Source organism: Pterocles gutturalis, unplaced genomic scaffold (assembly GCF_000699245.1).
Source record: "Pterocles gutturalis isolate BGI_N339 unplaced genomic scaffold, ASM69924v1 scaffold41188, whole genome shotgun sequence".
Lineage (NCBI taxonomy): Eukaryota > Metazoa > Chordata > Aves > Pterocliformes > Pteroclidae > Pterocles > Pterocles gutturalis.
Genome location: NW_010121911.1, coordinates 1 through 54,611, shown reverse-complemented (window position 1 = coordinate 54,611; position 54,611 = coordinate 1). Strand labels below are relative to the sequence as shown.

The 54,611-nt window shown below is 38.5% G+C and overlaps 1 protein-coding gene and 1 non-coding gene across 2 annotated transcripts; one reads left to right on the top strand and one right to left on the bottom strand.

The window, feature by feature from the left end:
* Window positions 1–6,155: 6,155 nt before the first annotated feature.
* On the top strand, window positions 6,156–6,229 carry TRNAN-GUU. Its single transcript has one exon. It is a non-coding gene; the product is annotated as a tRNA-Asn (tRNA).
* A 7,939-nt stretch (window positions 6,230–14,168) lies between these two features.
* COL1A2 (collagen, type I, alpha 2) lies at window positions 14,169–53,604 on the bottom strand (the record flags this gene model as incomplete). The annotated part of the gene is made up of 51 exons (XM_010077375.1): window positions 14,169–15,076; window positions 15,671–15,913; window positions 17,008–17,198; window positions 17,625–17,871; window positions 18,296–18,403; window positions 18,537–18,590; window positions 19,284–19,391; window positions 19,749–19,802; window positions 19,994–20,101; window positions 20,207–20,260; window positions 21,966–22,073; window positions 22,496–22,603; window positions 24,003–24,164; window positions 25,092–25,145; window positions 25,239–25,292; window positions 26,250–26,357; window positions 26,459–26,512; window positions 26,621–26,674; window positions 27,248–27,301; window positions 27,859–27,912; window positions 29,245–29,352; window positions 30,085–30,183; window positions 32,353–32,397; window positions 33,230–33,283; window positions 33,383–33,436; window positions 33,563–33,616; window positions 34,272–34,325; window positions 35,112–35,210; window positions 35,588–35,641; window positions 36,500–36,598; window positions 36,701–36,754; window positions 37,627–37,734; window positions 37,830–37,883; window positions 38,422–38,520; window positions 38,650–38,694; window positions 38,780–38,878; window positions 40,395–40,448; window positions 42,917–42,961; window positions 43,069–43,122; window positions 43,361–43,405; window positions 45,093–45,146; window positions 45,394–45,447; window positions 45,961–46,014; window positions 46,403–46,456; window positions 46,758–46,811; window positions 46,909–46,953; window positions 49,123–49,179; window positions 50,560–50,643; window positions 52,266–52,301; window positions 52,970–52,987; window positions 53,594–53,604. Coding segments are annotated over 51 exons (4,022 nt in total), but the record flags the coding sequence as incomplete, so codon positions are not given.
* Window positions 53,605–54,611: the final 1,007 nt, after the last annotated feature.

The following is a 54,611-nucleotide window of genomic DNA, read 5'->3' as shown; positions in this document are numbered from 1 at the left end:
CGGGGAGGAGCCGCCCGCCGGGCCCGCAGCGGGACCCCATCGCCACAAAGTACAGTGCCGTGTGTCAGCCATACCAACCGCATGTGAACAAACATAAAACTCAGGAAGCGTGTTCAGTATGTATACGCATAAATAGGGGAAATAAGCAGCGAGCAGTCAAGCCTCGGGCTCATGATGAACTAGTTACCGCGATTGACACGTTTTGAAATGCTTATTCTCCCTCAGATCCAGCAGAACTCTTTTCACTTAGGACTGGCCAAAAAGATGAATGGGAAAAAGTTTTGTTTTATTTTTTTGTTTGTTTGATTGTTTGTTTGTGTTTTTTTACTAGGTGGGTAAATAATAATAATGAATTATCTGGATTTTGAACACACACACCCACACACACACAAAAGTCTGTTTTTTCCTTCTGTTTACCCTGTCATCCAAACACCACTATTCTGGAAGTTCTGCAGATCGTTGAATTTGATAATTCCTTTAGTAATATGTGAAAAAAATTGGGTGGGGGAAGAAGTGAAACGTTTGAAATAGGAACTCTACACAGTGTGAGCAAAGTTTTGTTTTCAAATCTTGTCTGAAAAAAGAACTTAAAGCATTATGCAAACATAAGGCAATGTACATACAAGATCTGAGTTCTAAGTATTCTTATGGTGTGTACTGTTACTATATATTCAATGTATATGCATGCCATTTCCAGCCAACCATTATCTTTACTATCTGACAACTTGTAATCTGTATTTTTTTCTATTCAATTCAGTCTGTTAATTCATTCAGTTTCTGAGCAATTTTTTTTTTAAATAATAAAAACACTTTACTCTTTTAAAGTCCTTTTTTTTTTTTTCTCTTTTTTTTTTTTTTTTTTTTTTTTTCCTCTCAGGGACAGAGGGGGAAAAAAGGTGTCAGGTAAACTCCCAAATGTATCGATTTGTAGTTACTGGGTTATTATTTTTCTTTAAAAAACCTAACAAAACCCCCCAAACCTGCTCATAGTATGGGTTCATTTACTCCATAAATGAAAAATTCCCATTCATGTATTATTTTCTGGTCGTGCAGCGTGTAAAAAGCCAAGGATTTTCAAAGCCTTCTTACTATGAACAAATCTTATTATGTGCTAAAATACTTCTGTTACTGTTTAGCTTTCTTTGTCCTCATTTCACATATGTTCAAGTAACAACTGCACGCATTTTACACTTCAGGAAGCAACTTAAATGTTTTTTAACAGCTTCTGTAACTGAAAGTATTCACTAGAATATTTTTTTGTAGCTTTTTGCGTTGTTGCTCATTACTGATTCTCAACAGTCTTATGAAGTGTGTCTTTCCTGCAGGCATTGAGGAGCACAGACACAGGATTTATTTATGATCAAGCAAGCCTTTTCATCCAACCAAAACGTACTTACTTCAGCCTGTCTCATTCTGCAATGTGACTGTGTTATGTTTGCTGGCTATGCTGCAAGTCTGCAAGGTGCATTTATGACTGTGAGTGTAGTTCCTCAAAACCTACCCCAGTTAACGCTGCTACTCCAAGTGGTGTAGACACAGAAAGCACAGAGCGCAACTGGGGCTTCCAGAGCATTGACTCAGCTTCTCAGTTAGGATGGCTGCAATGCCTGAGCAGTGAAATATAAATTTTTATCTCAAAATTAAAAAAGAATTCAGCTCTCTACGGTGAGATAGTCTCTGGAGAATTCAACTGATCTTCAGCTAAATCAGCTTCTTCCTATGAAAGAACAGCAGAAATTAAAAGGTATCAATGCAACCATGCTTCTTTTTGTAGATACCTCTGAAAATTACAACATCCAGGAATTGTGACTGTCTCACAGCCTCTAGAGGGCTCTTTCAGATCTGCCGGCTGCAGCTGGAAGTCCCTGGGGAGTCCTAATTTGCCCTGAAGCACTAACACTGGCCTTCAGGGGTGCCTGAAAACTCCACGTGTGGATTACATCTCTGTTATTTTAGGACTGTACAAATGCATACTGATACTGTTGCAGGTTAAATATCTTAATTCAGACAATCCACCTGTGTATATGAAATATGTACGTGGATGTGAGCAAGACATCTGCTTTTGCTTAATCGCTCCTTTGGAGACATTGCTTAGGTGTTCGACAAGAGAGATCTCCTTCATTTCACTCAGAAGCTTTTGGCTGAAGTGCCATGCGTTAAGAAGTGGTTTGCATGCATGCGGTGTTGCTTCTTACAGGTTTTTCACAAGCTTTTTGAAATTGGCATCATTACATATACCTAAGTAATTCACACCAAAACCACTCTATAGAAAAGGCTAATTAGGGATTATGAAGTACTCCATGAAACGAACTCCAGACATGAACTATTATTAGCTAGAAGCAGCTTTGTAATTTCCAGAATATATCTACTGTATTTTCCTGTCTGCTGATAAACTTAGTGTGCTGGAAGTAAACTAGAAGTCTGTTAGCTCTTCTGATTGGTCAAACCTCGGCTTTTGGTGTGCAAATGCTAAAGCTTCATGTTGGCTTTCTGCTTGTTCTGCTGGAAGCACCAAAGGCCATCAGTGGGAGGGGAACACCTAGAGCAACCACAGAGAGAAGAGCGAGCCAGCAAATTAAGAAGCAGTTCCTGTGAGAGGCTGAGATGTGACACTACTGTGTGCATGGAATAACAGCTACGAATGTTAAAAGTGAAAATCCACATGAGGGATTTCACATTTCTGTTTTCTACAGATGTAGCCTTGGCTTAACTGAGTTAATTTTCTTAAGAGACTGCAGTGTTACATATGGTCACTAATGACAGAAGCTAAAAATACTACCGTGGTTTTCAGCTGCGCTATTTCCCCTATGTTTCAATATAATAAAGCAATTGGGAAAGATGGGGTTCATCTCAACCTAACTTCACCCACTTATAGCGAACCAATCCATTTTAAACTAATCATCGACCTCCCTCTGTAGAACTGGTAGAAGTAAGGTGCCAGTATTTTACTCATAAATTAGAATAAAGTGGATAAATTACCATTAGGAGTGACGACTCTCTGTTGAATCTAGATAACAGGTTCATAATTTACACAGGTGTAATTTAGGTGAGCTAATTCTCCCTTTGCTGCTTTCTGACTTTGTTTGGCAGGCTCAGTTTAAATGGAAGGAGAACTTGGTGCTGTGGATCAAACCTAGTATGCACGTACCAGTTTGCTGAAGTCTTAGTTCACAGTAGATCTTCTTCTCTTGATCTTCCTGTTTTCAGTATGACCGCCATGTGTAGCTTCTGGAGTTAGATCTGCTGTCCTCAGTCAAAGGCACAGGGCAATCCCAAGGACTGCAAGCATGTAAGAACTGGTAAGTGACTACTATAGTAGAAAGTCAGCTGTTGCAAAGAGCTGATATTTAAACATTCTCAGTCAGAGGGGTATGAAGGCATTCTCATGTCATATTTTCCCCTTAAAGCTTTTATATCCTCATAGGAGTGGAATTAATTTTTCACAAGTATATCTAGTAAGGAATATAGGCACCAGAGCTGGAAGAAAAATTATTATTTACCTCTAATTGTAAATTTCATAACGAAAATGTTCATATGTTCATAAGGAACATATTGCTTATTATATACTAAGTGGAATGTTCTCTACATTACCTTACAGGTTAAGTGTTGAATCAGTAGGATCTGCCATACCCAAAACCATATCTTAATTTGATTTGTGCAGCATTGTCAGATTGCTCTGGTCATACTGTGATTCCAGAAATAAAGCTCTATCTCCAACAGATTCCTGGGCAGAATAATGTTCTCAGTAGTGCAGCTTTTGCTTCAGCAGCTTTTGTGTACTTGCCAAATGATGACATCAGACATTTTAACTGCTGAGTTTTCAGCCTCATAATGGCAATCAATCTTTCTGTAAGCATCAAGTTTCCATGTGTTGTGTGCATGCATGGTAGCCATCTATTGCAAATGTTTGGTTACATTAATGAAGAGGGAGTACAGAGAGTAAGACATTTTTTTCTCAGTGGACTTGTTCAATCAAGCAGGGTACCCTGAGTGCTGTCTCAGCCAAATACTTAAACAAACATGCCACCAAACCTGTAGGAGCTTGGAAATTCTATCACAAATTACTCCTTTTACAGATTTTCAATTTAGAGTTTCTTGGTATGCAGGTACTGGGTTTTTTTTTAATTTCTCCTCCTCTTTTTCTTGACTCCTGGTTGAGAGAAAATTGCAGTTGGTGTTAGTTCCTTGTCAAACTGAGTTATTCCTTTTTCATCAACACTTTGTTTTCACATTGTTCCTCTTCCTGGTTCCCCTTTATGCTCCCAGATGTGTCTCTTTAAAATTCAGAGTTCTTAATATTTATGGGGCAGTATTTGGAAGCCTATGGAGCCACTGTCCAAGTTGTGTCACATTTGTGGAGCATTAGGAAGCTTCTCTTCTGCCTGCCAGCAATACAGATGCTATCCTCTGATTATCATGGTCTCTTTAAAAGAGAGAGAACATAATTTCCACTTCTATCAGTGCTATCTCCAGTAAAAATAACTAACACTAATCATCATTAATTTCTGTGCAGTACATTAGTAGTCTGTCTGATACTGGTCCATTAAAAAATACTTAGCCTCGAGTGTAAAAAGTCCTACATGAAAGTCTCAGGCAGTTTATGCTTAGTGTGCAGCTATAACATAGATTTCCTGCAAAACAATGTTCACAGGCATAAAAGCAGTATAAGGAAAGAGCAACATTTTGAGAATTGAAGGTAGGCAAAAAGCTCGAACAAGAAGGTGAGGCTTTTCTGTTAGAAAAGAAAGCAAGAAGTAAAGCAGCTATTACTGCCAGCAATAATGCCTGGAACACTGGGGTAGGGAATCTCCCAGAAAACAGTGGGATAGGAAACGAAATCCTTTGATCCTTGAGCCTGGAGAGAAGCAAGCTTCAATGTCACAAAGGACATTTGGCTAAAGAAAAATTAAGGACAATGTAAATAGTAACGATGAATGAAGTGGGATCTCCTACTGGCCATGAGAAACTGGAAGAATGTTCCACCAGGTTTCAGACCCCAGACTTAACTGACCTGTTTTCACTCATGTATGATTGCCACTGTTTTTGTGCAATTCAGTGTTTCAGAACCTCTCAAAAATAGAAAGTAAAGTATTAAATATACCTATGTTGATCAACAGATAATCAACTAGGTTACTGAATGCTGCTGGAGGGAGGCTGCACAGCATCCTGCAGCTGGCCAGTGAGAACAGCCCAGCTCCGCAGAGAAAGTTTCAAGCTGTCGTCATTGAGCAGCCTTCACTTCGTGTTCTCAGCTGGTGTTGCTTATCCAGCAACATTTCAGGCAGTGAAACTGGGTGATTATAGAAGTGGCACTTATTTCACTGTGGAATCAGCTATGAATGAGCTATGGAATTTATAATTTTAAAGCAAATATAAAAATGGGAAGGTCAGGCTAATTTATGGGACAAAAGCTAAAATGGAAAAGTCAAAGCATGAGAAGCTTTATTTGTGAATGAAAAATTGTAATTGACTGTTATGGACACCACTGCAAAAATACACTTTTTTGAGATTACTAAATGTTTTGTCAGCTCTGATTTTTCCAAGCAACTGATATTTATACATTTGATTTTGTAGTATTCTTTTAGGCATGAAAACCAAGTTGTGTTAGAAATGGAAGAGGTCAGATATCTCCAGAAGGTCATTTCTCACTGAACTTGATGTAACTCTGGATCATTAGAGTTATGCTAATTTACAAAGTTTCTTTAAATGGTTTTAAAATTTGCTATAACTGGGCATGCTTGTTTGAGGTCAAGGAGGAAAGTATCCCTATGTGTTGATTTTGATAGTGAGAGATCAAGGCTTTGGAGGAGAGCTCTTTTCTCACTACTAATAGGGAGAACCTGCCAGCCAATATAATCTCTCGAATAAGAACAATCTTATTTATTTTCCTTTTAATTTCCTAATAGAATTTGTGTGGTGCTGTTGAGTAGTTTTTTTCATTTAAACACTGAATTACTTAGATCCTATATGAAATACGAACTATTACTACTACAATGGAACGTTGTACTGTAAGGTTTTTTTCAGCTTGAGAGATTCTAGGATATAGTAGGATTTAATGCAGAGTATCTCTGCTACTTGGAATCAATTTTTTTAGGAAGGTGGTTTTATTTTAGGAAGGAATTTTTTTTTATTACAAAGATAATTGTAACTATGGAGTCTCTGTGGTGCAATCGGTTAGCGCGTTCAGCTGTTAACCAAAAGGTTGGTGGTTCAAGCCCGTCCAGAGACGGGTCCTTCCCTTTCCTCTGCTCATGTCAGGGAGGTTGGAACTAGGTGACCTTTAACATCCCTTCCAACCCAAACCATTCTATAATTACATTAAACTTTAGAAACCACTTTGGAAAACAAATTTGCTATTAGTCTCAGGCTCATTAAAATAGTTTGCTGAAGTATCAGCAATGGATTAACAGACTAAAATATTTCCATGGGTCATTATTTAAATGTGAAATTGCATAGAAATAGTTTAACTTAAGCAGAATATTACAGAGAGTTCTGTCATACCTGTTTGTCTATATGGTGCTTTGTCAGATTGCAGCTCTAATGGGGCTATGTAATTTCATGATGTTGAAATGTAAACATATGTAAAGAAAATATCAACATGGGCTACTGTGCCCCTCAGGCTTAGCAAAGATTTGTCATTTAGGAATTAACAGATAGCTGAGTAGTTGTGCTGTTTCCAGAAATTTTGTGTAAAAGCCTGGTGAGTTGGGATCTGCAGGACAGCTGCTACTGTTTGCTTCTAGCTTTACATCTCCTGTGCGTGGCACACTTTAGTAATTGCTCTAATGACAGGCATATGGATCCAAGTCTTTGATGTGATGTTTTTGCTTATGCTTTAAAAACACTTTTACTGAGAGGCTTAACTAACAGAATATGACTTTCTCTAAAGCCTAAAACCACAACAAATGGTTATGCAGTGAAACCACTGAAGCCTATGTCCTTCAGCAGCTCTCTCTTTATCATTTTATGTCAGCCCTTCTCTCACAGAGAAAACTGGTGGGGCTCTCTTTCCACTGCCCATCTGTGTGTTTTCATGGTATGTGCAAAAATGTAATCTTTTTGAGATGACTTCCTTTCTAGAGTGCTGGAAAATAAGGATAATAGGAAAGAGGCAATCAAAATGCTGTTTTCAAAGCCAAAGGCAAAAATTCTAGCATACTATCAGCTTGGAAGCAGGAGGCAGACAATTAGCTGGTAAAGAGGTGAGCCAATACCGCCCTCCTCCCCCCCCCCCCAAAAAAAAAAAAATGCTGGCCTTGATCTAGATGCAAGAGAGCAGCTAAGAAAACCAGAAGAGATCTTTGGACTTGTTGTTGGCTTTCACAGTGTGCTTCCACTCTATAAATAAGGCACCTCCTGGTTTTCAGATGTCTCTATGCCCTCAAGGTGGCAGGAGAGTGCAAAGCAACTTGAAAATGGAAAAGAATCTCAGTTGTTTTTCAACACACTAGGTCCGGATCATATCAGATAACCAGTTTTAAATTGTTATTTTTTAGAAAATCACTTTATCATAAATTTCAGAGCTTCAGATATTAAAAGGTTATGAGGTTAACTGAATTATCTACTAAACTTCATAACTATGGTAAGAAACAGATGAAGGGGTCAATAGGAATCAATGCAATTATTCTTCATGTTATGTTTGAACAGTGCACTATCACTATTTTAGGCAAAGCCCACAGAAAACAGCTACTGAGTTGTTGCATATGAAATTTCCACTGTATGTATGTAGAATTAACATAGAGAATAGGTTTATAGACTAAGCTTCTGGAGCAGAGGATAAGGAGAAGAGAAGAACATTGATATGGACCAGGAAAGAAGGTGACAGAGAAACTCAGTTAATACAAAGATCAGTCCTTAGCCTGTAATTTTATTAACAGAGCAGTCACAAAGGCTATGGTGATGGAAATACGTTGTATACATGGCCAGAGACACACTGTGTTAAACACGACCAAGGTCTTAGAAACAGTATTGTTTACTGTTGGACATGTTTGCAAAATGTGTATTGAATGGTTACCTTCTGGGGGTGGGTGGGGTGTGGGGTAGGAATGTAATTCCTGAATCGCTGGGAGACTCGAAGAGTAACTACTCCCAAAGGAGCTGAGGGCACCCCAGCTCAGCAGGAGAGAGCTGAAGTGTTAGTTCCTCTCACCTGGCACAGGGAATGGTGCCAGCCAAGGACATCCTCATCTGCAGGCACAAGCCACCAGCTTGTCTTGCAGAGGGAAGGAATTCTTAACATTGACTCTTAAGATATGCAACAAATTGGAGACTACTAACTAAAACAGTAGTTTCAAAAGTTACAGGAAATAAAGTATTTGAAGTCTGTTCTCCAGAACCAAATACAGAACTGAAAAAGTTCAAAGGACCTCTTGTATCTATTTGCAAATGAAAGTAGCTGAGAGAGATGAAGATGATACACACTTTCATTGTACTCTTTGTGTACAGTGAGACAGGTGCTCTCCATGGATGTGGTTCGACCTCTTTGCTCCTCTGCAGGAGATTAAGCAGAGGTCCTTTGGATCTCATTGCAGGGCCAGGGAACCAATCATTCTGTGTATGTGCAGCTTCTGTAGGAACTGAAATTTTAGATGAGTGTGGTAAACCAAACATGGTGTAGAGGTAGGTACAGCAACAGTAGCCATGGATGTCCTTTTGAACTGAGGAATTAAGAGTTAGTCTTATTCCCTGTTAAGAAAGACAAAAATTAAGGAGAAGGTAAAAAAGACTGTCAACAAGAAACAATTGTATACATGAAAAGTGTTTTGCCTAAATTAAGGAAGGCTCTGTGTGGGTGACTCTTCTTGACACGTATTCTAGGCACTGTGTGGAGAATTTACTGGGACTCAGGAGCAGAGACTCACACCTCGAGATGCTAGAAACCTTAACCAAAAGGTAGTGGTAAACCCCTTTAGACAAAATTGCCAAGAAACACCTATAAGGGAGGATTTAATGAAGACAAAACCCTGTCTTTTAGACCACTAAGAAGGGGAGACTATTTCAGCAGTTAGGCTGTTGCATGATTTTTCCCCAGCCTGAGAACCTGGACATATCTACTGTTTTTGGGAAGAGCAGAAAAAGTATTTGGGTATGGTGGTGGGATAATGGAAGGATCCACTTTAAAAAAAATTAAGTGTAGAAGCAGAGCTGGCACGGTGAGATAGTTTGGCATACTGGCATTAAAGATGGAAGAAGGTGTGGAAAGAAGAAAAGGACATATTCCTCCAACAGTCATGAACATGGTATAACCACTTGAACAGAAAACCAAAAGAAAATTCTGTTTTTTTTAATGGGAAATTTCTAATTATAACATTATGTAATTATTTAATTATTGCTATTTAATAGTATAATACCAGGGTTAGTCATTAATGACCTAATTAAATGTAGTTAAATGGGTAATTGATTAATTTCATTAATGTTTACAATAATTATAACATCTAGTTATTGCTACTACATTGTTTAGTTACTCAAACATCTTATTGTTCCTGTCAGTTTTCAGATAATCTAGGTTTTTTTTTCAAAAGGATTATGAGTAGGCTGGGGAAATGCTGCTCTCCTGGATAGTTTCAATTTTGACAAAACAGGTAAACCTGAAGACACAGGATCAAAAATCCCTTTTTTGCTTTCTGCAGTGAAAACTACCTTCTGTTTGAGAAAAAAGATGCATGATAATAGAAATAGGAGGTCTGTGCTGTTGCCCGCCTTTGCAAACTAAGCCAGGGCCTGCTTCTCCCTTCCTTGACTCTGTAACATGGAGGAAAGACGTTCTGCACTCCTACTGCGGAGTTAATGCTTCAGGAGCTTGATGCAGAGGTTGTTCATATCAAACACCCAATAAATTCTATAGCCGTTGTGCTGTCGTGGTAAGAGTCTTGGAATACTGGCATTTCTGAAATAACCCTGCTGGTTGACTTCTATGTTGGCAATTTGTGGAGGAAATTTGTGCCCTCCATCAGTGATGAGATGGCATCCAAAGCCATTCTCACGGCAAAGTGGTTTGCTACTACTGTCCCCCATTATGGATCTCATGTTAACCCTGCATATGTATTTGTGTAAAGCACAATTGTCGATGCCAGAAGTCCATTTAACAGCAGGATCTTTGCACAGAGGTGGTTGCAGGATACTGCTGTTATGAGCAGCATGTTAACAAGCATTTGTTTCATGGAGGGGTGATTCATGGATGAATTTGCATCTGCTGTTTCAGATTCATAGAACCTGACAACTAAAAGACTAAATTATTGTTGTCTTAAGGCTTTTCTACCCTGAGTGAGACTGCAGTTTGCTACCAGGAGTTTTCCTGGTTTGGATGGATATTCTTCTAATAAGCTAATAAATTTTTAGGATGAATTGTGATGCTGATATTTTTCAGAATCAGTCCTTGGGATATTCTTGGCCGCAGCCAGCTCAAAAGCTCAGAAGCTCTTTCACCATGACAGTGAATTCAGGCAAAAAAAAAAAAAAAAAAGAAAAATACTTCTTCAAGGGCCAGTAATTAGTGTGTAAGTCAATAGGTGGTGCACTAGACATATGGAAATGGTGAAGAACTGCTCTTGCTCTTTCACTTAGGATCTTAAGAACTGGGATTTGGGAAAACTTGTTTCGTTTCATCCAAAGAACCAATTCTGGTAGCTTGAAAGAAGTAAGAGAAAATAAAATATATATGTGTTTTTAAGATGGTGTTGACTATAATTATTGGAATGAATTACATATATTTCAAATGCTTGTGTTTAAAATGGCATTCAAATGCCGTGTTTGTTAGTTTTGATACTTAATGAGAACCATAATTTCATGAGTAGTTAAAGAAAGTATACTTAAGCATGGAATCATGTTTAGGAAATTTTGATCATGTAACACCTGTATTCAACCATCTATTTTCCAGAAAAGGACAAATTTACTCCAGCCTTAGAATACAGAAACACAGTCATTTCTGTGGATCTTTGTTTCTGCACCATAGATTGCATTCCTTCTGCATCTGAGATTTATGGGGGAGCAATACAGAAAATTAGTGGCATTTTAATGAGCTAAGTACATTTTACCGCTAAGTACAACAGCAAAATGAATCAAAAGTCATGTCAAAAGCTGCAATTTAAAGCCATGTGGTGAAAATGTAGATCCGTTAATCTGTTAATGTTTTGTCCCTTACTTTTATTACAGGAAATTTGTCTATTCATAGTCTTTGGCACAGTATTCATATTTTAAACTGATAAACAGAGATCATTAAGATAATTGTCAGTGGCTGATGATTCTTCTCCCAGTGAAGCTGCCTGCACAGTTACAACTGGCCCTCCTACAACAGTTTTCCAGGTTTTGAAGTTTCTTTTTGGTCTGCCTTGGTTGAATTTTCGATGTTCTTATCACCCCTATTTTTTACCTGCTTACGCCATGTTCATGCAAAACCACGTGCTACAGGGAGCCCAACGTGCTGCCAGCTGAGCCTGCTGAAACAGGACACAGCAGGTACCAGCCCGACACTGGGCCCAGGAGAGGAAATTACATGCAGGAGGAGCAAGGAAAGGGGACAACTGCTGTTTTATTCACGTTTTTCCGATTGATTCCCTTCCATACTGGGATCACAGGCTGACTGAGAGGGAGTTGTGCTCATGGAAACACATTTATAAAAGTGTGAACCAGCCCCAGAGCTGTTGCCCATCACAACTAGTAAAATTCAGGTGTCAAGACGACTATGTAGCAAACCCGGTTCATACACAGAGGCACTTTAAACACTTCTGAAGACTTTTTAGTAAGATTTATGGATACAGTAAGGAATATTTGCACTGGAGATTTCAGGCTTCAGCTTAATGCAATTCAAAGTACCTACTGACAGGAGCCTCTCAATCTCTGTTAATCTCCTGGGGAGAGATGGCATAAGGAATCGATGGACAGAACACATTTATTGATCACACAGGTGAGTGATCAGTCTCACAGAGTCCAGGGAGCAAAATTGTCTGAATGCTGCGGTACTTTAATTTACACAATCACACCACAACCAAGCTCTGTGTATGTCAGTGGCCCCTTTGTCTCTCTACCCAGCCTACGCAGCTTCTCCGGCAATTCCACCTATGTGGTACAGCCAAGGCTTGCTGCAAACTTTATCTTTTATTAGTTACCCCAGCTATTTTCCTTTCCTTCCAGGTTTCTTTATTGTTCCAAATGCAAACTTTAACCTATTTTAATCCTATTGTTTTAGATAATTTATGCTAATGGTCTGGTTGCATTACTGCTGTTGCATACCTGCTTATAATTAAATTCTCCAGAGATAATCCTTCTAGGGAGGCAGACCACTCCCGAAGACGATAAAGCTCACTTCACCAGAAGTTTACTCAACATTTTATTTTCCTGAAATTAGACAAGATTAGCTCTCCCTGCACTGTCTGCCATTCATCTCACTAATTTTCAGCTACAGTCCTTGAGAAAGACAGTTTCTTCAATATTGTGTATAGCATAAGCAAAATGCTTGATTGGGTGGTAAGTTCTGATGAACTCTAAACCTGCAGGCCAAACTGAGTATCTTCTTGATGCTAATGAGGCTAGAAGTTGTGAGGTAGGTGCTATGTATTTTTTCTGGTTTAATTTCCAAATGAGTCCACTTCTGTGGCAAAGGTGTAAAAACAGAAGAGTTTGGACGTCACCAATAGGCTGGTAGAAAGGAAGCATTCTCTGCCTACCAGGACATGCCATGGAATAGATCACAGAGAGCAAAGGAGAAATCAGAAGATCACAAAAGAGACAGCACTTGCCCTTTGTAGTTTCCTTTCTAAACTTCAAGCTTTAACTGTGGGGTTTTTTTTCCTTCCTAGGCAGCAATAGTCCACCACCTAGTCCTAGCAATAACCTTTGCATGCATCCTAGTGCACTACATAGACAGAGGGCTGTAATTTTCTCTTTTCAGTCCTTGTAGCAACTTCCTGGCATTTAGATTATCTAGGTGAGAAAAGAAACTCTTACCATTTTAAAGCATTTAATTATTTGCTTTTCACAACGACAAAAATATTTTGAAATGCTATGATAATGAGTGAAATACTAATACTTTAAGAATCATCATGGTCTAATTAATAAATGCAGATGTTTACCTGCAGTATGTTTTACTTAAGAACAAATGGGCTATATTTTATCATGGCGATTCCCTTTCTGTTAATTTAGCACACAGCTGTGAGGACTTCCCCTTTTCCCCTTTTACTAATTCAGCATACAGCTGTGGCCACATAGCAGCTGCACTTCGGGCCATAGTTTGGTATTTGCCCTTTATTCCTTAACCAATTAATTGCAACCAAGAATTAAAAAATTTTAGACAGAGCTTTTAGTGCTTATTCCTCCTTGCACTGCTTGGAGCTGCGTTCAGACTCTCAGCTGTTAACCTTTAGAGTGGTGGTTTCTTCCGACCACAAGGACCTTCTCCTGGATGTTTTCTTCATGCTTCCCTTTGGGGGTTCCTACTGATTAAGCCTGCCTCACCTCTCCCCTTACCTGCTTTTGTTGTTGTCTGCATGGTCCTCTGTGTGTTCTCTCAAGTGCCTTCCCACTTCCAAAACCACAGCTGTTGGAATTGCAGTTCAGGGTTTTCAGAAAAGCACCGTATGATAGCAGTCTCCTCAAAAGCCTCAGATACGCAGTCTTTGCTTCTCATGGTGTTTTTTGTGATAGTCAATTATGAAGGTTAGCAACAGCAGATAGTTTCGTGTCTCATACAGAACTGAATGAGCCATAAGGGCCTAACAAACCCTGATCTTCCTGACAAGACAACTAAATTTAGAGATTCCTTGCATGGACTTCTGCACATCACTTCAAAAGTGCACAGCACAGTTCTGAGTACAGCGCAGCATGAGCCAGCACAGCTCTCTCAACACCAAGGAGCTTTCTGTTTTCAAGTGTATGACAGAACCTCTTTTTCCTTCTTTCAGCTATTAATCTTGTTTAGCATTTGGACTTCTCATACTGTGAACACAGTTACTGAGTTTCTTGTGGACTTTTCAGAAGGCGATGTTGAAATGAAGAGTTGAATAGACTAGACAATCAAATCCGTAAGACAGTTGTAGGCAGACTTCGAATGCTCTAAGCAAACGTTTTACAGCAATGGGCTAAGATAGCTGCAGTAATGCAGACGTATTGTAAACCCTGGGCATGAATACCAGCCAATGCATCTAAGCAAGTAACTCATTGAATAGTTTCTTTTCGAACACTGGACATGCTTTATTTAATTTTTTTCACAATTTATTTAAACATCTCACATATACAAAATACATTTTCTTTCTTTTTTTGAGAAATGATGATTTTTTTGAACCCATTGTAGAAGATGGAAATGAGATTTGAAAGCAGGAACACCTGATTTTGGAGGAAGAGGACAAAGATGAGGAAAAATGATCCACATGCTTAAGCTGTGGGTGAGACAGGACATTCTAAGCTTTGAGACAGACTTCAAAGAAACAGAGAAGTGATACTTTAAATGCTATTAGCACCAAAGTTCAAGTATTGGAAAGATACTCTGTAATAATGCAATTAGCACCACTGTATTTTGAGTGGAACTGAAAGTACCTCAGATCATATGGAGTAGTGCCTACAAAAGATGGGGATCACACTTGATTTAGTGTATGAGGTAGTTCAAACCTTTGGAAGTCACGGTTTTAAACTTCCTCTGTGGAAGATATTCAAAGGCCACAAGTGGTGCAAACTTTCATGATTTTTTTATTTTGGTTTTTTTTTCTTTACAAAGGTTGACATTTCCCAAAGCAAGGTGTTAAATCTTGAAAGACTTCCAAGTCCTTTTGGGGTTGTATTAAATTTCATTGCACAATGCTCCAATCAATTCTTCTCCTTCTCTTTCGCCCAGAGTTTAAGCAAGTAGATGAACAGAAGAAATGGAAGGAGTCAGCTTTCATTATAAAAAGAAATGACAAGAGAATAATTTGGGAGAGGCTTTAAGTTAATTTTAGTTCATTCATTTGAAACAGACTGGGCCAACGTCCAAACCGAATTCTTGGTCAGCGCCGCCAATATCCAAAGGTGCAATGTCAAGGATGGGCAAGCGAGATGGCTTATTTGTTCTGTATTCAATTATCGTTTTGCCCCATTTATTGTTCTTTCTCTGTAGGAGAAGATGCATTACAATTGTTATTGCATTGTTCATAGTACTGAGAATTGTTTCACCTGAATGGATAATTTCTGAAAGACTTTCATATTAATTTTGCTGACATTGTTTGCAAAACAGATACCCATATTCAACTATTTAGATCTCTGATACAGTGAAAATAATTAAACTTCTGAAGTCATATGTACGATACTCTACACCAACTACCATATTATTCACACTGATGTTAAATCCTCAGAAAACCCTGCCTGAGTTTTTCAGGACTTAAAGATCCTACCCCTCCTACAGCTTGTGCATGATTTTCTCATGTATCTTCAGCTTACACAGAGGTCTGGTCCCTCTGAAAAGTTTTTTCTTTTTTGCCACACTGCACAGTACAGTGCTTTGTGTGTACTTTGTGTGTAGGCTTTTTTTGTACCCCAGTCCTTCCCACTTGTTAAAGTTAGTTTTGTAGGCTGTTTATCTTCACTGTGTAAAATTTTGCTGGTCTGACTGATTCTAATTCTGATTCAAAGCACAATTCTGAATGTGTCCCTAATCATGTGCTTAAGCATGGGCAATCATGGTGCCCATGGTTTCTGCATTACTTACAGAGCAGCCATCCTCAAGAACACTGAAAGTGAATCTGCTGTTGCCTTCAGCTCGTAGTTCAACATCATTGGATCCCTGCAGTATAACAGCCTTTTTAAGGCTACCAGTTTCCGCATCCATGTAGGCAATGCTGTTCTTGCAGTGGTAGGTGATGTTCTGGGAGGCATGGTTGGCCAGTAGACGCATGAAGGCAAGTTGGGTGGCCATATCCTTTGACGTCACTCCTTCATCATTGTATTCAAACTGAAAACCAGAAAGGAACCCAGTCAATTGTATTGCTGGGGAAAGGTGGATGTGTGTAATCAAAATATGGGATATTTGTGCTAGGAATATTAAAAAAAAAAATTACGTAAGTCTGCCATCACTTGTCTATTGCAACTAGAGAGCATGAAATAAAACTTGTAGGAGGTTAGGTTGAAGACCAGACATGAGTGGATGTAGTCAAATTGTAGAACTCTGTTTCAAGACAGGGTGTTAACAGTTCATGTGGCTTCAAAGACAAGATCAGACAAGTTCAAGGGAGAAATCTATTGTTTTCACAGATACACAGAAATAATGCCTGTCTCAAGAAAACCCTGCATCTTTTTGTGAGTCTAACAGAATAGTGTCTGTGGATATTCCAAACCTTTACTTAATTCCTGTAGTCTTTTCCAGCCTCTGCTTTTAGCCACTGTAACAAACAGGACCCTAGACTACCCTGGACCCTTGTTCTGACCCACTGTGAACTATCTTATGTTCTTATATTAAAGATCTTGGACACTGCAATTTCATCATAAGATCAACTCAATTTCATTTAAGAATTATGTAATTAGACCTCATTAGCTGCACGGAAGTGATTTGTTTGCAATTGGCTGGTACAGTGTCTACCATGCAAGTAGACATATTTCTTGTTTTCACTTAGGCAGTTCTGAATGTTACAGTGGCATACACTCAGGATCTGTGATATGTAATATAAATATCTTCTCAGGAACAGTGTCATATGTAAAACATCTCAATTAAAAGAATAAGCACAGATGTTTTTCTTACTCTTTCAGTTAGTTTCTGGACTGTCTTTATACTAATGTACCATACTCCAGTCCAGGCTTCCCTTAGCAATAGTCATCAGTCATGCTGAATTGATCATTTGCAGACACCAAGAAAAATTAGAACAATGCTGAGAAATCCTTTTAGCAAATTGTGATCCAAACCAGAACTGGAGCTCTGTTCCCTTGAGATAAAAGGTAGTTCCCTTTTTCGTATTTCTCCTCTAAGAGAGTTTAATTTATGTGTTTGCTTTCTGAGAGTTAGTGAATCAGAAAGCACTGTAGGGAACAATCATCCTCCCATACATCACTTACCTGGCTGCCACCATTGATAGTTTCACCAAACCATACATGCTTCCTGTCCTTGGGATTCTTGTTGATATACCAGTTCTTAGCAGGAATATTGTCAGGGTTGGCATGGATGCAAGTCTCACCAGTGGCAAAGTCACAGTATGCTCTAATGGCATCTGCAGAGCAGCCTTGGTTAGGATCAATCCAGTAGAAGCCTGCCATTGAGGAAAGAAATGCAAACAATAGTTCACTCAGCCCAACATTTGCATTCAGTTTATATTCACTTGTTTAATACGGGAACTCAGAGAGAGGTCATAAATATCCCAACTAGGTACAATGCTAAGGTGATAACTGGGATAAATACGTATTTTAGATTGTTTATATATAAGAACCTGCATTTGAAAGCTAAGGTTAAATATTTTTGTATTATTTTGAAAAAATATCAGAATAATCACACAACAATAGTTATAAAGAGCTTTTCAGAATGTCCTTGTATCTATTTTCAGTGGAGGCAGAGAGAACTTTTTCATTGGCCATTTAGTATTTTCACTGGGTGGCCAAGGATACCACTCATCAAAGATAGCTAATAAGCTGGAAATACTCCCTGTGCCAGAAAGGGCAAATATCTGGCACTAACATACCGCTGGTCCATTCTGGGTGGCTAAGTCTTAGGTCACGGCAGGTGCGAGCTGGGTTCTTTCTGGAGCCTTCTGGGGTCAGCAGGGTCTCAATTTGGTTGTTCAGTGTTTTCAGAGTTGCATCAACTTCATAATCCTTGGGTCTGAGAGAAGGCTGATCAGCCCGGTAGTATTCTGCATCATAGCCAACTTCGTATCCACCACCATTGGGACCAGGAGGACCAGGGGGACCAGGAGGACCAGGAGGACCCTGAAGTTTTTCAGAAGCAAAAGACAAGCAGCTTTCTATTAGACATATGATTCTCTTGATTAAATGCTTCCACACATGCATAGTCCCACTTAACTACTAGCACCCTCAGCTCTAATCTGAGGCAGCACATCTGGACCTGCCCTGTAGTGACTGCTATGGGCTCAAGGAGTAGAAGATGCACAGTGTAGAACTACCACATCTTCTTTGTATAGTTGCTGCCTGGCCATAAGGAATGAAAAAGGATTTCAGGTTAGGCCTACTAGGGAAATGTTTAATGTTAAATAACACCAGACATTTATAAATATTTTTTTTTTTTTTTTAATAAATAAACCCACATATTTTCCTAAACTACTAGGCTTTTGAAGTTATTTTCTGTAACTGTGACATAAATGTGTTAAATCAACAAGAGATAAGTTATACTCACAGCAGGGCCTTGGCTACCGTGAGAGCCACGCAGACCAGCAGGGCCAATAGGTCCAGGGAGACCATTGCGACCATCTTTACCAGGAGGACCAGAAGGACCAGGTGGACCCTAAAAGGAAACTTGAACAGTTTAATGACAGTTGAAACTAGTACAAATAGAGATTCATATAAATGGGAGTGTACATATATATTACACAAATGGAATGAGAGAGTTATTTGAGTATGGTCTTAAATTCACATACCCTTGGGCCAGCAGGGCCGGTGTTACCAGGAGGACCTTGATCACCATGTTGGCCCTATTGGAAAAGATACATGCATAGTCATTAAAAAACACGCAGTGGCACATATTTATATCAGCATGATTCAAGAGGGAGCTATAGTCAGTATGTTTATTTGTGCTCAGAGAATGGGAATCTAGGGCTACTAGCATTTATTAGTGGAGTTGGCATATAAAATGACCGTTTTGGGGAGAGAGGAGAGAGAGCATAAGCAGGTATTTAAGGGGATAACCTATAAAAGTCTCTATATTGTTTCTTCAGATTTTCAGACAAGGCTTTAAAATGGAAGTGAGAATTCCTAAAGGGGATACCAGAATTTAAAGGGAAGAAAATCTACAAATTACTTCTGCTTCTCTGTGATACACAGACTTTACAATTTATGGGATAAAATAAGAAATAATATTAAAACAAAGGCACAGCTTTTTGAACTCTGTGGTAGCCAAATGCAGTCGAGTTTCAGGGTAATTAATGTTACTCATAATTCTACAGCCAACTATCAATGGCAATATCAAAATTTGCCATTTTATGTGAAGAGTGTTGAGTGTTAAAAATAATCTTATGATCTTTGAAAGATGATGCAGAGTGCAGTAAGTGGTATCAACCTGCTGGGTTGTGCATATGTAATTCTACATTAGAGTGACCTTATTTCTTTTTTTTTTTTTTCTGCTCTTTACATTCAAAATACTGAAAATCTGAAAATCATGTACTTACAGCAAGACCAGGAAGACCCTGCAATCCATTGTGTCCCTTTAAGCCAGGCAGACCTCTATGCCCCTTATCACCAGGTTCACCTTTCTCACCACGTGGACCTTGTGGGCCCTAGGAAGGGATACAGGTGTCAGACGAATAAAATAGGCTTCAAGTATATACTACTGTCAAAGCAAGAATTAAGCACGAGCATTCTACATTATGTCATAAGTTGCCCTGATGTATGTATGTGTGTGTGTGTGTGTGTGTATCCTGTTAACACACCCAAGAAGAGTGTCAATCCCAAAAGCTTCAGCATCAGTCCCATTAGAGAGAATGCTGATCAAGATTCTAGATCTATATATATTTACATCTCCTTAAGCGCTACTTTTTGCGCGCATATCTTGAGCACAGTCGTGAGTCCTTATTAATAAAGCATGTTTTCTCTTCTCGCATCAATGTGTCAATGTATTTAGAGATCAGACTTACAGCAAGACCTCTTGGACCAAAAGCACCAGCAGGACCGACAGCACCAGCAGGACCCTGAAACCGGAATAGAAAATGTGTGTCACTGCGGTTTATTATACCTAATAAAGGTTCCATGCTCAACACATCTCTGCAGAAAGCAAAGTAGGTATCCACATGTTGTAGGGGTTTGATGTATAATGTATATATATGATGGACAAATGTTAGTCCTGTGTTAATAAAAAAAATTTGAGGTCTCATCAACTTACAGGATCACCACGGTTCCCAGGCTTTCCAGAAGGACCAACTTGGCCATGAGGACCAGGAGCACCCAGAGAACCACTGGGACCAGGGCTACCAGGAGCACCACGCTCACCCTAGGAACAAAGGAATGCAAAGGGAAAGACAGTGTGTTACTACTGACTTACACATATTGGAGTATTTCTTCCATGATTATAAAACAAAAGAAAAGAACAAGTTACCTTGAAACCAGGAGCACCATCACGGCCTGGAGGACCATCATTTCCAGGATTGCCCTGTTAAAATACCACGAAAAAGCATTAAACCCCATCAACCTTCATCTCACATGGAACTGCATCTCAGTCTTATTGCTCCCAATGAGAGTAAGAAGACAATGAGATGGGTAAATCTTGAAGATGACAAGCCTCCTTATCAATGCCACTCAAATTGCTGAAATATTTCAACGTTCTCAGAAAAATATGGTGGTCTTCAAATATTTTAGGGTTTACAAGTTCAGTACTGAGGAAAATTCATGGGCTGTGCTATATTTCTCTAAATGAAAAGGTCAAGACAATAGTGGTCTTCATCTAGCTTGCACTCTTGTAGTAAAACTGAGACCCACTTTTTAGATGAAATATGCCAGTGGCAAAAAAAGGACTTCAACAGTAGTCACAGATAAATTACTTTGTTGTGGTACTTCACAAGCTTAAGTGGCCTCCTCTATGAATGTTAACTTCCCTTTAACTGTCCCACCATGTACAATAGCAAACATTTTCCTTCAGAAAATTCCCATGGACCCAAAAGTTTATTTAACACTTATGAAATAAAGCTTCTATACTCTGATCTCTTTGAAATCCTGTGAATCTTGGGACTCACAGGAGTCCTGCATTAACAGTACTCCAGGTTATCAAATAAGCTTCCCTGATAAGGCCCATAAAAAAAAGCTTTATATAGTTATCCTTACAGGTGACAAGATAACATGTTAATACTTTACCTGTTCTTATAATGTAAGTCACGTATAGCCACTGTATGGATAGCCTTCTTCAAGGTGAACTACTAACTTGGATGGTTAAATTGGATGGATAAGTTTATTTGCTGCTCTACGAAGAAGTGGGAGCAGGGCCCTGTCCTCCAAGTAATCACCCACAAGGCAGGGCATTAGAAGGAGTAATTTGTTCCACTCCAGTGTTCCCACATTCCACCTTCTGCACAGGACTCAGGTCCTCCACTGTGTCTTAACCTGCACTGATCTCTGCAGTTCAGCAGTACCTGCCACACAGGCCAGAGCTTGTTGCATTGTATTTTTAGCCTACAAACATACTTCACATTTTATAGTGAGGCAATGCACATTGGGAAACATTATGTAGCTCAGCCATAATGTTAGAACTATCTGTTTTGTTCAGACTCCAAAATTGTGCTGAGTGTTGCCCAAGTCGAATAACGGAATTCCAACATTTTGTGTAATGTACTTCATGTGCCTTCTGAGTGGGCCTTAAGTTAAAAACTACTGTATTTAATACCATGAATCACTAGATCCCTCAAGTAAAAGTGACTGCAATTTTTATACTTCCCTGAAAGATTTGTATATTGCATCTAACATGATGCTTAAGAAAAATTGCTGATAGCAAGCTTTCCTGATATATTCTTCTCTATAGCCAAAATCTTATTCCCTGGGATGCACTATTTTTCCCAGTTCTAACAATGAAGTAATCTTTTTCCCACTCCCTCATCTTTCTTGGCAATTAAGTAAAAAGTCAAAGATTCCAACAGTGACTCCAGGAGGTATTTCAACAACTTGTGCCTTGAAGAATTTGTCACCTAGTTGGGGGTGGGAATCCATGTCTATTATAATCCTGCTATAATTCTCCCTGAAGACACTGGAAGGTACAAGTTTGCTAGCAGAACAGCTAGCAGACAGTTGCATCTGTCTTTTCTGTGTATCTGTCTTTGGCTCAGAATAAAAGAAAAGCAATCCTGAAGAGGAAATAAGACATAGCTTACATCACGACCAGCTTCACCAGGAGCACCATTTGGACCAGGAGAACCCACAGGACCAGAGGGACCACGAGCACCAGGAGGACCAGCAACACCCAGGGGACCAGGTTCACCCTAATACAGGAACAGCAGAAACAAAATGTGACAACACAAACCAGTCTTACAGAACTTCTGGCCTGTATCTAGGAGAAACATTTCTCTGCAATTGATTCTGGAAGTGAAACAGATCCAGGACACAAGAGATGTATCTAACTATACCAAATATTGTCTTCATTCTAAATTTTCTACCTCTTCTATCAGAAAACTCTGATATGCATTCAAAAATATGCTCATCTGCAGATACAAGTCTTGTTTGTCTGCAGCAAGCAATCATTTCTTCGACTGCTCTAAGTCTGTTAGGTCCATATCCTCTGTTTGCAGAAGCAATGGAACCAGCAGAATCTACATCTCCTCTTCACTGGTTTCCCTTAAGAGGTGACCTCAACTTTTTTCTTTACACCTATCTGTTTAAAGCAGTTAATTTGTCATATACTCACTGTTGCTCCAGAGATGCCTGGAAGACCACGTTCTCCCCGAGAGCCAGGCAGACCAAGGATACCAGGAGCACCAAGAATACCCTGAGGACCTGGGCTACCAGGAGGACCCTATGACATGAAGATAATATTATTTATATTAACAGAGAAAAATCCATTTTTATGGCCCTCCACATCTCTCATTTGCTTTGCTCTACAATAATACCAACAGCTTTCCAAGTATCTCAGTGTGTGTCAGTGCCAGTTCCTTCATCAAAGAAGGTGTAACCAAGACGTAAGACTTTAAACTCCAAAGCTAAAGGTCTGTAAGAACATAATGTTGGTTATACTCCCCTCACAACTGTTCTCCAGTGAAAATGCTGTTTCTGAATAACACTATACACATGCTTTTTCCCTCTCCATTCAATAACAGAGTGATGCATGAAAATTGGGGTATTCAGTACAGAGATGACTATGTGAGGGGATTCCATAGCAAAGAGACTGACCATCTGAGACTGATCCCGGGACAGCCTTAGGAGATCTCTAGGTGGTATCTGACATCTCCAAACAACCTTAGAGCTCTCTACTGACCATTTGAAAGGTAAAGGTTGTTCAGTTAAGTGACTTTTCAATTTCCTTGGAATTTGAGCATATGTGGTGCTAAACTTCACATAAGTAATCATGGTGACAGATTACCCTATATTATTTTTTTAATTTACAGTCAGGCCTACTAGTTCAATTATGTTTTTCATAAGTGAAATTAAATTAGAACATAAAAATTAGAAAATGTATTGCTTTATACTGGACATTAAAGGGTAAATTTTCAATTGTCACTTTCAAAATTTTAACATACAAGTCTGACAATGACACTGAAGATTTCATTCTTAGCTGCAACTTCTGCAGATCACAGAAGAAATTTTTTTAAGTATTTATTGAGAAAATAGAGTTGTAATTCACAAAAGTGCATACTTCCATGAGACAGAAATGTGTCTGACTAAATGCCAGTAAATCTGGGTGTGCAAGTTTAAAGATACTCTAAATTAATTTATTTGTTTGCATAATTCTAAGTCACCCTGAGGTCAGACAACTTTAACCTTGTGATCCCCACAAATCAGAGTTTCTAACACAGAAATGAATTGAGATTGTTCTGAATGGATGTTCAGATGTTCCTCTTTCCATCCATGATGCTCAGTTTCAGAACAGGAGACTCTGCTTCCCTTTCTCAGACTAAGTAGCAATTTCTTCTGCAGTTAGACTTGTTGCTTTCACTTGGGCTACTTGCAGAGAAAGATGCAACTCACCACAAGAGATAAAAGAGAGAAAAACCTGACCCTGAAATTAGGTTAACTTTTTATGGCATGTTTGTCAAACAAATCTATAAATTTCTTGAGTCTCAGCTTCTACTTAAAAGTTTTGCTAAATTTGTAGATAAAAGATAAAAGCCCTTCACAGATACTGAAAGTGTCTTAGAAGCCATAACATCCACATGAAGACAAACATTTTTAATGAGATGTGATACTCATTAACTTACAGCAGCCCCAGCCTCTCCAGGTGGACCTTTCTCACCAGCAAAACCAGGTGGGCCAGCAACACCTTGTTCACCAGTACGGCCAACTGGACCAGCATCGCCACGCAGACCTCTAGCACCATCTTTGCCAGCTGGGCCAGGAGGACCAGGGGGACCAGTTATGCCCTAGGATTGGGTATGAATATAATATCATTACTATGTAGACCCATTAACTGGGGAGAACAGAGATAAGTTTCATTTTATGTGCATGTACAAAAATTGTGCTTTGCAATAAACAGGTTAGCAGCTGTTCTGAAGCAGCATCTTCTACTGCTTTTGTTAGCAGTGGATAGTGGGAATCAGTAGAGTTATTGAACTGAGAGATTTTAGTTTTTTTTACTCAATGCATGTGAAAGTGGCAAAAATTGGCAGGAAAATAGTGATTTGGCTCTGAAGACATTAGTTGCAACTATAAAATCTATGACAAAAAACCTCTTCCAATTCAATATGATTATTTGCTTTGGATACTGGGATTTACAATGTATTTAAATGCAGGGCATCTAAGGAAAGAAGTGCCTTTTGGTAAAGGTTTGAAACACTTTTGAAAATAAAACTACAAATGTCAATTTGAAATGAGAATTTTTGGCTGAAAAAGAAGAAGCAGAGATTCACATTCTCAAACACGACACGTTGCCCTACTTGAGATAGGGGCTGGAACTGCAGATGCTTTAGAAAGTGTGGACAGAAGATAACCTTAATACTCTTTCAAACAGGACATGACCTTCTTACTCCACTCAAAATCAATGGCTATGCAGTTACCCATGGTTAACAAAAGCAAAAGAAACACAGATTTTTACAAATTGTTAGGCACCTCAAGATGCAGAGGGATGCTTGATGGATTGTAAAAAAAAAAACCCCAAAACAAACTAAACGCATAATTCTCACTCTGAGAGTTTAAACAGTTAAGAGACTTCTCATCTCATCGAGTCCTATAAGGATCTGAGGTGATTCCAGTGCAGTTAGAATTTGTGTCCAGGTAACAAAAATTAGGACTATCCCTAACCAATGCAACTTTTGACATCTCCCATTAGAAGTTCTTCATTAATTACTTACAGCAGGGCCAGGAGGACCAACTCTTCCAGCAGCACCAGGGAAACCAGTCATGCCCTAAAAATAAAAGTGAAAAGGGAGATTTGTTTTAAAGGAAACAATGACTTAATGAAAAGCAGCAATGTCAGTGCTGAAAGCCTTAAGACTTACAGGAGGACCAGCATCACCACGTGGGCCAGCAGGACCAGCAGCACCAGCGGGACCCTATGTATGAAGGATTGAAAGAGATAGATGAATCAACCAAAGACTGTTAATGTTCCCTATTTCAAACAAGGTCTCAGTCTCACTCATTAAAGGTAAGGGTGATTTTACTTTTTACTTTAACAGGAGGAGGACTGTGCCCAAAACCACAATTCCTGTCCTCATACTAAGTTAGTAAATTCTCACAGACATTTTAAATCAGTATCGTAGGGACTGCAGAATGCAGTTGCTTTAGGCATTTATAATTGATTTCCCTTGCAAATGTTATGTGCATCTAAGCAAATCTGGAAGTCAAAATGTGAGACATACTAAGGCAAAGAACAGCAAGTCCACATTGTGCAAGGGCCTGGTATTGCTCTATTAGAAGCATACAGTAAGAATCTCAAGCCACGTTATCTTGAAACACTTTACAGTATTCGAAATATCAAGGCCTGACTTTCTGCGTCACTTCAACCAGTTCCCCAACAATGGCCTGCATGCATGTGAAGTAGTATACACTTTTGGGCTATAAAGGTGTTAGTACATGAAAAGCCTGTGTGCAAATGGATGCACAGACCAATTTACACACATGCTTCTGGATGACTGGGCCTGAAAGAGACTGCAACAGCACATCTTGTCTTTGAGAGGAAGATGATACCATCATCCTCAGCTCAGAACTTACCCACAATCACCCCCTGAATGGTCCAAGATAGACTGATTCTGCTGATCTTCAGGGCAAGTTGAAAATTATTTTTTTTTCTTTTAATTTCAGCTCCAGACTCACAATCTGAGCCCACATAAATAGATTGACAAAGTTTATGTAACGTGTGAAAATCAGTATGGTGACTTTCCTCACAACCTAGTTTGAAGTTTTGTGCCTTTTTTAAATTACCTTTTCAAAATTCAAGACCTTCGGGCTAGCGTATTGCTTGCATAGCACAGTTAAGAACCATGCATTTTACAAAGACACAGTTCACTTACTGGTGGTCCAGAAGCACCAATTGGGCCAATAGCACCTGTTGGTCCACTTTCACCCTTAGGTCCCTTAGGCCCACGCTCGCCTTTAGCACCAGGCTGACCAGCTGCACCCTATGGACAGAAAAAACACACAGACCAAGTAGTTGGAAAAGTATGCAGAGAAAATAGAAGAAGAGTGGCATCAGTAAGAGGAAAGCACAAACAATACTCACAGGAGGTCCAGCAAATCCACTAGGACCTACGGGACCAGGTTCTCCGCGCTCACCCTAAAGAGAGCACAAAGATGACATGACTGGTTGGAATGGGCTTTAAAAGGGCATTTTTCTGAACACCATGTCGTTGACACAGAAATAGTTGTAGGAATTTCTACTTACAGGGATACCACGGGCACCAGCAGGGCCAGCGGGACCAGCAGGACCTCCTTCACCCTAAAAAAAATGGCAGAAAACATTACAACACCATGAGGGAAGGCCTCACTGCGTTCAGAACAGGGGTTATCTTGTGGTACAGACACATTAGTGAGTCACCTTGTGTCTCCAATGGAGAGGGTGTTACTGAAAATGCCTCCCGTTTGACCCACCCTGTATTAATAATTTCTAACAATCCTTGGACAGGATAAAGAATCATTCCAAGCTAAAGTGTGGTTGTACATCACTGTATCAAAACCTCTTCTCACAGTGTGAGGAGGATTGTGGAGATCAGCCTCACCTGGGAAGAATTCAGACAAAGCCTAAATCAGAATCTTCTCCTCATATAACCCACTGCCATGTAGATATGCATCCCTTCTATGCCCTTTTAGGAAAAAAAGGTTTGGGGTGCTATGACAAACTTCACTGAATAGTTCCACAGCCCCAATAACGCTTGCCCCCCAGATCTGAAAAACTCTTAAAATTCGTGCACATTAGAAAGATGGAACTGTTTTTTATGGAACTCTTCATCTTAATGAGTGGGTAAACTGCATAAACAAACAAGACACTTTTTCATTCAAAGAGCAGACTTACCCGATCACCAGCACCACCAGCAGGGCCAGGAGCACCAATAGCACCAGGGAGACCCTACAGGTCAAGAGACAGGACACCATTTCTAACAAAATGTAAGCATGAATGACTACTTTTAATATTTTTTCCTCTTTCCTCCTGGAGACAGGTATGTGACTTTCTTCCATCTATTTTCAATATAAATGACACAGGATTTTATAAAACAAAATCTATTCTGTTATTTTCCTTGCAAAGTATGAATTTTAAGACAGGGAGCCAAAACCTCAAACTAATGATAATTTTGTGTGGCTTTGCAGGCTGCTTTTAGAATTAGCTGTCTGGGCTGAGCCCATAAAGTTAAACAGGATAATGTGACACTGAACAACTGCCTATGAAATATAAGGCTCTCTACTGATGTCATTTCTCTTCTTATGTGCATGAGAAGTTATCATTTTTCTCTGCCTCCCCCCAGATTCAAACATTGTTGGACAAGGGGCAACAAAATCATATTGATTTGTATCAAAATTGAGCAGATATAAGAGGAAATGCAATAGAGTGAGAAATGTAAGTCCTGAACATCCTTTTTAGTCACTTACGTTCTGAGGTGTAGCAAGATAGAACCAAGAGATACTTACACGAGCACCATCTCTTCCTGTTGCACCAGCATCACCTCTCAGACCTGGGGGACCCTAGAATACACAAAGGGGAAAAAAAGCATTATATTGGCAACGAACACAATAGTTTGTATGAAAGAAGTCTTGAACTGTTTGCTGAGTATCCATGTATTACTTGCATACCATGTGAGATGTTTATCGTGATTATTTGGGGAATGGACTTTGATAACTATTATTAGATTCTTATTGCTGAATATATACTGACTTGCAAAGCAAGAATTTGCAGACAAAGGGGGCTGACATGCTTTTCAGAATTAAGAGCCTGCCTCTTTCTTGGGAAACTTATTTGGTTTCCCCCACGTGGCAAGAATTTTGAATGGAATTAAAAATTCAAAGCTGATCAATATTACAAATGAGGAATGTGAAACCCTGCTCAAAATCCTTTTATTTTGCTCAATATTTTGGGTATTCATGTTATACCTTCTATTTGAAACAGGAAAAGAACTGTTAAAAACAATAATGTCATATGAGTGGTCACATAAAATGCCATATGTTTTGTATAACAAAAAGTTATATCCAGGCCATCACTAGCGTCAAGAAATCCGACCAGCAGTCTGTTCTATCTTCTTTCTTTAATACATCCTACTCTTCTATATTAATCCACATATCAGTACATAACATTTTATAAAAAGGTGCAAACAATTTTCATCTTAATTTCCTTACAACTCCATTTATGCTAAATAACACTAGATTTTTTTAGTCAAAACAAATAAAGCAGTTCTAGAAACCTTAGTTTAGAGTTTAAATAACGAACAGAAGAGAATATGGAATGAGATGTACATAAGATACAAATCAATTTTGTAGATAATTATATGAATAAAGCAGAGGTAGCAACAGGACTTGCAACCAGACTTCACAGCTTTATATAAAGGCTTACACTGGCTAAATTGTTTTCTGATTTACAGACAACTGATATAATCACAAAATTTTTGTAACTGATTTACTTATATGATATAGTCACTGAGCAGTCAAGGATTTGATCAGAGACTCAGTCCTTCGTGATCTGTAGGCCCATTCCTACTATAAAGCCTGTACTCAAAGACAGCTTTAGTATTTCTTCAGTAAAGATAAGCTCATTGTTAACTAATCCAGTGAAGCACTAACTGCTACTTAAACCAATTCCAAATGCTGAGCAAAGATCAAAATACAACCTTAGAAAAGACTATCAGTCTATTAGACCAACAAATCTGCTACTTATTGACTACTAATGAGTCATCAGATAATGTAGTTTCACAGTAAATAAAAGTTGCATTGGGGTAACCTGCAGGTTTTTTTAAGTTAATGAAATTCAAGCATCTCCCAAACCTGTGCATACCATAACAAAGCAGGCTGGAGTGTCCACCTTACCTTTTCACCCTTGCCTCCTGGAATACCAGCAGCACCTCTCTCTCCTGGGATTCCACCAGGGCCAGCAGGACCAGGACCACCAGCAGCACCAACATTGCCAGGCTCACCCTAGCAGCAACAGCATATCATGTAAGACAGGTCAAATCATTCACACAATTTGGAACAAAGTTTTGTCATTACTACTTTGCCCATCGTTCTGCTGGTTTATAAATAGCGTGAGTAGTAGTATTTAATCTGAAACTATTGTACTTATTTTAATTTTCAGCTAGTAAACATGCCAGATGTGAACACTCTCTCTGATTCTGTGGGCTCCTGAGGTTTTAGGGCCTCCCATATTCCAAATTAAACTTTTATGGAAATAGTACCCACAAAAATCTTGAAACTAAGACCCATATTCAATTAGCATCAAGTCAATGTTATTTTGCTAGATGACGGCTCATTATTGTGCTAAAGTTTTGGGGAAAATATTGTTCACTAGACACAAGAGCTTCCTGTGTATAAGTAGAGGTGGGTATAAATAGAAGTCAGCATGAATTTTGGCCAAAATCTCGGACCCTACCTTAAAACAGAATAATAGTATACCCATCTGACAAGCTTTATTCACACTGATTCAAAACTGGAGTTTCCCTCCCATCATCTATACTGCTAAACATAAAAACCTTTAATATTGCTGTGGATTAGCTGGGATGGAGCTTTACCATTTGAAGAAATGATCCAGTGGCTATGGTGTATAGGTAACTACCTGCTACCAGTACTCATGTATGCTCTTAGGAAAGAAGGTTTTCGATTGCCTTCATCACAAATTCAACAGCGAGGCAATGGCAGCTGGAGAAGGCATACCTTGTTACCATCAGGGCCTGGTGGGCCAGAGGGACCACGGCTTCCAATGGGACCAGCAGGACCGACAGCACCACTTTCACCAGGAAGACCACGTTCACCCTACCAGAGACAGTCTGATTTGAGTTTTGCCTTGAATTGTTCTGTAGTTTAGAGCTTTTAAAGCACTGACTAGTAGCAATGACAATGTGATGCGTTTTCAGCTGAACAAACCATTAAGAACTATACTAGAACTGTGCAGATATTAACTAAACTGGTCATAAGAATCTGCTCTAGCTTTTTACACAAATATAGCAAAGTGAAGCACTAAACTCTTGCATTATGATAACACCTGACAAAGTGTTGGAACACAGATTTTAGCTACTGTGCTCATTCTGGTAAGAGTGTCTTGAATTCTATTGTTAAATGGAGCTTCTGATACTAATTTGAGGGTAGATAATGGATTCTTATTAAATTAGAGCCTCAGTAATTTGCAAACAATTATTGTTACAGTGGCAAATGCCCATCAAATATTGGAGAATAAGGGTGACAGCTAAAGCCTACTAATGTGACCCATACATTATAATAGGTGTAAGGATAAATTCTGAAACAGAGGTCATCTGGAAACATAGAAGTAGCCAGAAACTGGGCTTAGATGCACAACAGATCTATCAAAGGTAGAAATATCAGCTTTACTAAAGGCATCTCAAATTATCCCAGTATAATGAAGCTGGACATCAGTGAATAATCTGATAAGACATAATGCATATTATTAGTTACATTGGAGAATCTGAGAATTTGAATGAGAACTATAATATGGTCAGAAAACTGACTCAAGGAGAGGTACCACACTGCTGAAATGCACCAATGATGCAGAAAGCTAACTTATTTTGCAGTGATGTTCCCCAATTAATATACGTTTTCCTTATTTTTACATATGTTTTGTTAATGACAGAGAGGCAGAAATGGATGAAAGATACTTATGAAATATGCAGATATCACAAAGGTGGAAGCTCTTGTCAACAGGAAGAAGGGCTGGCATATTAAACAGGAAGAAGTGAATAACCTGCTGGCTAGCTGTCACAGTAGAAGTGGGACAAAATTCAGGAATGCAAAGTACCAGGCCATTTATTTAGGTACCAAAAATGAGTATTTGTGCTCTAAATGGGGGGCTCACCTGGTGAAAATGACAGAAGGGGAATGGTGATAAACAATAGCCAACAATATAATGCAGACATGAAAAAGGCAAATGTGATCTACAACAAGCAGCGAGGTATTTTTAAGAACTGTTAATTTTGTTATACAAAGCATCAGTAAGACCTAATCTGGAATACTGAATGAAATACACTCTGGCTGGGCACAAGATGCTTAAGGCAAGTGAGAGCAGAGATGGATACCTGCTACTACAATGATAAAGGGAACTTGGCTTGGATAGATAAGCAAAACAGAAGTTTTAAGAGGACATGGTTATTAATACAGCCTCAGGAGACTAAATATATGGAGGAAAAGTGTTATTTAAACTGATTGACATGACTGATAGGAGTGAATGGGAATATTTGTCATGAATACACTTGGTCTGGAAGTCAGAAGAAAAGAGGAAGCAGTAGAAGTAGTTTAAATATCAACCTCTTTACAGAGGGATTTCAAAAGCAAATAATTAACTGGGCATCTTATAAACTACTCATTGCTCTGTGTAAATGGGACTTCCCTGCCATGCAGGAAGGCCTCCACACAAAACTCTCAACAGATGTTTATTCACAGTGCAGGAATTAAGGGAATTGGGGGGCAGTATCTTTTAATCACTATTCCAGGCTCTGGATTCAACCCACCATTTGTTCACAAAAACATTACATGGGAGGTAGGAGCTGGCTAGCAAGGGATAGTATGGCTGAACTGGTCAGGGTAAGAATATCTGTGCACAGGCACTGGAGATTACAATTCTCATATGCACCAGGCCTCAGTGTAACAACATAGGGTCAGTCTTTTGTCATCCACATTCTCATTGTGAGGTTCACTGATACAAAAAAAAAATTAGATCAGCTCGCTAGGATATCATTACCTGTGTAATATTCATATTGCTTATCTACACGTTTACTGACATTGGCAACTATTGTGCTACATAATCATATTTCCTGACACATGCAACGAGCAGAGAAAATTCTCCATTCCTGGGAGTCTGCTGTAACTAATAAGAGCCATTTGTCTTACGAAACTCAGAAATGTATGCAGTTACAATTATTATTGAAGACATTATTAAGAGAGTCTGTACTAGATTTCAAATCAGTTACTCACTCTTGGGCCAGCAGGACCAGGGACACCAAATTCACCATGAAGACCCTGGAAGAGAGCAGATGTATTGGTAAAGCTTGTTTCTAAAGCAAACTTATTATCTTAAATTGTGCTTTGTTTCTTAGCAGTAAATAGAAATGGTTCTCAAATTGCAGCAGCACATTGAAAATCTTCAGACTAAACCCAGTCTTTTAGATACACAGAAATAACCCCTTTTAATATAGCTGCACATTATCTCAAAGTACACATGAGATAATAATTTCTCATATGAAGAAAGAGTTAAATTCCAAGTTCATTTTTCAGGTACATGCAATGTAGACTCTTTTACAGGGACACAGAGGGGTACAACTATAAACTTTAAGGGTGATTATGACACACAGGATGCACAATTTGCAGATTACATCACATACTTAACTGTGCAGAACCTAAAGCATGAATTATCACTGAGCTACCTCAGTTTTATGCCATTGTAAATTCATTGAAATCAACTGAGGTGCAAAAGCATACAATCAGAGTAATAGGGGGTGAGACTGAACCTCGAAGGCTTCAAAAGAAATTTGAAGTAAAATATTTTTCATGTACTGTCTTGTCTTCTAGAGGCGAGGCATATTTTATTGCTGCTTAAGGCCTGAAAAGTGAAGGATTGACTTTGCTCAGTTTCATACCAAAACTTTGAAAAAAGAAGTATGTTGCAAATTCCAACGGACCTTCTTAATTTGTGGCTAGTTTTCATAAAAGGAACTATTAAACTCTGCATGTAACACAGATTGCTTTTGGCAAATGGATCCAACAGGATTTTGCTTCACCACATGTGCAATTGTAAACATAATGCTTATGCAATGCCTGTCCCTACTTGAGGAGCACTGCATGTGTCACTCACCCTTTCTCCTGGTTTACCAGCTTCACCAGCTGGACCCGAGGGACCTGGCAGACCCTAAGTGTAAAAAAATAAGAGTACAAATAAAGTTAAGGCAGAAGCACTTCATGCTTTGTAAACCATGGATAAGATTGAGCAGAGCACATTGTTACTTACCTGGAAGCCAGGTGGGCCAGCAGGACCTTGTTCACCCTTTCCACCTTGGTTGCCCTGGATGGAATGAAAAACAAGTGATTAACTTGGAAGGAGAAATATAGGAAGACAGATTTTAAAATGGGAAGTCCCATTAATGAAAAGTAAATCACAGACTGAATCTGTGCAGAAGCTGTCACTTACAGTGACTCCAGGAGGACCTTGAGCACCGTTGTTCCCCTCTGGACCAGGAGCACCCTAAATGTGTTCAATTAGGAAACTGTTATCAAAGTTTTGATGTATTATGAATAATATCTCTCTCTCTCTAAAGTGATTCTGTGCCAAAACCAAAGGTCTCTGGCTGTGTATTTTGAACTTAACCATTTACTTGTAAGAGCTTCACTGTCAAAGGGTACTAAAGATGCTTACAATTTTAAATTCTGGTGATTGTTTTGGTTATTGCAGCACATTCATCCTTAAGGAAACTGCTTTTGGAATTGCACATTTTAGGAACCTTGCTGATAGCATTCTTCCTACAACAGACCAACTATTTGGTCCCTTAAATGGAAGAATTAGTAAGTTTCAACTATCAGTAAAAAGCTGTAAATTCACAGGATAAATTAGAAACCATACATGTCCTAAAAAAATTTGCAGAGGGAGTGCTATTTTTTCCTCTTCATAGGAAGCTAATATCCCATAATTAATTACCCAATTAATACCCAAGAAAGGTAGTTTTCATTTAGCCCTTAAGTAATAGTTCCCACTGGCATAAGGTTAGATTAATGTATTCCCAAGTGCTTTTCTATTTCATCATCTATTCGTGCTTGCACAAGACAATGCTATCTTATTACAGAGGTTTTGAAAACCTACTTTCTTCTCTGTGAAGGATGGTAAAGAAAACATATCCACATACCCGTGGGCCAGCAAGACCAACATTGCCTTTTTCACCAGGTTTGCCAGGTTCACCCTGAAGTTGAAAGAAAAAGATACAAAAGTTAACCAAGATTTTATATTAGATTCAGTTTAAACTGCTAAACAGAGACTGATACTCTCCTTGCCAGAAGATTTATTGTAATATTTCTTTAACCCCAATTAAAACACAGATAAGCTCCATTTCCCTTGTTGAACCACTTAGAAAGAATAGCTAAAAAGTAAATGTCTTTTTTTTTCAAAACTCCATTCCTTTATTTTTTGAGATCATAATTCATTGCCACTCTGCATAGTAAACTATGCAATATACTACATATATGTCTGCATATGTGTGTATGTATAGCAACACCACAAATCCAGGAGATGATTATTGTTATCTGTGGCCTCTGTGTGACTCATCAAGAGCCCCACTGAAATCACTGGTAGCTTTTCCACTGAAGTCAGTGAGCTTTGGATGGTGCTCTGTAAATAACAGTACTGTTGAACTGAAACTTAGGCTTGGTGGCCAACCTTTACAGAACTTCTAATGAAGTGTATATACAGAAATTATAAAATGGACATACAGAGATTATAATCTAAACACATACTATTCTAATCACTTCAATGTCCAAATATTCCTAAACTAATTAAATTTGTTTTGAATTTAATCATATTTAGGTAATCTGAAAATAATGAAAAACAGCACTCTTGAATGTAAGTAGATGCCATCCAATAAGCAGTACAGGAGGACACGGGGAGATGTGTTTGATTGCTGGAGCTGGGGATCTACAGATTAGTCTGGAAATACTTTCATAGAAGTAGAAGGTTTCTGTACTGTACTTACAGTGGGACCTTTTGGTCCAGGGAATCCAATGTTGCCAGGCTCACCTCTATTACCAGCTGGACCAATTGGCCCAACCCTACCATCTGCTCCGGGGAAACCCTAAAAAATAAATACTATTAAATGGCTAGGGTAATTTAATTAGAGTTCAGATTTATGAGAAATGTGTACTGACAGGAGGCAAATGCCATTTAACTTTTAAACACTGTTCATACATCGCATGCTCATGCATTCCTTTTTCTCCATTTTGTAGAACTGTGTATTTCTTCTTCCCCTTCCATGACATATGACTGATTTGAGATCCACAGAAATGAATGGAGTGTTTCTCACTGATCTTCTGCGTAATATTGTAGTAAAATCTTGCTGGTTTTACACTGAGTTGTGTTAGAGCTCAGTGGTGAGATCTTTGCTGTTTAAAATCTCAGTTTATGCCTGTTTCACATGCAATGGGGGAATAGAATGAAAAGCAAGGCACTTACAACAGGACCTTCCTTGCCAGCAGGGCCTGGACTTCCAGGCTGACCTGGGAGACCCTGAGAAAGGAAAGGTTTCATGTTTTTAGGAGGAAACAAAGTCACCCAACAGTTAAACAAATTTTTTTTTCTGTGTGCATGCATATACACACAGACACTAAGTTATCAATATACACTGTGGAAACAGGACTGTATGTCCTATCAAGTTTACATTTAAAACACACTGAAGTTTAATCTGGACAGCTGAAAAATCAGTATAGGTAAGCACCTGTTTCACTCAGAGAAACTAATTTAGGCTCTAATTTAGCAGAGAATGTGCTTAAATGTTTCCAGATGCCTAATAGTTCACATATGCATTGAAAACTCATTCACACCATGGGGTGGGGTAGAAAGAGAAACAGTAGATTAAAGAGGATAAAAGACAATGACGTGGACATAATCTGGCTGCAGCCAGCACTGCTGAAAGTGCATGGCTGTTTTCAGTGGAATCATTTGCAAAATAGAACTGAAATAATTGAGATCAGCCATCTCACATCATTTTAGTTGGGTTTGCTTTTCTTTTAGTTAGTTAAAGAGGACACATGTACATCAGTTGATATCTTAATGACCACGTTCTGTAAATAATCACAAGTGGAACCCCCTATCAGAAGGCAATACAGTATTCAGTACAAGGGGCACTGCTCCACAGCAAGGCAATCAAATGCTACCACATACAAAAGAAACTGATTTCAGTAAACATTTTGATGCTTCTTAATCACTTCCTCATGGATGTTTTTTCAACAGAGTGGTGGAAGTGCCCTAACTGTGGTTGGCAAAGGCTGAATTTTTGCAGTTGGAGTTCTGAATAATTTTGTCCCTAAATTGCTAGTAATTTTCTTTGTGCATAGTTCAAACTTACACCACAGAGTTCAAACTTACTCTTGGACCCATAAGACCAGGCTCACCAGGACGACCAGCATCACCATTAGGACCCTTAGCACCAACAGGACCACTAGCACCACGGTTACCAGCAGGTCCCTACCAAAATAAATAAATGAAATTAGGCAGAGGTAGGAAAAAGCAAAACACATCTGTATATAAAAGATGGTTTACACATAGTGACCCAGACAAAAGTCTTACCATGACACCAGCTCTGCCATCAGCTCCAGGAAGACCACGAGATCCAGGCACACCCTGCAAGAGAATTAAAAAAAAAAATCAAGAAAGACAAAGAAATAAATCTGTTCCTGTAAAGCGAATAATGCTTGCTAAATTTCAGCTTTCCAAGTAGGTCTTCTGAATTTGAGGAAAGTGCAGCTCCAACCATACACACCTCAGTGTAAATGTATACTGTGAAAGATATCTCACTTCCTTTAGATTTCTTTAAATTCTAATCTGCTTGTATCAGAACACTTTCACTGTTCATTGTAATCTAATAGTGGCTCCAGCCAACAGCTAGGACCCCACAACCTGGACGGCACTATTTCACCTTTGCTTCTCTGCAGAGAGTTACTGGCTTGCCCATGACTCTGTATAACCCACCCAAGGTGCAATACTGAATCCTTATCTCTACGAAAAAAATCTGGTGGGAGTACTGACATATTTCTTATTCTTTTCCAGTGAATTCCTGCTCCTGCATGAAGCAACATGACTCCTGAAATTCACTGAGTTGTTTCCTCACCCAGTGAAAACTGTACTAGGCACCCTTGAAGATGTTGAATTGAAACCTTTTGCCTCACACTACGTGAGCCAATTATCTGATTTAAGCAGTTAAATCCCATCACAAAGCTTTAAGAGTAATCAAAAATAATTCATTAAATGTTACACAATGGATAAATCAAAGCAATCTCTAGTTACTTCAGGGATAAGATAGTAAAAGCATTAATACAGAGCAAAAATAGATTTTTTCCCAACTAATCAAAAGGCTCAGAATGGCCAATGATCTTTGCTTAGCAGCTTTAATGTAAATTTAATTAGTGATAATTACTTGATTTGCCTTTCTCAGTCTAGCTTTATTTCCTCTTTCCTTTTTGCTTCTACTTCTGGAACATGAAAAGAAAACTTACTCTTAGACCAGCAGGGCCCGGGGGACCAGCAGAGCCAGGTTCACCAGGGCCACCTCTCTTGCCTTCCTCACCACTAGGACCAGGAGGGCCAGGGGGTCCAGCAGCACCCTATTTCAGGCAAACAAAGAAGAAATTAGATGCTGTGTTGAAGATACTACCAGGCTTTATTTCTTGAAACAACCTTCATATGTTGTTATACTTACAGGCTCACCCTTGTTACCACTTTCTCCCTTGGCACCAGCAGGGCCTGGTTCACCCTACAGTCCAAAACAAAAAGAGATCATAGAATTAAGCATCATTCAAAAAAATCTTTCTTCTACCTGGACAACATTTTCATGAATCAAAATGCTCTTTAACCATTAAGTGCCATGCCTGCTCCTGTTTTGATAAACAGTCAGTGAACATAACTGTATTCTGGCTCAACAGAAAAAAGAAACATGTTAAAGATACGTAGAAATGGCAGTAAATGAACTATGAAATATCCAGGGTTGGTTCCTCTAGTGAGGATACCCATTGAGGGCCTGATTATGAGACTGCTGCTACATCACTCTTGACAGCATCAACATGGCCAGAGCTTAAAAGTCCTTGTACCCAAAGGCAATGCAAAGTCTTCAGTCTCAGTATCTGAAGCAAGCAGGAAGACATAGAAATGAACTACTAATGAATGTTTAATTATAGTGGAGCAAGAAAAAAGTCTGCATTAAATACAAAAATATATCCAGAGTAAATCTTTTACAACTGTGGACACTGTATCCAATTTTCAAATGAAGACATGCAATATACAAAGTCACTTACAACAAGTCCTCTAGCGCCACTAGGACCAGCAGGGCCAGGAGGACCAGGAATACCACGGGGACCGGGCAAACCAGGAGCACCAGCAACACCAGGAAGACCCTGTCCAACAGAGGGGGGAAAAACCAGTATAATGAGCTCGTTATCTTTTCTGTTGCATTAGCTGATTTTTTTTTTTATTTTTTTTTTTTTTTTTTAAGAGAAGACAAGTGTGAGTAAGTCTGTACTTACAGCTGCACCTTTAGCCCCTGGAAGACCATTAGCACCAGGGTTGCCCTATTAAGAAATAGAACAATACTGGTTAATTCAGAGTCTCAAGTGCTCCTGTCTGACAACAGATACAGTCTGACAAGTTACTCACTGGAGGGCCAACGGGACCACTAGAACCGGGAAGTCCAATCTCTCCTCTTGGACCAGCAGGACCAGTAGGACCAACATTACCAGCTGGTCCGATTTCACCCTGTTTGAGAGAAGGATAGAGCCCTTTATCAATGTACACAGTGTTAGAGCAATAGTGGAGCAATCCTACATTAATCTGACATTAAGAAGACAATTCCATATATATGTATCTATATTCCAACTTCAGAGGCCAGGAAATCAAATAGATGAGAGCTTTTATTGGATTTTAAAGGCACCGAAGCTAGGAAGCCTAGCTAGGCCCCATCAAAGCTGATGGCTATCATGGGAACAACAGATGCTCAGCGTATCTAAGATGATACATTATCACTGAGATTACACTAAAGATCGACCTAGAAAATCAGGACTACAGTTACAGACCTATCTGCAGCCATGTGTTTCCAACATTGGCCTGAAATGCATCATGGTGTATGAGACCTAACTGACCATTATCTTGCACCTTAAGTTGTTATTTGCACTGATGCAAAATGTAAAACAATGCTTGACCAGAGTGCTGTAGGATAGTGTTCCTACATGGTGGAGTAAATAACAGGAAAAAAGATTCTTGGTTTTACTTTCAGAAGCTTGTATTCACTAAGTCTGCTACAAAAAACTGACTATAATGACGACTTCTCTTCGGCAATTCTCTAAGTAGTAAGAGTTCACTCTGGACGTCTACTCAGTCTTCTCTTGAAATTACATGATGCAACCACACTCACATCTGCATGAGAGAAGATTTCACGGTTTCCAAAAGTCTTGCCTTTTGACAAAAAATAACCAGAATGGGACCCCAATTTTTCCTCATCTTCCCTGCATAAGAGGTCTAGCAAACAATACTCTGTTTTCTTCTAAAGGTAAGATCAAGATAAGAGTTTTGTCTATTGTGACATGGAGTTTATGTGTTTGTGTTAAGGATGAAAATACTTTATCACACTACATGTAAGTGTATGCACCTCTAAGCTTCTTGACAAATGGTGAATGAGATTTTATAATGCACTGTATGGGACAGTCTTGCCCAAAATCCTCTGTTCTTCCTTGGACAAAGTAAAATTCAAAATAATGAGAGCCCTACCCAGGTAAAAACGCTAAGGTCTGAGCAATAAACTGAATCACCTAAGTTACAGTCTGCAAGAGCAAAATGGTATTGCCCTAAACCTGGAAAAGTTTCTCAATTATAATTTCAGGAACTTAGGCTAGATGGAACCTGATACTCAACTGCAGCTTCTTGGCCCTCCACTACTTCTGTAAAGTGATATAAACTGCTACTTCGCTTATTTATCATGATCACCTTTATAAGGTTTACAGAACTGCACCACATAGGAAGCAGTAAAAAAAAAAAAAAAGAGGTTATGTGTCTTCCTGAACCTGCCTAGCATCAATCTTCAGCTGTGAAATACTGCTGTATTTTAAATTAGCATTTATATACGATTTCTCCAAATACTATAGGGATTCATTCTCATCCTGATCTTGACAAGAATGGACACCCATTTCAGAGAGGGTGTTTTTTTGCTGCCTAGCAATACTAGTTACTATATTTCATCTTCACTGTGAAATGTACCAAGAGAAGCAACTGTTCATACCTTAGCACCAGGAGCACCTGGGAAGCCTGGAGGACCAGCAGCACCAATAGGGCCCTAGGAAATGAAAGGGAAGCAGTTGTGTAAAGGTATTCAGTGACAACAGAGGTATCTTGCTTGCTGAAGTAAAGAGATTTAAAAAAGCACATTTACTTAGATACTTTTGCCCATTACCATCTCAGAATATCAGTTGCCTTTTGCAACTCCAAACTGACAGATTTGGTTCACTACAGTTGAGAGTGAGGTCAATGCCGAAAAACATTTGCAGTGCAGCTAAAGAAGTGTGAATTAAGTGACTTGGTAAAACCTTGCCTTGAGGCCAAACAGCTGAGAAAGAATAAACAGAGGATGGACAGAGGCAGGCATCTGCAAAGCAAGATGTCTTGCTGTATAGTCCCACAATGAATGAAGGGGAGCACTGCACTCTGCAACTGCAAGGGTTGGGTGGCTTTTTTCCAACACATTTACTGTGCAGGGGCAACTGTGCACACTTTCACACCAGCAGTCCTTCTGGACTACTGGTTACACACAAGAGCCCTGTGTTGACAACAGCATTTGTCCTTCTTCACACACAGGAAGAGGGTCAGTAAGATCTCTGCACCAATTTACAAACCAGTGCTTGTCACAACTTATATTGAAATCAGTAAGAATGTACTAGAAATTGAAATGGGCTTAACAACAGCTGAGGGCAGCAGCTGATTCTAACATGTGAATGGACTAAAAATCTTGATTCATACCCAGAGCATACATTTTGAGGCAGTGAACATGTGCAGTCCCCGTGCCCTTTCAGACTGTTTTTGTTTTTATGGCAAAGGCAATGGCATGTCAGCTTGAAGAGGGCCATCTACTGATGCTACTGTATCTAGCTGTGAGATTTATAACTGTGATGGGACAAGCTTCCTAGCATACAGTACCCAGACACCACAAAAGAAGATATGCTGATGGATTCACAGCCTTTGTAATTCTTTAATGCATACAAAGAGATAGTTTTTCTCCAATTATTACTGAAATATCCAACTCATTCATAGCTATTGGGGATTTATAACTACTTTTTTTGTGAGCTAACATCTTTAAATTATAAATACTGCCTATAAAACTTCCTCAAAAATACAAGGAAATAAAATGGTTCAGCTGGTGTAGCAAAAAGGAATTGACTTCTGACATTCTATAGCCTACTGTGGTTGCTATAAACTGAGTACCTGGAATTCTCACTAGTTTTGCATAAGTGAAGAAAAAAAGATTAAATGCCCTGTAACATATGTATGAAAATATAAAATTCCTGAATTTCCATTACAGTAACTATTTTTGTCTTAAATTCACAGTGGCAAGGGGAATATAATGGTATTTCTTGTTTAGTTTAAAAAAAAAAGAGTGTTAATAAGTGCTATACAGAATGTTTATAGCATCATAACCTACATATGTGCAAAATAACTTTAGCCTGGACCCAATGCAGCTCTCTGCTGCTGCCCATTCAGAGTAACACCTCTGCAGTCAGCAACTCCAGAATATTTTTCCCATGGTAACTCATTTGGTTCTCCTACAAAGTATAACATCAGATCTTTGCTGTGAAGTCTCTATTTCCCTGCAGTTCAAATGCCCAATCATGTATATTTTTTGAATACCCCATATGGTGAACTGAAGTGAAATTCGTACCTCTGCTAACATTCTACTCTGTTAAAGTATGACAGATATTCGAACTGACAAGGAGTATTAAAATCAACTTTAGCAGAATTGACAGAAACAAGTACATCTTCATCACTGACTCAGATTTTGAAGGTGGGAAGGAAAAACTATCTGTGCTATTCCTGACTTTTTTTACAGCTGTGAAAGTATACCCTTGTACACATATTTATTTCACTGAAATGAATGAGGTTTACTGAAGTCAGTGGTACACTATGGCAACAATAACACTTTTTAAAGGGACAAATTTGCATTGGATTAGAACTTATTAGAATAGTTATTGTTTACAAGTCAGATCAGGACATTTGTATCTTTCTGAACCTTTCACAGTAGCTAACATAACTCAGGTATCAGGTGAATGAAAAAGCTTAACTCCCGTTATTCAGACAGGACAACATTGTAGGTGCAAAGATGTGTCCTGGAGTGTGTATAACAGCTTCAAAATGTATATAACTGTAATAATCTGCAACACATGTGTTGTATATACCTGTTAAAAGGTTTAAAGTCTTTTTTAGTTTTGGGATGAGAGCTGTTCTGTTAGACTGTTGGAAATTAGGATACTGTTCATCGGGTGTTTCCCTGAGAACTCACCAGTGCAAATGGGAGAATATTTGTTTCCTTTGATACAGATGTGTTTAATATAAATCCTCAGGCTCTCAGGATATTGTCTGCAAAGGGTTTATGTTCTATTAATTTTTTTTGTGATGGTCTGATAAGAAACAAAGAACTGTGTTTAAAATGTCCACACAAACAACTTCTCAGAAGCCAAAGAAATCCTCTGTAAACAGAGAGGGAAACAAGGCCTAAACGGAAACAGATTGTCAAAGATCAAGACTGGAACTTACAGCAGGTCCAGTGGGGCCAGCGCTGCCATCACTTCCACGAGCACCCTGTGAGGAGAGAACACAATAAATAGAGTTTGAAAAGAGATTCAAAGATGAGAGAAAGCCACAGCAAGTGGCTGGTCATGATAACAGACAAATGGGAATCCACTTACAGCTGGTCCAGGGGCACCTACTCTTCCTCTCTCACCAGGGAGACCACGAGCACCCTGAAAGAAAAATTAAATTAACTCATTTATACTTATTTATTGAACAAAGATATATAGATTTTTTTTTCTTCTGCTAAGTCTGTATATGAACTGTGTTGCAGACAGGCAATTCTGTTCTAATTTTTTACGTACTATTACATTAAAGCATCTAGCTTGCTGGAGTGTCACTGATGACAAAAATGCTGGCTGAACCACCTCTATCAGATTATCATTTTCCACAGCAGCAGTAAATACTTACAGGTTGTCCTGGGGTACCATTTTCACCAGGGGCACCAGGCTCTCCCTAGGAAAAAAGGAAGTTTGCAGTCTTGAATTACTTAAAGGACATTTTGGACAGACAGCACAACACCATCTAGAGAGATATTCAACTGCTGGATCCTACTGTCCTTCTGTAGCACTTGTACCACAGTATACAATAACAGCACATCAAGACCTGAGGGTTCAGACTGCAACTGTCTCTGCATATACTGGAACATTGCCAAGTGGAATCCTCTAAGAAGAGGAGGGCCAGAGCAACTTGCTTCACTTAACTATCTCATCTTTCTTTACCCCCTTTCTTTATTCTGGTATTTACTCTGTTGCACTCACCTAAGAGACAGGGCCTGGATAGTCAACTACAAATTAAGATCAATTAGCAACTGGTTTTTAGATAGAGCAGAAGCAGAACTATGCTTTCTTTTGCCTTAGGTTAAAGTGACAAAGTTCCTGTCAAATGGCTGAAAATAAGGATCTGCCTCAACTATTTTTAAATTAAGACCAACAAAACTGAGATATGAATGACAGTTATTAAAACATGACTCCTCCGCCTTTAGCATTGTGTTCTGAACAAGCCTGCAGTTAGTCTAGGCTGGTCTATAGTGACAAGATTTGCACTAGAGCACTGGTATCCTGAATATATCTGAATGCATTCAGTCTTAAACACTGCAAACAGCACAGGTCTTTACATTGACCACTGCCTTTAGCACAGTTATATAAAGAGTGACCTTGATTTATTATGCTTGTGTTTTCCAGTCAGATTAGCACTGTTACTAACAACTGTTCTTTCCTTTACTTAATTGTTTTATCTGCTTTTAATCGCCAAAGACTGGGTAGACTGTGTGTTTGCTATCTCATTACCAAACTCTTTCTGGAGATTAACAACTTGCAGTGATACTGGAGAATGCTATGTTACAGTTAATAACTCCATAAGCAAGTAGTGCTAAGCTCTTAGAAAAAAAGCAATAAGAAAAATTAGTATTTGAGCTTTTCATTGTTATATTAAAAGCTCTTGAATACACATCTCTAAATAAGTCAGCAGCATTGAAGTCTCCTACAACTCAATTCTGCAGCAGTTTTTTTAAGAACACTGCTATTAGGTGCTGAGGTGGAACAGGAGAAGAAGAAACTAAGAGAGGGGAAGTTTGCTGAATATGTTTCTAGACCATCTTTAAAAATATTTTTTTTAAGGAAAGTGTTCAAATGTGCACTAGTCTGAGGAAGGTAAAAAGGAAAACAACTGTGAAGATCAAATTGCCTTAACCCAGAAGAGCATTGTAGCTATCCAAAGTTTTAGCAGAAAGCTTTACACGAGAGCATGTGTCTCACACAGCGGAATTTTATAGAAAAATGAGATATTTTCATTTTATCATGCTTTAAAAAAACCACCAAAACCCCAAGTATAATCCATAGAAAAGCAGAGATAGCAAAAATCAGTCTTAAGTGCTGCCGGATCACCAGTCACTGGGAGACAAATTCTGCAGCTCTTACTCATTGAAAAGTCTAACCTGACTGAGGGTTCCTGAATAAGGCCCCAGGAATAATTTCTCATGTTAAGGTGCACATATTTGTCCTACATGGATCCACTGACTTTTAGATTATTGCAGTTAGGAAATGTTTAATGACAACATGGAAAATTAATTGAAGGGAGCTTCATATGTCTTTCACTAGAAAGAGCTACAAATGCATCCTACAGTTTCAGATTTCATCTTTACCTTGGTGCCAGGAGTACCAGGTTGTCCCTTTTGACCATCTGGACCATTGTGTCCCTATGTTGAGTAGAAAAATAATATTAAGCATATATTTTCCCACAAATGGCTATAAAATGATAACCTAATATAATCTTATGATTTTTTTTTTAAATCACTCTTTCATATCAGGAGGTATTAAAAACTTCAAAGAGGTTCATGCACTTAGAATATATATTTTTAACTTTGAGGGGATTTTAGAGTTTTTCAGTATGCTGAAGCGTTGTCAGTCTTAACTATTCAGGGAAAAAAGTATGTATGGACTCACCCTAATTCCCTTAAAGCCAGGCAGACCAGGAGTTCCAGGGAAACCACGAGCACCCTAAAAACACATAGCACGCGAATGATTGTCTCTCATATTACATACAACAGTTAAAAAGAAAAAAAAGCCTAAGTCTTTCAATAAAATTGAGTAGATTTGGGTCATGACCACTCAAGTAAGGAACACAGTCCATTCCCTAACCTCCCAGGACCAGACTTGTTCCAAGACTAACAGTGATCAACCTCATTTTCCAGTTCTGAATCTCGGAAATTTCATGTATTAACATGTGATAGCACAGATGTTTTAGCTTTCTACGCCAAGGTGCCTGCTCACCTGCTCCTGTGTAACTCCTCACTATGTCACTTCTGTTACTAACTATGCTAGCTTTACTAAGGGGGTAAAAAAACCCCCCAAAACCCCATAATTATGATATTTCTGAAGGTAAGAACTGAAATTCGATTAATGCATACAGGAAATATTACTAGACTGTTAATGCGGTGCAATTCAGAAATGTCGTTAGGTTTCATTGATAAGAGAACTGTTTTCTATTGTATACAGTAGATCGCTACATACCTGAGGGCCAGCAACACCCCTCTCACCAGGTCTTCCAGGTTTGCCAGGGTGACCCTAAAAATGCAGTAAAAATGCATGAAGAAGGAAAACTCATTTTACAAAATTACAACATAAACCATTAAAAAAGGAAAGACAATTGCAAAGTTTTTATTTTTCAGTAAATACAGTGAGCTTGTCAGCTTTCAAGTTTCCCTCTTCCTGTACTCAGGAAGCTAAATAATGCATTTGGAGAGGTTTTGAAGTTATCCATTTTTCTGTATGATCCTAACATACAGCATTTCTTGTACTATAAAACACTTATTTCAGGGATTTGTTTATTCCATCCAATATTATAGAACAATGTAAAAATTATGGCAAATAGAATGCTTAGCTGAACAATAATCTAATGTTAGAGTTGAATCACAGCTTCAAAAGAGATGAGAAACATTTAATAACCACTTACGTCTTCACCAGCCTTTCCTGGAGGGCCAGGGGGACCACGAGGACCCTGGGGACCCTGTTAAAAATAGATTGAAGAGTGCTTAAGCATCATTCTTCAGATAAATCTTTTCCCTGGTTACTGACTTGAGTTGGGGCATAGCTGGAGCCTAAATGACTTTGCACTTTACGATTCCAACCTGAAGGAGTCTGATTCTGAGCATTCAGCCCTGCTTCTGTAACAGGATCAAGCAGGAATATCCAATTCAAACATTCAAGGATGAGCATATGGATAGGAGAAATGGGCTTAAAAATTACAAGCCAACTTTGGTGTTCTGTTTCTAATGCTAACAGTGTCTGTAGGTGAAACCTGTACTTACAGTTTGACCAGGTTCACCAGGCTCGCCAGGAACGCCTTGAAAACCAGGAGGACCCTAGAAAAGGAAGGAGATTTTGTTAGAACAAGCTGTTTTGAGATTTTCAGGTATGTCAGTGTTAATTAGTCAGTAGAAGATATGAGACTGTACTTACAGGGGGTCCAGATGCTCCAGGTGGGCCTCTAGGTCCCATTAAACCCTAGGGGAGAAATATTACAAAATATTTTTAAAAAATAACCGTTATATAGATTAATCTATAACATCAATTCCTGGTATTCCCAAAATATTGGTAAGCATTACAGTTTTCAGTGTGCAATGTCCAAATCAAGTTAGAGTAAGTTAAGAGATCTGCATTAATTTGCACAGTCCAAATGCAAACAGATCTTCTAATGGTAATGAACCAGCACAGAATCCAGTGAGATGATTAGGAACGTACCATTATGGCTCAGAACCTTGTGATTAGACTTCTTAATCTATTCTGGCTTCTTAGCAAGTGCACTGGCTCATTCTTCTATGTACCCTCTCCCTTCCTCTGCATGAAAGTCCAGAGTTTAAAGACTAGGGTCATAACAACACATTAAAAAAGATTATATTTTAGGGCCTGTAAATTTTATCATGATTTTCAAGATGAGATGTTGAAGAAAAAGATCATGAAAATGGTAGAGATGTGTAAGGGAAAATAAAGGTATATAAATGGCAGTATTACCATGAACTGAGAGGTTCACAAATAACTTTGCAAAGAAATAAAAAACTCTTTTACATATTGTGTACTCATCTATTTCAAATAACGATCAACTTCTATTTAAATATTTCCTTGTTTTCTGTTTTAGATTAAATTATCTTCTTTTCACCTCCAAAATAAGTCACTGACATACTCTCCTTGACTGAATTTAGAATTTACATACATTTTGAAAAAAAGGGCCAAAAATCACTTTTAAAAAGGAAAGTTCCATAGATCACTGCACTTTCTTAACAGTTGTCTTAAGCTTTACTAAGCAAGCAAACAACTTTGAACTGAAATTTAATTTAGGCTTCTGTTGTCCAAATGAATGTTTTATGAGATGTTTCAACAAAAAATCATTATGTTTTGGATTAGTTTTAAAACATTCCTGGGAACAACCCTTTTAGATTTTCTCATTACAAGATTAAAATCACATGCCAACTTTTCAATGGCTTATGTACCTTTCCTGCAAGACTAAATACTTTTTATTAAGGGGATTAAATACAGGCATTTACTTATGGAAGCTAAAGCAATCTTGTGGCTATAAAAATATGCAGCAATTCTGGGAAAAATAACTGTTTCTGGACAGTCTGAATCATATGTGCTACATAAACCCTGTGAATCTCTTCACAAATTGTAGTCTATAATTGTTTTCCCTCCTTTTCAATCTTTCCAATCTCTCACATTTTCTTTATGAAACTTAAAAATTCCTCACAGTAGGTAGATTCTACTGCTGTTGCATGTCATTAACTGACTCAAAAAATTGAACTTAGAGATTGTGACATCCCAGATAAATCCTCATCTACATTTTTGATTTATTGTCAGACACTTGAAGAACTTAATTAAAATACTCCTATTTTCCTATATTTAGTACCTAAATGGATGCCATTTTTTTTCAAAAATCTATTTAATATCACACTCTTTTCAGAAACGGAAACAAGCACTCGACCCAGAATAATCCTGGGCAGCCTTCATCCTGCTGCTCACCTATCAGACGCATTGTCTGTGACGCTAGCGTGTGTGGTGAATTTAACACATATTCTGCTATGTACACTGAAAATAGCTGCTAACATCAGGAAGTGTTAGAAATTCATGTGGAGAGGCAACAGACTCCTTAAGTGTCCATTTTGACATAGTATACAGTAACCGATAAAGATTCCTCCTCAGGAATCTTGCCTTGTAGTAGCATGTACTAACATTCAGTTGTTGAGAACCAAATGCGGTGGCCAATTTCCAACCAAACCTGTGCAATCCAAGGATACCAAAAGGGTTGTTCAGACATAGGATAAAAAAGGTCATCAACTGGAGCTGATATACTGAGTTACTTTCTAGACTTATGTCTGCTTTAGAGAGCAGCTTTAAAATCTATCTCAAAAACACAATCTTCTGTCTCAATATGGGTAAAGCAATAGTATATAAAAGCAGATGTCTTATCTGACATCAGATTATGAGATTCACTAATCCATAAAAGTGTGGTCAACAAACAGAATTAAAGCATAAGACTCAGCAATGCTATATTCAAGTGAAATACAGTCCCAAGACCATATTTCAAGTCCTAAGACTATATTTCAAACACTTCGCATTGTCCTACACTGAAGGAGCAGTTTACAGTCTGACTGAATATATGATCAAAACACTAATACCTACCATAGGTCCTGGGCCAAAATCAGCTGCTTTGGATGGATCGTACTGAGCAGCAAAGTTCTGTAGGTGATAGAAAGTTTAAAATTAAAATACTAAAAATTTTACTTTAAGAAGTATTGATAATCATCATTCTACATCTGTCATCTGACTTGCTATACTTGCTATAAGGTATGTTGAAGCAGCATACATAAAACTCAGTAAACATGGCCCTATTATAAATACATTTCTAGTCACTTGTTTCCAGAAAGACTTGATTTTACTAGGAAGGCCCTTGCACACAATGGCTTCAAATATCTACGCAGTAGTGACAAAGAGGCATTGCAATAGTGTGAACTGAAAATTAAGAATGTAAACTCAGTGGTCATTTAAAATTGGAAAGTTTCTGGAAACTCTGGAAATCGTTCTGCCTAATTTCCAATGAGGGAAGTTATGCATGTTTTTTCACCACATTGTCTGAGCACAATTCATGTACCAGCCCTGACTGACTATCAGATGAGCTGGGCCCTTCAGCTTCAAAAAGATCTGAGGAGCATGCAGCCTCAGAAACACCGCACTGGATTTTTGATCTTGTATGATCAAGTAAGTCTTGTAGGCAAATATGCATCTAGCTTTGTAGAATATGTTTCCCCTCTTCACTAAAATGGAAAAAAGTTCTAAACAACACAATAAAAAAATCTTTTTCTTGCTTTTTTTGTTTTAGTAGCGTATCAAAATAATATAAATTAATGAAAGCAGTTTGGGGTTTGCTAACAGGAAAATGAATTATTGGTAGTCAGATTGAAGGCAAAAGAGTATTCCTGCATGCAGGAGAATTTACTAAACTTGATCAATGTGACACCGTCTATGTCTTCATGCTCCCTGTGCAACCTAATGTCAAGCAAAGAGTTAAAGCCAGCATTCTGCAGAGAATACATAATGGACACTTCTGCAGAAAGTGTGTATGTGACACAGTTCACTTACATTCTGCAGCATCAATACAGATAGAAATGAAAAAATTCTAAAGGAAGATATTCTAAAATTCTAAAGGACTTTTAAGTATGGACTTTTAGCTTAAGGGTAGCCTTCTTCAGCTTATTCCAATACAATTACTGTCTCTTGAACCTAACTGCAAAGTGTCGTTTCTTTTCCCCATCTGCTTAACAGCACAGGTTTCATTTAGCTGATTCCTAATCAATAGACATCATGCCTGTATAAATTTAATGCTAATTAACAGGGTTGACTTGCTCCTGTCTCTAAGTCCCTGTTGAATACAGAATCCAAATTTGCCATGGAAAATATACATCCCAAGCAGAGTTTCATTGGAACTGGGACCATCAATTTCTTGCAAATCACAAGAGAATGCTCCAATGCAACATCAGTGTTTTCTGGCAGATCTGCATTTAGTCTTGGTCACAAAGCACAGATTAGCAGTTTCAGTAATAGAAAGTTTAGATGTCTTACTCCGCCAAGACCTGGAGGACCAGGGGGACCTGGAGGACCTGGTAGACCATCTTCACCATCTCTGCCTGGTGGACCTGGTGGACCCTAGAGTCAAAAAGCGGATTATAAAGTGAACATTACAAGTAGCTAAAGAAAACACTGAAGAGACAAATTCATTAACAACCAGGCACCTATGGCACATACTATAGCCATGGTACATATGCAGTTTCAATAAACGGCTAACTTTAGAAAATAAGCATAGCCTGAATTTACATTGCGTTGTCATACCTCGTATCAGATATTTACTGTAGTTTCATATTTGAGAACTTTTGTGAGGGCAATATTGGATCTATGCTACCAAAACATGATCTCCAAACTGGGAAGTTTCATTTTAAGTGACTAAACTTTGGACCTGTGAGCCCCAAGTGACCCACACAGCCTGTGAGATTCTGTTAGTGAGAGCCTAAAATTTGACCAACTGAGGACTGTCAGAGGTCAGCCCTACTGGTATGAACTAAGTCGAAGGCCAGTTTTTAATAAGTCTAGACTATTTTCTGGTATAATTACAAATTCAATTAAAATAAAGCAATGCTGTTCTACAGATTTTTGATACTGTCACTCTGCCACCAGTGTCAGAACCTCTTTTACAACAGCTTGAAATTACATGTGTTCAATCCAGCAACATTTGCCCTTATATTCTTTCATCTTCAATGCACAAAGCTGGTCAAGTTTTGCCACTGTGGCAATTGAGATGAGGTATTTCATTCGGTCTGTATTTTGGACCTAGTTCAAAATGATGAAATCCATAATAACAGTCTTACGGATTTCTAAAAGAGCAGGATTAGGCTTGCTCCCTTCAGGACAAAGCATGTATGTCATTTAATCAAACTAATGTAGTTAGTGGTAGTCTAAAGCAAATATCCAGTTGATCATACAGATATACTCTTCCTAATAGTTCCCATTATGTTTCTGAGCATATTATGATCTAAGAAATCTTCAAGAGCTACCTATCAGTACTATGGCATTTTTATTTTCAGAAGATACAAAAATAGACATGATAACTACACATTGCCCAGATAAGGATGTGAATTTCAGAAAAAGCAGCAAGGATGCAGAAGCAAATCAGAAAAGCAGATATCAGCAATATGAATGAACATTAAATTATTCAACTGTCCTTATTTTTATGGTTACTTTTACAGTAGCTTTTAACAGTACAATATCCACTTTGACTAATAGAAGGTAGACGACAAATGACTAGCTGCCAAGAAGACAGCTTTTTCAAGCCATCTTTGCAGGCACAGATTATGAATGGTCCTCAAAGCTAGCTTTGTCTATTCGAGTTTGATATAGAGAGCTTATCCATATGTCATGTTGTTCAAAGACTACATCTTTACTTGTCAACTTTCCCTCCTGCATTTTCATGCACTGTTTCCACTGAGGGCAGTTGGAAAAAACTTTTTCAAACCCTCATTTGGAGTGCTAGGCTACCATCTGAATTCAACTGCATCTGCTTAGGCACAATGACCATAACTAGGTTGGTGAGGTATTGCCCGGGCAGAACGTGGTACATAGATAACTTGGTTTCTTTTTAATGAAATTGTACATGCAAGCTTCTACAGCTACATTCATTTAATCTCACATCAACGCCTGAACTTATTTTTTCCTTCTGGTCTTCCAAACTGTTGTTCAAAGATCACAAACAAATGAACGCCAATCTAATTCCTTACCCTTTCTCCCTGTGGCCCTTTGTCTCCTCTAGGGCCCTGCCAGGAGAAAACAAAACATAATGAGAAAAAACAGAAATTTTCCAGGACAATACAGGGAAAAAGATACATTAAAAAGAATTAGTGTACATGAAAAAGAGAAAGAAGACTGCACATACAGGTCTGATACTATTTTCTACATATTATTTTTCCACAATAAGCTACTGGAAATAGATTAGTCACTGTCATTACTACGTCAAACTATCACTGCACAGTCCACAGAAGTACTTGCGAAGTTGGCTTTAGTCTGTAATGAATAACTGGCCCTAATTTAACAGTGACTTTTAGAACTAAAATAGAATCTATTTAGCCTTTTAGACCTGTATGGATATTGCTGTACTATTCAATCCATGTAAATCTTTCCAAAGAAACTCTGGTTGAACAAGAATGCTACTTTGATACCCTTTAGTTCTTTGTAGGCTTAGTTCTGCTCTGGGGTAAAGCAGCTTAAATCCAGTATTTGAATTTACCCTGGTGTTAAGATGTTGCACCCATTGTTCCCTCCTTTTACATCATACTCATCTCAGTGCTACTGCTATTCTCCGGGAACACTGGAAATAATGAATGTAGTCAGTTTTCCTTTCATCTAATATTCAACAAAATATTAATCTGTCTAAGAATATCTGATATTATCTCCATTTCCACACAAGAAAAACAAAAATGCTTACCTTCCGCCCTGCAGGTGCCTGGAAAAAACCAAAGAAGATAATTTTTAAAAAGATACCATTTCTCCCAATATTTTAAAAGAAAATAATGTACAAACTTGGAGTCATCTTCTTACATAACTATAATTTTTCTCAGTACAGTATATTTAAGTATGTCCTATGGTTTTAAATTACTATGAAGGCTAGTAGTTTATTATACAGCAAAGATACATTAGAACATTTTGTTGAAGACTGACAATTTTATATCTATTACAGCCTACAACACTGGCATAAAAGAAGTCACACCTGAGTTCTTTCATAATCCTTCTGTGCAATGAAATTTAATTAGAAGACTGGCTTTAAAGTACAGTCATCTCCAATCCAAACTGCCAGGTATAAAGTCCAAACACCACTGCTCCGTTACTTTGTCCTCATGGTCACCTATGAAGGCAGTCTCTTAAAAAGTCCGTCCCACTTGAGAAATTGGGGTGGATACATTTCCAGGCAGTCCCTTCAGGATTTAATTGGTATCTTTCCATTATCATCTTGGGAATCGACATTAGTAAGTAATAACTGCCATGAAAAAGAAGTCTAGCCTGTTAATAGAAGTTGAGTGTTACGTATTAGATAAAAAATAATTGTACTGACCTCACTCACATCTGCAAAAAGAATGGAGAGAAAAAAAGGAGATAATTAGAGTGTGGATTCAGTTATTTTACAAATTTTACATTTCAGTGCTTTTAAATCAAATGTGATTTTGTTAATTTTTCTTAATGCAAGAAATATTTTCCTAATGTAATTTCTTACTTTTAAGGTGATTATCTTATCTTAAACTGCAAAGACTCACAGGTGAGATTGCTATGTACTTCAAAACAGACTTGCTAATGAAACTGAAACAAGTAATATGGTTGATACAGTAAAAAGGCAGATATCTTCTATAAGCCTGCTCTAAATATGCTTAAAACATATCTCCACAGAAAAAAATGCACATATATATTTTCACATGTGTGCATGCAACAGATGAACAAACCCAGACAGGCTGACACGTGAAGATATTAAATTGTACAAGTAATATTTATTTTTAATATAAATAGCCCCATCTCATTTTTTAATGGGGAATGGTTCTACTCAAGCGTACCTATTTCCACAATTTCCTGTAAAACGTCATAGCGTGCAACGCAGAACAGCTCGAAGCTATTAAACACCAAATTGCAAATAACTTTCTCTCTGTATGTTATATACTACTAAGTATCTCTTGTTAATTACTTGGAGATACTAATTTTCAAACATCTGTTTTCTGAATTTCAAGCAATTAAAACTCTATTTTAGCTCAAACTTACCACAGTAAAAACGTCTCACATCACACCCCAGCAATTTGACACTATTACTAACAGGTTGTTGGGTGTTTTTCCACAAAGTGTCACTTTGGCAATGTACGGTCACACTGAATTCTGATGATTCCCACAGTCCAGCAAAAAGGTAACAACACTAAAGTGCTGGCCACCATAAAGCACTGAAACACCACGGCAGAACACCGACTGCCCACTAACTCAGCACAAAATTAAAACCATCCGTGCCCCCAGGTGACGGTGACGCTGGGGACTACACTCGTATTTCGGGGAAAGCGGGGGCGGTGAGTACGGCGGGCGGGATCCCCACACGAACC